This window comes from Phalangium opilio, unplaced genomic scaffold, assembly GCF_054372755.1.
Source record: "Phalangium opilio isolate 3A_F unplaced genomic scaffold, DU_Popi_V2 ptg000391l_1, whole genome shotgun sequence".
In the NCBI taxonomy this organism is placed as follows: Eukaryota; Metazoa; Arthropoda; class Arachnida; order Opiliones; family Phalangiidae; genus Phalangium; species Phalangium opilio.
In genome coordinates, this window is record NW_028324235.1 from 885,992 (window position 1) to 958,080 (window position 72,089).

At 36.4% G+C, this 72,089-nt stretch overlaps 4 protein-coding genes across 9 annotated transcripts in view; all 4 read left to right on the forward strand.

Annotated features, from left to right (window-relative positions):
• LOC149594049 (uncharacterized) overlaps window positions 1-47 on the forward strand; it is a 2,093-nt gene extending 2,046 nt beyond the window's left edge. Inside the window, exon 2 of the mRNA XM_089861599.1 lies at window positions 1-47. This exon is cut by the window's left edge and continues 792 nt beyond it. Coding sequence (XP_089717725.1) covers window positions 1-47 — 47 coding nt within the window.
• Window positions 48-1,189: 1,142 nt separating this feature from the next.
• LOC149594050 (uncharacterized) lies at window positions 1,190-2,972 on the forward strand. Of its 6 annotated transcripts, none has more exons than XR_016379494.1 (3): window positions 1,190-1,362; window positions 1,450-2,365; window positions 2,431-2,604. XR_016379494.1 is itself a non-coding variant. In XM_089861580.1 (3 exons), the coding sequence occupies exons 2-3, from the start codon at window positions 1,751-1,753 to the stop codon at window positions 2,797-2,799; spliced, it is 978 nt and encodes a 325-aa protein (XP_089717706.1). In that variant the 5' UTR covers window positions 1,190-1,362; window positions 1,450-1,750; the 3' UTR covers window positions 2,800-2,972. The 6 variants fall into 6 exon arrangements, 5 of the variants coding, with proteins under 5 accessions (XP_089717706.1, XP_089717705.1, XP_089717709.1 ...); XM_089861580.1 differs by adding an exon at window positions 2,773-2,972 and having other exon boundaries at window positions 1,450-2,701; XM_089861579.1 differs by having other exon boundaries at window positions 1,450-1,603; window positions 1,700-2,963.
• Window positions 2,973-24,627: 21,655 nt separating this feature from the next.
• LOC149594051 (uncharacterized) lies at window positions 24,628-28,090 on the forward strand. Its single transcript, XM_089861600.1, has 2 exons — window positions 24,628-25,364; window positions 25,480-28,090. Exons 1-2 carry the CDS (start codon window positions 24,628-24,630, stop codon window positions 28,088-28,090), a joined length of 3,348 nt encoding a protein of 1,115 aa, XP_089717726.1.
• A 48-nt stretch (window positions 28,091-28,138) lies between these two features.
• LOC149594052 (uncharacterized) lies at window positions 28,139-29,205 on the forward strand. The gene is made up of 2 exons (XM_089861601.1): window positions 28,139-28,206; window positions 28,305-29,205. Exons 1-2 carry the CDS (start codon window positions 28,139-28,141, stop codon window positions 29,203-29,205), a joined length of 969 nt encoding a protein of 322 aa, XP_089717727.1.
• The last annotated feature ends 42,884 nt before the right edge of the window (window positions 29,206-72,089 follow it).

Here is a 72,089-nt window from a genome sequence, read left to right on the forward strand (position 1 = left end):
TAAAACAAGGTAACATAAAAAAACAACATATTCTACAGGGCCGGTAGGCCCTTGTAGATATGACATGACACCCTTCTGTAATGTTAAAGGAAAATTCACAGTTTTTAGGGTTAGCGTCCCATAGAAAAAGCATTAAAAAATTTTGGTTTTTTAAGGCAATTGAAGCCGGCCATACGGAAAAACTACAGCGAAGTTAGTTTTCGGAATACTTCTAAATTAACAAGCATTTATGAAATTGGAAACTTACCTGTTTCGATTTTTAATTAATGTAGTCTAAGTATTGTACTTAAACTAATTAACAAAGTACATCCAAAAATTACTTTTGGGTCAGAAGTCAGCCTAACCTTATAGCGCGCTTAAACCTATTTCTTCATTTCGTTCTCGTTGACAACTAGAAGGGCCTAGGTTTGTGGATGCTAACAAGTTACGTTGACTAATTGCGAATGTTGGCTTTCTTGCTGCGAATGTTGGATAATGCTTTCTTGCTGATTGTCTTAATTTCTTAGCAGTAGACGCTAACAAATTACTTAGGTATTTCATCCGAGCTTGAGCACCTTTATATGTATTTTCTAATTAACTGTAGCACCCTTAATAAGAAATACGTCGTTATCAGGTCGAATTTTCATCTAAAAAATTAATTCAGGTAAATAATTACAGTTAATAGAGGTTTTTATATCTTTTGAAGTAAGTTTTTCGACGTCCTTTACGGCCAAGGCTTAAGTTGTATAGACTACTGGCACTCCATCTTATTTCCCCATAGAGCTTAATACAGTCGAAGGCAGAGGGCTGCCATTCCCCTATTTTAGGTACTCTATGTAATTTTAGTCTCATATAGTGTCTTTCCTCTTTAAAGATTATTAAAAAGGCTGATTTCCAGCTCTCATTTGTTTTGGAATCCTTTATATAGTCTGCTCAATTTTATGCTAGAAACATAGCCTAACCAGGTTAACCCTAGGTTTTTTTATGCTGTATTTTCCGTGTTCGCTTCCAATTTGATGTAAAAATGGCATACCTATTCAAATTGTTAACGTGTTGAAATAAAGATAGTGCTTTTCACCCTGTGAAAGATCGAAAACTTCGAAATACTCCTGGTAAGATGACAAAAAGTTTAATATGTTTTCCCTACGGCAGAGTCGTGATGTTTACGTTAGCGCAGCTTAACTATTTGTTACCAACAGTCCTGTTACACAACTTTGTTGCCGGAAACTGTTGAACCCAAAGGAGGGGACATTTTTATCTTCAGAGTTGAAAACGACAAAGTAAATGAAGTTTAACGATCAGACCGGATTTTGTGGAAGAAAGTTTCAAAACGAAATTATAATCAAAACTGTATAAAAAGAGGCTATTATTATCTGAGGCCTGGTAAAGATGTTAAATATGATAATAGGTTCAAGAAATTCACTTATGAGCTAATCAATTCTTCTGTTAAACATTTTGTGGCAATTGCAGTAGAATACTATGGAGATGAGACATTAGTTACACGAAAAAAACCTGTAAGAAGAGTCACTGAAAGCATTACGATACCTCAATCACCCCCAGAAAACACTGAGTTGGCGGGGGTGATAACGTTGGCAATGGGAAAACTTTCCAGAAAATACTAAGTGTAGTTCACGAAAATAATGAAATTTTTTCTACACTGAAAGCAAATCAAAATTTTGTTTCTGTAAACTCATTTGGAAATGTGATTGGCTTAACTAAGGGGCCTCTAAAAAACGACATTAAAGAAATTTTGTATTATGAAGGACAACTGATGATAATTTTTGGATTTTCCGAATGTCTAATAAAAGCAGCCACATTTCTTAGAACTTCAAGTTCTTCCATTACAACACGAATCACACTTAGTACAATGTGTGAGATGGAAGATTTTGTGATTTCTGGTATTTCCATGAGAAATACAGAATTGCCAAATAACCCACAGTTCCCAGTGTTATTTCTGCTGCATCAGAGATCAAGCCTTGAGGCTGACAAATATTTTTTGGAACAGTTTGTTGTGCCATTAATGGGGCTCAAAAAATTTGGGAAAAAAGTTTCAATTCTTCACAACAGAGACGGCTTGTCTGAATCAATGGCTTTCACCTGTGAAGGTATGAAAATGGAGCAAAGCAAGGGAATATACTTTGACTCTTATTATTTCAGTGAGAAATTTCAAAATGATTTGCAAACTTCTGTTAAAAAACTTAGAATTGATGGAGTCATTTTGAGTTGCTTAATGACTCAAATACAACTGATGATTTATTTTAATCAAGAATATGAGAAATTAGGGCAGGCGAGTCTATCACTTTACCTCCCAGAATATGACAGTTTCCCAAGTGACAAAATAATTGAATTCCTTGTTTCTGGAAAATATCCGAAAATGATACCAAAGGTTAAAAACTTAAAAGACAATGCTACCACCGATGATATGGCTTTATTGTGCATTGAAAACGATAGAGTTAGCTACGAAGGGACTACTAAGTGCTATTTGGTACGTAATCCTATTGGAGATAAACTGTATTTAGTCAACTTGGAACAAGATTATTGTACGTGCAATCACGCCACAAGTTGCTACCACATCAAAGCGGCTGAGCTCTTCAGAGATGAAATTGAAGAAAAACATATCGAAAACGGAGAGGAAAGAAATGTTCATTACCACCTAAATGAATTAAAACGAAATAGAAAGCGTTGCAAACCTACAGATGATAAATACACAGCAACATTTTTTGTAAAAAGAAGAAAACCAGAGACAACGTCAACTCCTATTAAAAATTCTATTGTTCTAAATGTTTCTTCAAGAGAAAATGTTCAAGATTTCAGTCATGACGGTGAAGATTCCAACGTGAATCAGCAAAACTAAAATCCAGATTGCAATATTAAAACTAACGCTACAAAATGTACTTTAAACAAAGATACCATAGAGCGTGAGTTATATTGTACTGAAAAAACTATCGATCTTGAATTATTTGAATGTGAATCAATATGTCTGAATAATTTCAGAAATTCCTCTTTTTTGGAAACGCTTTTGCCTGAAAAATACATCGATGAAGACAAACTCCTACTGACATTGTCTAACGCACCTAAGACTAGTTATCTATTATCGAACTGTGGCCCAGAAATAAATATAGAAGACATTATTCTGCACCTTGAAGAACTAAATATAAACAACGCAAAGGTAACCACCAATAAAAACGGTGAATTCTGGACAACGGGCATCAATATTGAATGTAGTGCAAAACATGATCAAATAATCAGAGATCCCCAAAACTGGCCGCACCCGTTACGCATTAAAAGAGCATGGGCAACCGAGAACCTAACAACTGATCCTTACGATCCAGAAATTACGGACATATCTGAGGTTTGACCAAAAGATGACCTAATCAGCAGCACTAGAACAGTATTAGACAAATCTAACTCAAAATGTAACACACAAATAGCCAAAAATCCCCGGGGCCTAAAGATAGCCCATCTAAATATCAGAAGCCTTAAATATAAAATTCATGAAATCGAGTATATTCTAACGGAAAATAACATTGATATTTTGGGCCTAACAGAGACTTGGCTAAACGACCTCATGCCAGATGTCATATGCTACATACCCGGATATACTCTTTGGAGACAGGACCGTGTTGGCAAAAACGGTGGCGGAGTCGGTATCTATTTCAAGTCACAGCTTCCCCTAAACCATGTCCAGTTCCAATCGGAAAACAGCCCAGATTGCTCGGCACTAGAATCTATATGGGCTGAGCTAACCTATAGGAACTCTGGTAAAATCTTCATCGCAATAATGTACATACCTCCTACGGCTAACATGGAAGACACTACTGCCGATCTACTTTCACGGATCACCTGCCTGAATGAGAAAAACCACTCGGAGCTGATTCTAATGGGCGATACAAATTGCGACCTAACCTCAAAACCGCTCTCTTCGAAAACCAAAACTCTAGTACATGCCCTAAAAGATTTTAAACAAGTGATTACTGACCCTACCAGGACCACTCTCGAAACAAAGACCCTTATTGACCACATATATTCGAACCAACCGCACCGCATAATAGAAGTAAAAGTGAAAACTTGTAGTGTCTCAGACCATGACCTAACATGGATTATAAGGAAAAGAACCTGCCCTAAAATCCAAAAAACCATGAAAAGCTCTAGAAGTTTCAGAGCCATGGATACGGATCTGTTTACCAAGGAACTGAGTTTAGCATTAAATGAAATAGAACCCCACATTAGAGACCCCGAAGCAGGTCTGGAAGACTTTCAAAAAACATTAATGTACTTCTTAAATAGACACGCCCCTACAAAGAAAAAGTTTACCCCAATAAACAAGAATCCATGGCTAAGCCCCTATATTAAAAATCAAATGCACGTGCGAGATATGTATAAAACTAAATCTAAAATCCCAGACAAAAAAGAAATCTACCTTCAACTCTATAGAAAGCAGAGAAATTTAGTAAACCGTCTAATACACCAAAGTAGAACAAACTACTTTCAAAATAACCTTAGTAAAGACAAATCTACGGCAGCTTTCTGGAAGACGCTAAAACCATTTCTTAAACAAAAACAACGAAAATTAATCGCTAAAGTTACCTATAGGAACGGGACAATAGAAGACCCTAGTGATATAGTAAACGCGTTCAATGACTACTATATTAACGTAGCCGAACAATTACTAGATAAAAACCTCCCAAATGCTACCACCCAAAATCACAAAATCGTAAATATTGAAGAAGAAACTGAGGTAAAAACCCTATCGAATTTTTCACCGGTTACTGAAAATGAAATTTTCAACATGCTCAAAAAAATGGACACCAATAAGGCATGCGGGATTGATGACCTAAGCCCAGCACTTCTTAAAGCGCTAGCTGCCATAATAGCTAAAATAGTAGCGAAAATTATCAACCTAGTCTTGGCATCTGGGAAATTTCCAACACAATGGAAACTGGCCAAAGTCATTCCAATTTACAAGTCCGGGGACGTCAAAGATCTTAAAAACTATCGCCCCATTTCAATCCTGCCAGCCCTATCCCTATTGTGTGAAAGACTGGCTTACAGAAACGTATACGATTATCTCGAAGAAAATCAAATCTTATATCCTTACCAAAGCGGGTTCAGAACAAGACATTCCACTTCCACATGCATTTTTGACCTATTTGAAACAGTACTAGGAAATTTACAAAAGGGCCACTATGTAATACTAGTTTTTATTGACCTATCCAAAGCGTTTGACACTGTGATACATGCCAACCTGCTTAGGGACCTCGAAAACATAGGAATTCGCGATAAAGTCCTCGAATGGTTCAGATCCTATTTACAAAATAGGCAACAAGTCCTCTTTCATAACGAATATTACTCGGAAAAAGGGTCCGTTAAACACGGGGTCCCACAGGGTAGTGTTATGGGTCCCCTTCTTTTCAATATATATACGTCTGATAACCATAAATGCCTAAGATCATCTAAATCTAAAGAATACGCTGACGACACAGCCCTAATTTCATCAAACAAGGACCTGCAGACGTTAATTAAAGACACCGAACAGGATCTGAGATCATTTAAGGAAACTCTACTTAAAAAGGGTCTGATCTTAAATACCGAGAAAACAAACTTTATGCTAATCTCTCCGAACAAGCAGATGAGACAACTAGCAAGTTGTCTAACCTCACTATGTGACGGGTCAATAAAAAGAGTAACACACTACAAATATTTGGGTCTGTGGCTTGACGAGTTCCTTTCTTGGTCAAATCACGTAGACTACGTTCTTAAGAAGGTAAACACTCGTCTCTGGATACTTAGACCGTTACAGAATAATCTTCCAACAGAGACATTACGTACACTTTACAATTCCTGTATAAAACCGATACTGCAATATTGCAACATTTTTTACCATAATACATCAAAGGCCAACCAATCTAAGCTGTATTCCCTTCATAATAAGTGTGCTAAACTAATCTCAAATGAACGCAAGTACTCTTCAGCGACATTGGCCAGAGAAGTCGCGCAAATAAACACACCGGATTTTAACTATTTTATGGACCTGTTAATTTTCATGTTTAAGGTCAAAAACTCGATTGTACCAGAATATGTTTCAGACTGGTTCCTAAAAAGCAGTTCCGATTCGAGAACTCGGGGAGATAAGTTCAACTTTTACACTGAAACTTGTACCTCACGTAACAGAGATAGAAGTGTCAAATTTCAAGGTATAACATGTTGGAATAAACTGGACAATGAGGTCAAATCGCTAAAATCAATAACCCAATTTAAAAATGCGGTGCGAAACTACATCTCTGACAAACTGAATTAAACAATAACCACAAACCTGTAATACATAAAAATAGACATTTCATAAAATATAAAAACTCTTTTAGTATTCTTAACTTAAGTTAATTTAATGACGGGACATCATTGTAAACAAGGCTATGCCTTAATTGATTGATCCAATAAAAGCATTTATTATTATTATGGTGGCTGCTTGGCCAAATGCATGTTTGTTTTAATGCAATTCCTACAAAGGGAACAAGATTTCATCGTTCTAACATCTACTATTTACCAATGCATGTTTTTACCTGACCGTGAAGCGGGTAACAATCTGGTTTTTAATTTTCTTAAAGAACAAAATGACACTCAGTTTCGCAAACGGAGTATGATGTGTGTCGCTATTCTGTTGCCAAGATCTCCAGGACGTAACGATCATTGGATGTTAGGGCTAATTAAATGTGGTCGTTTGATAATTTTTGATTCTATACCACGAACTGAAAATGATACCGGAGGCACTGATAGTGAAACGTTAGACAAGCACTTTGAGAAAATGAGACAAATTGGTAATCAACACTTTGGAACGGAAATCAATTTTGAAACATGTTACTTTCGTGAAAACATACCCCTTCAAAATAATAGCTGGGATTGTGGTTTGTTTGTACTCATATACTACCTTTTAAGAAACAAACGTCCAGGACATTGGCACACCCTTGAAAGCAACAAGGGTCGTAGATGGATTTATCACATGGTTGAAAAATATAACCAGTGCACTACAAAAATACCAGAAGATCAACTATAAATTATTATTGACTTAATTTTGTTAAATGCAATTAATAGAAATATATTTGTTTGTATCTATTCAAACTTCTATTTAAAAATTGTAAATCTGTTATTTCTTTTACAGACCGACAGACTACCTTCAAAGAGACCTTAAATGATAATTTTCTGTTTTGGTATAAGGTCCTTTCAAAGCAAATGTAGGCACCTTTGGCGTAAGCCTCCTCACTAATATTTCTTCAAACAGATTTCACCTTGGCAAACGCAAGAGCCAAATAGAACTCGTCCAAGGGTAAAAAGAAATATTACTTAAATTTTTATTTAAACCAACAGGCGGCAAGGTTTACTAACATACATGCCTATAAACCTAGTGTTCCGACCGCAATTAAGACCAAGCATACCTGGCAAAGGAATATTTAAATTTCCGCGTAACAAGCTGCCCTTTCTTTGAAAGGAACTTGTAAATATATCTACCTTAAGGGAAACGTAGACATGGATATTAATGCTTGTGTCCCAATAAATTTTGCCAAATGGTAAAATAAAATGTAAAATAACAAATTTTACCACCTTTTTTCACTCAGTCACACGAAACGGAAAAACCTTTTTTTTTGTTTTTAATATTAAATTTTACTTTTTTTTTGGTAAATAGTAAATATTATAATCTTATGTATTTTTTTTTTCAAAAAGTTTGGTTATCATATAAATTGTTACACTAATCCGTGGCTGTGGCTTGAAATTCTTAACTCATTAAGTTTGGTCAATTACATCATTATGCGTTAGCAACTTTGTTGAAAATGGTGTAAACGAGAAATGGCGTGAAACTAAGGAGTGAAATAGCTATAATTAAGTAATAATTGTGTTACGGTTGAGTATATATAATATTTTTTATTGTGCTAGGTATTTATTAGTGATTAACACTGTCATAGCAACCTTTAGCTTTCGAAACATTTTTCTGTTACTTGTAAGATAAAATAATATTTTATAACGCAAAAATTGAAAGACATTAAAAACGACCGAGGAACATTTACGCGGATGCTTCGAAGTTAATAAAAACAACACCTCGAGTAAAGACCAAGAAAATGTCTTGTGCCACGTTTGTAACACGAGAAACGCGCTACAATTAACTTTTAAAAATGACAAGTTGAATAACTTACATGAAGACAGTGCACTGTGCAACTACAAGAAGATAAAGTAATGTTAACTACATGTGCAGTAACAATTGTCTAGTGAATCGCAATTCCGCAGAAATTATTAGATGAACTGTTTGTAGCACGAGAAACGCACTACAATTAACTTTTAAAAATGACAAGTTGAATAACTTACATGAAGACAGTGCTACTACATGAAGATAGAGTAATGTTGACTACGACATGTGCAGTAATAATTGACTAGTGAATCGCAATTCCACAGAAATTATTGGATGAAATTTTCGTGATGAACATTGCTTTTATGGTAGTAGTGCATCATTCGTAAACTCGCCTCGCCTCTGTAAAACAGAGCAACATAAACCAGTGGAGTGCACAACTACGACCACCCTAGTTTCGGTTTTAGAATGAAACGCAATGACAGTTAATTAATGAAATCTTGTCGGTGCATTTAAACTTGCATTCAAATGAGATTCGTCGATTATCGAAAACTGTATTTTCTAAAGCTGTTTGGATCACTTGAAGCCACTACAATTATATGTAACTTTTTGGGTTCATTGAGAATTTAACTAAAACATTATTAGGTTGTTATGGCGGTGTTTAATTCATTATGAAATGCTAGTATTATATATTGAAAATATTTGAATTCAACTTGTTTGTATAACAATTATTAAAAATAAAAGCAAGTAAACTTTTCATATGGTTCTTTTTTCATCATTTCTGTAAAAAAAATAGGCAAACGATGAGCCAAATAAATTTTTTCCCTTTGAATCCTATGAAAATTGGTGAAAAATAATTATAAATAATTGTTAATTAATTTTAGACACTAATTAGTATCATTGGCATGAAGGTATTTTACAATTAAGGCATCATCGCTCGATCTACCAAGAAATTAAACCATTTTTTCTAGCTTCGGGATTAATAATAATAATTCAGGTAAATCCTTTATTGTTTAGTAATAAACTATGTGTATCTTGTGTTTAAAACATGGTGGGAAATATATTTGTAAAATCTATATAATAACACAAATATTCACCTTTATATTAAAATTTGAACTAACTTTATCTATAGCAACACCAATATTCGAAAACTAAGCGTTTTAAACTTCGCGCCAAAGAGTAGATTTTACTGCCATTTACTTGATGCTGTTGCATAGCCCACTCGATCACGCGCGTCACGACGAGAAATTTCAAGGGTAAACAGGACGCAAGCTGCTCGCGCTATCGCGAGCAGCTTGCGTCGTGACGCGCGTGATTGAGTGGGCTATGGCTGTTGAAAGGAAAACATCCAGTGGTTATCGGCTCGCGCATGTCAATGGGCGGGGCTTTACATTTCCCCACTCGGTCCAGGTTCGGAAATAAGGATATTATCAAAACTGGACACTGGGTCAGCAAACCTCCTGGCCTGGAATAAATAAACTGGTCCATGACCATTGACCAGGGCGCGTCGTCTGTTAAACTAAAGAAGTGGGTAATTAAAATAGTTGAGAATAATGTCTGGACTCTGTTTACCCTTGAAATTTCTCAGTGGTCCCGTGGACCACTGACGCCCCTCCGATTTAATTTTTAAACTGGTCCAGGAAATTTTTAAACTGGTCATTTGCCCTGTGCCACCGGATTATTTCCCACGCTGACTCGGTCTATATCCCACCAAGTCCCACACGAGTCCCACTCTACTTATGGATAGCAGCCTAATCAAACTATTTATAAATTGGTTAAATTCGACGTTGAAAATAGTTCAATAAAATGTTAAATAACGTGTTAAAGACGGTTTTATTTATTTTAATTTTGCGATGTTCAGCGGGTAAATATACATTTATAATTCATTAAAATAACAAGTATAAGTAATGTTTACTTAAGCCTTGGTTGATATTGAATGGGCCAATGCATGGCGGGCTCGGGAACGGGGGGGTGTGAAGCTGAAAAATATTTAGTATAATCTGAATCTGGTTATAGTCCTATTTTTGACGTGTCTCCGGTTTTGAGGAATAAAAATTTGAAAACTGAACCATTTGACCTCGTTGCAGAAAACGCGGGACCAGTCGTTTCAAGACTGTCGAGTTCTTTGTTTCAAGTCTTTTTGTCTCAATTATATCTGGAAGAATTTTTAATCTCTGAAGTCAATTGTCCCGTCAATTGTCAAAATATTTCGCAACGTGGAAATTTCAATATGAGGGGCCGTAAAAGAAAATTGTAATTCACTAACTTTTTTTCATATTATTATTTAAAAAATTAAAAAAAACTTGACAGCTACATTTACCCGAAAGCCCCTTTGTAACTCCACACTTCATGCGATGTTGGAGATTCTGTCCATCTCGCGCGTTCTGTCACTAACTCAATTTCATATTATATTTAAATTTAATTTAATTAAAATTTCGATTTTGCGCTCTTGTAGAACATTAGAGGTCCGGTAATTAGTCACTTGCATTGCATGTAACTCCCTCAAAACGATTTAAAAATCGCTAAATATATATTAAAGACAAAAATTAATTAGTTTCGTACTCTATTAGGTGATAAAATAAGTTTCAAGGACATAGTATAAATATTTATTCGCATATTGAAGCTTCCCTAACACTATCAACGGCAAAGGAGTGAAGCCCTCGCCTTATGGTTTGGTTGTACTTTCCCGAAACGGCGTAGATCACCCTTGCGCCTCGCGAGTAGAAGCTAGTTATCGCGAAAAATGTAACTTAACAGGGTTAACATAAAAAGCGCAAGCCCACAATTAGCTCTAACAACAATTATACTCCATCCCATTCTACGCTTAAAAAAAGTAATACTTTGCTGCGTACCAATAAATTTTATTTTGTTATCTTCAGATTCAGAAGCTCAACGTAGGAAAGCATTTAAAGTGAAGAGAATCTATGGTAAGTTGTACCCGCTTTGAGGATTCCGTTAATATAGATATGAGAAAAAGTGTTTGTTGTACTTAATATTTCAACAAATAACAAACAAATATTTTTAAGACTCCATCATGCCTATTGGTGAAAGCCAAGAATTTTTGCAAAAAATGGAAAACCAAAGTAAGCAAAGTGTTCTATCGGTGACTTGTCTAGGGGTGATTTTTAAAATTTTATCATTTTTGTAAGATTTGATTCCAAGCATTGGGGGGTGGGCGATGGTGTTGCTCTTGAATTCCTAAAACACGAAGGATATTACGATTGTAATATTATATATTGTATAATTTTTCATGTGATTAAACTTTTCTTTATTATTATTTAACAGCTGTCAAGGGGTGGCAGAAAATAATTGGACATACAAGATCGCACTCGCAAATAAAAAGTCTTGCGGATTATTTTGAGAAGAACATTTCATTAAATGAACATACAAGCTTCATAATTTCTACAGGAAATTTTGAACTACAAGAGGTAAGTATCATTTTATTTTGTTTCTATTTGTCATGTCCCCATAAGTACGTTGATTTAGTACTAGTGACAAATTTAGTCCAGTTATCGTTAAATTATCATTCAAACATTTCGGTATGTTGTCAATTGGTAATTTAGAGCGGTAGTAGGTATATTACTGTGCTGTGCCAACGGTTCGAAAAAGAAACAGTTCTGGTCAATTGTTGAATGAGTTTAAATTTATTTCAGTTAAGAAAGACTAACAACGACTAACATTTCGCTAACTTAAAGACATACACTGTGCAGTTACTAGACTTATTAAAGGGGAAAGAAGTTATTTTTTTAACTCCTCTTGAAACACTGGCATCAAAAGTTGAAGAATACGTTAGTTTCGTTAAAGGGTACATGGTTGGCGAGAAAGGTGTGTTTTCAAGAATGGAAAAATATTTTCTGTTGAAGTTTTAATGTAATATATATAAGTATAAAATAAATTATTTTGTATAGATTTCAACGTAATTCACTTAAAAGGAGAGCTGGTAGACGGGTAAGTTTGATAATTAAATCCGTCTATATGACGTAACTACTTCAGGCTCAATTTAGAGCAGGCGCACATGCCCAGCCTTTTAGACAATGTTCAGATCCCTAATACTTAGTATTCGCGCAGGCCCTTCAATTAATAATATAGAATTAAATAAAAATAATGTCTTCCAATTTTAACCTTGGTTTTTAATATGGTATAGGAGAGGCATCCCAATTTATCATTTGATAAAAGAGGAAATAAGAAAAATAATGATCCAGAAGACGGGTGGTGAAATAAAGAGGGGTAAAGAATACTGCAAAGCTGCGCAGTATTTAGAAACTTCGAAATGGATGGACAGGCTTCTACCACCCAAAAATAAAATTATAAACAATGAAGAAGAAGCAATAGCTGTGGGGGAAAAAACCATCAGAAGAAAACAAAAAATTAAACGAGGAAATTCAAGAGAACGAGAACTTGATGGATGAAGAAGAAGAATCTATTAGGGATTCCGATTACGATGACCATGATGACGAGGAGTTTGAAGAAAATTATCAAGTTTGTAAAATTTAAATGTTTAAAGAAATGCTAATAATTATTCTTAAAACACTTTCTGCCATTTTATACAGAGATATCATAACTTGAACAACAGGTTCACCCACTACCACTTTGCTGCTCTTAAAAATAAACATGATAAAGAAAAGAAAAATGTTTTTGAGGGAAGAAAAAAAATTAAGTGAAAGCAGAAAATTTTTTTACAAATTTAAAGGAAAAATATTTCTTCGAATTTAAAGCAAAAAAAAAATTGGAATTGAAAGTGTTTTTTTAGGGAAAAAAAAAAAATGTTTAAGCGTAGACTTTCTTTTCTATTTTTTCGATTCGTTAAACAACTTCTTTTGAACGGGATATGTTTTTTTACTTCTACTAATATTAAAAAAAATTAAAAAAAAATTGTTTCTGGAAGAGAGGGAAGAAAAATAACACTTCACTTGAAAGGAATAAGGAAAAAAAATTAAGTGAAAGCAATATAAAAAGGAAAAAATAATTTTTTGGAATATAAAAGAAAAAAAAATTCTTGCAATTTAAAGGAAAAAATATATTTCAATTAAATTTAATAGAACGGAAAAAATAAAATTGAAAAGGCAAATAAAAAATATATGTGATAACTAAAATACCTCATGGGGCCAAAGAACTTTTAAGAAAAAAGAAATTTCTTTTAAGGTGATATATTCAGTATTAAAAAAAAATTGCTTGTAAATGAAATTTTAATATTTCCCTTGAATATTACATGAATAATTATTAAAAAGTTTTATGAAAAATGTATATTTTGTGTTAAAAATTTATGTTCCTTACACCCTTGAAATAATTTTTGTTGTAGAATTTTTCAAAGTATCTGCAAAATCGATTTCTTGATTTGATTTTTTTCCCATTAAATCCTATGAAAATGTTAAAAAATAATTAGATATAATTATTAATTAATTTTATACAATAACTAGTACCATTTTCATGGAGGAAAACTGATTTATGGAGAATTTTTCAAAGTATCTGCAAAATCGATTTCTTGATTTTTTCCCATTAAATCCTATGAAAACGGTATATAATAATTAGTAATAATATTTAATTAATTTTAGACACTAATTGGTACCATTTCCTTGGAGGAAAACTCATTTCTGGAGAATTTTTCAAAGTATCTGCAAAATCGATTTCTTGATTTTTTCCCTTTAAATCTTAAGAAAATGTTAAAAAATAATTAGATATAATTATTAATTAATTTTATACAATAACTAGTACCATTTTCATGGAGGAAAACTCATTTCTGGAGAATTTTTCATAGTATCTGCAAAATTGAATTCTTGATTTTTTTCCCATTAAATCCCATGAAAACGGTAAACAATAATTATAAATAATTGTTAATTAATTTCAGACACTAATTGGTACCATTTCCTTGGAGGAAAACTCGTGTCTGGAGATGTTTGTAAAAATGAAAAGTATCTGCAAAATCGGTTTCTTGATTTTTTTCCCATTAAATCCTATGAAAATGTTAAAAAATAATTCTGTTTCGTGTCGGAAATGGCGCCATTTAAGTTGTGACAATCGTGGAATGAAGAGTTACAGAACTTATTACGTGTGCACAACTTGCAGAAAATTTAATTCCCAGATTACGCTTGAACGATTGCATACTAAATTAAGTCGCCGATACGTTAAACCGAAGTTCTCAACGCCCACTGTAGTATGGAAATGTTTTTGCGGTGGTTTAGGGGGACCACCATTTTTCTATTGCGATCATTCCAATCAAAATTACCACGTAGCGTGTTCAAATGGAAAACACGAGTGTGTTCGCGGTGAAAAACAACAATTAGTATGTCTGCCGTGCCAAGGAATTTTGCGAAGTGGAAAAGTAAATGTTTGAGGAAAGAGCTGCTGGTTATCTTCCACCATTCAAGCGCTCGTGGAAGTAGAGTTGTTTCATCCAACAGATAACTTTAGCCAAGCTTTAAAATGCTTTTTGGAAAACGTTACTAACAATAACGTAATGAATGAAAAAGAAGTTTCACTATTTTTAAATTGGATTCAAGAACAAAACTCAAGCCTGAAAAGTGATTTGCAGAATGATCCGGAAGAGTTCATTAATTCCATAATTGAAAATGAGATGCCAAAGGAACGTCTTTCGGAAATAATTGTCTCTCAAATATGTAAATCATGCGGATCTGAAGAAATACAAGAACAGCCTTATTTCAGCACCGGTTTCGTTGTAAACTTAGACGTTAGCGGAATAGGTGTATTAGAAAGAATTGAAAGTCATATAAAATGCCAAAATTGCAACAAAAATCTACTGGAGAAAACGAAAGTAGTTCTCTCCAAAATAATAAAAGTGTATTGTCCAAGGATAACTGGTACACCAATAGTTCAAACTCAATCGTGCCCGTTAGAAGATGATTTGCACATACACGAGAAAAAATACAAATTAAGAAGCGTTATAAGTTCGATTTGGATCAAACGCTAGTTTTGGACACTATAAGGCTTATTGTCGAAAATCAAATTATTGGGTAATTTATGATAACGATTCGGTAACCATGGAAGAAAATGTCGATCTGAGTCGTAATTGGACTCAAGCTTTCTATGAAATGAAAAATGATTGAACAATAAATTAATTTCTTTCGTATTCGCCAATTTACCTCAGATTACAAAAGAAAAATAACTATCAGATCCTTGCATAACGTGTGGTTTTAATATATTTGAGAAAAAAAGGCTCTGAAGACCCATTCTGTTACCTCCACGTCGGTCAGAGCTGGAAACTATTAATTTTATGATAGGCTAAAACAGAGGGCTTATTTGTTAAACTGTTATTACTTAACAATTTTTAAAATAATCAGCTCATTGATAATAAAAGGGAAACGAATGTTCTGGTATTGTAATAAACTCATTTGAACCTCGAAAAATCATTGAACCCTTAGCGAGAGAATTATACACTGATTGGGGATCTAGTATTATTCCATACTGAAGATCGTGCCATTTATTTATTATTATTATTATTTTTTTGGGGGGGGGGGCTACACTCAAAGAATGCACCATGTGAACCTGTAACCGTTGTAACGTGTCACAGTCCCTTTTTCTTCTGTCTCACTCACTGCCTTTCTTTTCGTATCAGTATCAAAGTTTATTGGTTTTCTTGATTATTATTTCAGTACCGCTTTGGATTCATGGGCTAATAGCATGGTGACGTCCCACTAAGGCTTCTGATGTAGCTCTATTTGAAATGTGACTTGCTTATATATTCATTTAAATTCGATAAGCCTCTTTTTTTTTCTTAAATCCTACGGGCTTGAACGCTTTTCGAATTTCACGCGAAAGCAACTAAAGTCGTAATGTTAACACGGCCAAAGTACATATACTTATAATAAGCCTTGGCCTTTGGCAGGCCGGCAGCCTGCAGGTTTTTTTTTCCAATTTTCAGATAATGCCTATTCTGTATATACTCTGTTACATTATCGGTTTTCAGCACGCACAAACCTAGGTCTCTATGTAACATAGCTTTGTACGTGCTGTCAAGAGACGAACAACTTCAGGATTTTCAATATTTAAAATATCCGCGAGTTTTTTAGCTCGAGTGCACGGACCTTTAGGCCTTAGTTTCAAATACGTGTGAAATTGCCTACATCCTACTACAAGTATTTCAAACTAATTCCTAGAGGTCTGTGCACTCGAGCTAAAAAACTCGCGGATATTTTATATCCCGATTTACGTTACATAGAGACCTAGCTTTGCGCGTGCTGACAACCAATGTTGTAACGGAGTATATACAGAATAAGCTGTCGTTCGAGTTATGGAGTTGCCTATCCTATAGCGTGAAAACAAATTAAGCACGGGCGAATACTCGAGTAACACGAATAACTCGATCGAATATCGAGACGAATAACCGTCTCGATATTCGATAATCCCCATTTCGGGTATTCGAACGAATATCAAATAGTGAATTTTACTATTCGGGCCTACTATTCGTTAAATATTCGACTAACTATTCGTTAAATATTCGACTAACTATTCGTTAAATATTCGACTAACTATTCGTTAAATATTCGACTAACTATTCGTTAAATATTCGACTAACTATTCGTTAAATATTCGACTAACTATTCGTTAAATATTCGACTAACTATTCGTTAAATATTCGACTAACTATTCGTTAAATATTCGACTAACTATTCGTTAAATATTCGACTAACTATTCGTTAAATATTCGACTAACTATTCGTTAAATATTCGACTAACTATTCGTTAAATATTCGACTAACTATTCGTTAAATATTCGACTAACTATTCGTTAAATATTCGACTAACTATTCGTTAAATATTCGACTAACTATTCGTTAAATATTCGACTAACTATTCGTTAAATATTCGACTAACTATTCGTTAAATATTCGACTAACTATTCGTTAAATATTCGATTAACTATTCGAGAAAACAAAACTAATATTAACCCTAAAAATGTTTTGAAAAAGTAATGGCAGTTACACTTTTTAGTGTATAAGCTTCTATGGAAAAATAGGCCTGAAGTGCTACTACTCTATAGCGTGTGAAAGTTTGTCTGTGGACGTTTTTTTTTCTTCTTTTTTCCCACGCTTTTTATTGGCCACTTAGACATTTTTGGCTTCTAGTATTTTCAGAGTTTTCTTCTATTGCTTAAAAATTCAAAAGGCCAGAAAGATAGACTAAGTTTTAGAATTGGTTCCAGTGAGTCAGTTGAGCGTCATTTAGTTTTGGTGTTGCAAATTGCAATAGTTGCATATTTCCAGATTGAACTACTGTAGGTATTTTTGATAATTTTGATAAATAATTTAATATTTAAATACTTTAAATTTTGTTTATGACTATTTTATGCGATTTGTTTTAGCTTCCTAGTGATTCGAAATATAAAAAAAAATCAACGGCCTACGACCTCTTAGCTCAGTGTCATCCCCCCTACCAGGCGCGTACAGTATCCCCTCTTACAAAAGCGCGCCTAGAGGGAGGGATACACAGTCTACTACCCCCTCTTCCGACACTACTCTATGGTATGACGTTTGCATAGTAGAATCTGACATTACTCTAGAGGGCAGAGAAAGATGCGCGCGCGCACCGGAAGCTTAGAGGTAAATTTTCAATGCGAGAACACTCAAGCCAAGCCTTCTTCTCCCCCTCTTTGGTAGCGTAAAGTAAGGGTAAAAATCATAGCCAAAGGAATAGGGAGATCTCATTGCAGTAACCAAGGGGAGAGACAGAAGGAATAGGGAGATCTCATTGCAGTAACCAAGGGGAGAGACAGATTGTAACCGTCATCTTGGCCTATAGAGGGTGTAAATATTCGATACCAATTAAAGTAGATCTAATAATTAAACGAATTATTAATATTATTTATATATTTCTAAATACACTAGATGGTAAAGTGTGTTGAGAGCTCTTAAGTGAACTGTGTATCCGCTGCGAAAGGGTCAACATTGTAATTGAGAATGCTCTTCGCCCGGAAGGGGGGGGGCGCTATCACTAAGGTGAGAGATAGAGGGTTATGACTAGGGTTGTAAGTCGGAAAATTTTCCGGAAAATGACCGAGCTATATTTTTCCGGAAAATTTTCCGTATTTTTCCGCTACCGGTTTTTCAATTGCCTTTCTTTTCAAAACATTCATTATTTGGTTTTAGGTGAATTCGGAGGGGTAAAAAATTGTCCAAGGGAACAGAGTCTAGTGACCCCTATTCTCTATAGGAAAAGCTCACTCATATGCTATCGCTTGCATGCATAGGGTTACTTTTTGCTCTTATGACGGTATAAGGCGTTAGAGACTCGAGACCTAACCGTTAAGAGAACCAAGTGAAACTAAAATTATCAGGCATAAAGGATAGTGATGGTCTGCGTCATTGTAAGGGAAACGAGGTGTTATGTTGTTAAAGAAGTTTGTTAACCTTGTTTAAAGTCACAAATTATGGGAAAATCAACCACTAATATTTGGTGACACTTTAATAAATCTACTAAAGATGGCAAAATAACTGGAGAATGTTTTAAATCTTTAAAAGTTAGATAAATTGACTCAAAGCTCACATAATTGCTAGTTTTATATTTTTCCGATTAGCGGAAAATTTTCCGCGTTTTATTTTTCCGGAAAATTTACAACCCTAGTTATGACGATCCCGTAATAAAACAGTTATTTACTTCCTATAGGAAGTAAATAATTGTATTATTTTTATGACTGTGACGTAGCAACGCGTGCTCAGGACCGGGCGCAATATCCGTTAATCAAAATTTGTCATACACAATTATTAGTTTAGCTCCTCCCTCAAAACTCGCCTATACCTTGAAAACACGGCTGCACGACAATTACTATATAAGTTTTGAATTGCTGGCCTGATTTAATCAGAATCAGTGTATAATTCTCTCGCTAAGGGCGAGGGGGTAGACACTTGAGAACTCAGGTGTACAATATGTCTTGAACTCAATGTACTGTCAAAGCTGAACTTTGAGTTCCGAAGGCTTTGAACTCAATGCACTGTCAAAGCTGAACTCTTTTGAACTCAGGTGTACACAGATATCTAAAGTGTCTACCCCCTCGGCTAAGGGCTCAATGATTTTTCGAGATTCAAATGAGTTTATTACTACCAGAACATTCGTTTTCCTTTAATTATCAATGAGATAATTATTTTAAAAATTGTTAACTAATAACAGTTTAACAAATAAGCCCTCTGTTTTAGCCTATCATAAATTTAATAGTTCCAGCTCTGACAGACGTGGAGGTAACAGAATAGGTCTTCAGAGCCAAATAAATTGTTGTTCGTTAATGTCCTATAAACAATTATGGCAGGAATAATTTAAATAATCAAAACTTTATTTGCAAGTTTTTCCCTGCATTTCTCTTTCAATTTTAAAGAGAGTATTAAACTTAGTTCTATATATGCGTGGTTAACTTCACTGTTGAACCAAAAAGTGTGAAGAAGTGGCGTCACGTGCGGTTTGGATCCCCAAATTATGAAAGGTTCACTACGTATAAGGACATTTTTGGTTTGTTAAAATTGATATTGAGTTTCATTCTATATTTGTCAAAATTGCACTATTGTTTATTTGCGATACAGATATGCATAACGTAACCTAATTCCTAAACACGCCCCATGCGTTTCTTGAACCTCGTTATCAAATGATAAATCCATTGCCGACCTTTTAAGCTGTCGGGTGGAGGTTTCCAAGACATTTGAGGCACTCCTTTTAAAGTATTGTACGAATAATCTACAGTCTAATGCGTTTTCATGTTTTGGAAGGAATTCTTCGACGTACTGGATTTCAACCTTAGGATCCGTTTTAAATTGCCAAAATGATATCTATTTCAAATTTTTTACATGATTCTCGATAACCTCTTGACTCGTGCTTGACGGATCAAATATTGAAATAATGCCGTTTTTCCGAATTATTGCTAGGAGCCAATGTTCTGAGTGGTTTATGGTTCTTTTAAGGGTCATTAGGATGTTTCTTTCATAAAAATCGGTTTGATTACGCATGATGTGTATACAAACTTGAACTTTGGTTTCCTTCAGACTCACTAAACGATAAATTTATATTGGTTTCCTTCAGACTCACTAAACGATAAATTTATATTGGTATCCACTAAAAATCCCCTTTTCTTCCGACTAAATCCAAGAGCTCTTTGCCTGCATAATCCAATGAATTGTCATCAATATATACTTGAGGTTTCAAACACTCATACTCTCTCAAATTCAAGATTTCCTTTGTGCATTTACCGTCGCAAAAGAATGTCAGCAGCATTTCTTTGTCGTTCTGCGAACCCCATTTGCATATTTGCAAGGGTTTTGCTAACAATCACGTTTTTCCTGGAGGGTTTTGAAGATTTTTCTAAAAAAATTGTTTGGATTAAATTAAATATCCATCTTCGTAGTAATGTGCTTGTAAAAGGTAATTTAATATCTTCATCGTTACGCAGGAAATAATATTCGTATAACACTATATATAATCAGAAGTCACATGAATTTTCGGTCTTTGGGTTGTAAAGAGGCATGTTATATCTCTCCCATTCATTAGGAATTACATCAAATAAATTATCCGATACTGAACTTTCTGATTGAAGCGCATCGAACGCTACCATTTCTTTTGATTTTCTCGTGATGCGAACCATTTCGGAAAGATGATTATTAATTTTTGTTTGTGGGGGCGCAATATGAATTAGTAATGTCCTTTCTTTAATTTTTTTTTGTGTCATTTTCTCTTCGAAATTTTTCTTAAGCTCGCTATTCCCAAACAAAAAACGAAAGCTGTCGAATGTTTGGGAGTTCATGTAAACAAAACCATTTGAACGGCCAGATTTTTGCAAGAGGATTTTAATGGCTTCATCTACTGTTCACCCTCTAATTGGTTTATTCTCCTCTTTAAGATCGCATAATTCAAAAATTTGATGTTTCTCTCATTTCCTTGTCAATGGAAGAGTGAAAAGGGCTCCAAGGTGGAAATTTGACCTCGACTTGGACCATTTTCGCTGCTTTGAACACTTTACGGGGTATTTTTTGCAATGGAATTTCAGCGAGTTTTGACATTGTTACTGGCGGTTCTTCGGACTCCATATCAGACACTTGGACATCGAATTTCTTGGATGTTTCGGATTCCACTTCAGAATTTTCCTCAGCCATGTCGGATGTTTCTGATTCCTTATCAGAAACTTTAACATCCGATCTTACATCCTTGCCTGTTTCGGATTCCACATCAGAATTTTCCACAGCCTCGCCGGATGTTTCAGATTCCACATCAGAATTTTTCACAGCCTCGCCGGATGTTTCGGATTCCACATTAGAATTTTTCACAGCCTCGCCGGATGTTTCTGACTTCACATCAGAAACCTGCACATCCGTTTTCACGCAAGGGTAGTTTTAAGCTTCGGATTCCGCGTGAGAAAATGGCATATCGATATGGAAGTTAGGCATGTCGGATGTTTCTGATTCAATATCAGAAACTTTAACAACCGATCCTGCATCCTTGCCGGTTTCGGATTACACATCAGAATTTTCCACAGCCTCGCTGGATGTTTCTGACTCCACATCAGAAACCTGCACATTCGATATCAGGCTAGGTAAGTTGGAAGCTTCGGATTCCGCGTCAGAAAATTGCATATCGATATTAAACTTTGGCACGTCAGATGTTTCCGAATTCGTATCAGATTTTTCAAAGCCAATATCAGCGTTATACAAACCTTTCGGCGTTTTTAGTTTGTCTGGAGAAAAATCATCTGTTACGTTACAGCTTGCATTAGTAGAATCTAAAGCATCCAAAATACTGTAATCAAGTAATTGAGGATAATAACCTTTCCTCCCACGCTTCCCCGTGGTTGTTGCCTTGTACCGATCACTTAGTTTATATTTCGGATTTCTCAGTGTCAGAGCTGTTCTTTGGCAAAGCATTTGAACAGGTAAAATATGGAAACACTGATTATTTCCCCACTTGCACGTACAAGGTCGCTCAATATCATTGGAATTAACAACGTTTATTCTGTTCTCATGAAAAGGATCCCCCACTTTGTAAACTAGCAAATGCTGACAAAACTCAACTAGTCCATTTTTCAAACACATTTCTGCCAAAAACCCAGCAGAAGCTCTATGTTCTAGTTTGACTTCGGTATAGGAGCTTAATTTAGATTTAACCTCTTGGATTATCTCCTTCTCTGAGCGGAAATTCAATTTCAGTTCATAGTTGCAATCTTTAACGTTCTCTTTCACTGTGTGGTCTCCCTGAATATTCTTGTATGCTTTGCTGAACGAGTCCAAAGCAAAATGCTGCAAATGAGTCATTTTTAAAACCGCTTCAGCAAAATCAAGTTCTTTTCCTTTTGAACTTAATTTTAATACACTATGGAACGATTCGCTTAAATTATCTGTTGGAGTTTTTGATTGGAACGCAGGAAAACGTTTGAATTGCGCCGCAATCGCATTATTTTGCTGGTCTTCTCTCAAAAACGTATCAGCGTATGTCAAAAAAGGCTGCGACCATTTGCTAGGATATTTCTCGTACTGTTCTTCAAACTGTTCCTCGTTTTCACACTGTAAAAGGCACCCAAATGAAGCCGATATCCTTTAAGGTCTGAAGTAGTACCACCATTTCTACGCAACCAATATTTTACATCGTTTTTGATGTGGTTGCGACAAAACAATAAATTATCGGACGCCACGGAACAGCTTTGTTTAACAGCTTTTCTCTATCGATAACGACGGGAACATTTTTGCCCAAGGTTTCAAAATCTAGTTCCAGCACTAGACGTGAAAAAAAGCTCTTATGAATGGCTATGAATTTAATTTGGTGTATCATGAATAAGACAGGGAAAATAGGGTCATTGACTAGTTCCATATTACGCATTAAGACTGTAAAAATTACCCATATTGAAAGTTGTATCGTAAGTTATGCACTGTTCAATATTTGTGCCATCTCTTAACGTTTGGCTCAGAAGTCGCTTACCTAAAGTCACCGCTTCCGGTTCATCAATGTAAAATATCCAAGCGTCATTAAATAATTAAGCTTCATGATGTAAAATTAAATAAATTAAAATTAACTAAAATAATTTCTCTTCTAAAATTTAAAGTAATCTTGTAAACTTAAAAAGAATCTTTTCTATTTCATTGTATAAAAGCTAAAACTTTCCATGTTTTCTTCAAAACCTGTATCAATGTAAACAATCTTTTTTTTTCTGTAAAAGTGTTTTTAACTTTGGATGTTCGGAAAGGCTCTCTCTCTGTCCTGCTCACCTCTACTTCAAAAATAGAAAAACCCCAAAAGGAGAGGAAAAGTACCCAAAAGACCACCTTGTAAAAGCAAATAAAAGGATTAACAAAAGGCTAAGAGGTGAGCGGGCGAGGGAGAGAGTTTTTACCTTTTATAAAATCAGAATACCAAAAACTGTACTCTCGCTAGGACCTAACTGGTCATTCTCCTGCAAAAGCGGAGCAAAGAAAATAAAAACAGAGTTCAAGAAAACTAACTAAATTATTTCGCCAACAAAACTTAACTTAAGCAACAGCAGTTAACTCTTTAGATTATCACAAAATATTGCGGTGTTTCAGTCCGCCGTAATATTCAATCCCCAGCTCTCCCAAGAACCAGAATAGAGAAGAAACAAGCCAAAGCTAAGGGGCAAAAATACCCCGATTCTTCATGGTGCCTCGACCGCGGGACTTTTGGATTAATTTAAAGTGAAAACTGAACTTTCGCGAAATAATGGCGGACGCAAACGCAAACGGAACCGGATCGCTTGTATCCAACGTTCACAATCAAGTATCCAATGTTCAAGCCGGCCAAAATGGACAAACAAATGGTCAAGCGACCCAAGGAAATACCAATCCGGCCAAGAATACAAAGGATCTAAAACTCGCCAAAGCGACAAGAAAAAGTGCGCGTTCCGCTGCAACGAAAAAAGTAAACGAACTCAAAAATCTACTTAAATCAGCAACTGTTCCTGATATCGACGACCTGGAGGATGGTCTAGCTATCCTACTTCAACGAGAAGAGGACCTAACCAACGCCGAGAATTTGGTCAAACCGTTGATCGACAACGAAGTGGAGCTGGAAAAAGATGAGGACGAGGCTTTCACCTACAAAGAAGACATCATGGCCATCAAACTAAAGTTAACCAGGATGATAAAGAAGATGGGTGGAACCCCACCATCGTCCACAACTTCAATCTACGGCTCCACGTGCGGACTTAACGGACAATTAGTACAAAACAGTGTGAACTCTCAGCAAGAAAAGGTGGAAATTAAACTTCCGCCGCTCACCATAACCAAATTCGACGGCGACTTCTCCAAGTGGAACCAATTTTGGGGACGTTTCAAGGTCACCATACACGATAGCTCCAGGATTGATAAGGTAGACAAACTTATTTACTTAACCTCTTACCTAGAAGGGGAAGCTCTTGAAGAAATTAAAAATTTTGAACAAACTGAAGCGGCATACGATGAAGCAGATTCGCGCGAACCGAGTTAGCTATTCATTACCATATTAGTCAGCTCCAAGAAATTCAGCCGGTCACTAATTCAAAAAATGTCCCTGCGCTACGTCATTTATTGACCACTTGCGAAATTAGTGTACGAAGTTTAAGGTCTATGGGTTTCGATCCTTCTGAAAAGGCCGCCTTTTTATGTCCAGCCTTATTAAAATGCTTGCCCGCAGACATTAGAACAGAATTTCTCTTAAAAAGAAAGTCAAAACCAAAAGCCGCTACCTATTTAGATAGTTGGGACGCGGATGAACTACTTGCGTTCCTTAGAGAGCAAATTGAGTGCCGAGAAATGGCAGATATCCTAGGTTCAACTTCCGGAAGGTATGGGGGGAGAAAAGAAAACGAATCCCAGTCAAAAATTAGTACTTATGCCCAAGAAAAATCAAGACCAAAAATGGAAAAAAGGCATACCCCTTCCGTAGCTAGCCTAGCAACTAGTGTTAAACAAAAACCTAGCAATAATAGATATCCAGAAAACATATATTGCATATTTTGCGCAACCGAGGATCATAAGTCGATAAATTGCAATAAGTTTACCTTAGAAGAAAAGAGAGATAACGTAAGGGAGAGCGGTAGATGCTACATTTGTCTCCGATTTGGTCATTCCTCCGACAGGTGTCGCACAAAATTTAGGAAATGTAAAAAATGCCTCAAAGGCCACAATTTTGCTGTGTGCGATAAAAACGAATCGCATCTAGTAAGAGATACCGTGGAAGATGAGAGACAGAGTGTAGTAACTGCCATAACTCCTACCGATAACAAGGAAAACACAGTACAACTTCAAACTGCCTTAGCTATCGCAAAAAGCCCCTCTAACCCTAACAATAAACTAAAAGTAAGGTGTGTCTTAGATGGGGGGGAGTCAGATTAGCGTAATTAGGGAAGACCTGTCACGCTCATTAAAATTACCAATTGTTGGGGAAACAACCCTCGACATTTTCAAATACGCTTCAAGGGAACCTGAAACCGTAACTTGCAAAAAGGTCAAAGTTAGGTTAGAAAATAGAGCCTTCCCCGAAAAGAGCATAGAATTTATCGCCGTTGAATCGCCTTTCGTATGCAACCAAGTTGTTAGCATGGGTTGCAAGGAGATTGAAAAATTTATGGATAGAATGGGTTTACAAATGTCAGATGACCCAACCGATCCCCTAAACGAAAGCACGGAAGCCGACATATTAATAGGAGGCGATATCTACTGGGAAATAGCTAGTGGGAAAACCGAAAGGTTCAGCAAACGCGTGGTTTGTGTGGAAACCATATTAGGGTGGGCGCTACATGGTCCCTCAGGTGAAGCTAAGGAAAAAATAAAATCAGGATCCGTAATGTTTCTAAATGCCACACAAAAAAGAGTAGATGAAACTTTAACTAAATTTTTCGATCTCGAAACCATTGGCATAAATAGCAAAGAATTAGAAGAAACCACTGATGACGCAACAGTCTCTAGCTTTTTCGAGGACATTGCATTTGATGGGGAAAGATATGTAGTAAAACTACCCTGGAAAACCCCTAAAGAAGCCCTTCCAGATAACAAGTCAGTAGCCATAAAAAGAGCTCAGGCTTTAAATAGAAAATTTGGTAAAGACCAATCCTACTACCAGGCTTATAAAAAAGTTATTGAAGAGCAATTAGACACGGGTATAGCCGAAAAGGTCCCTCCCAATGAACAAAACAGTAACAAACCTGGAATGTTCTACCTTCCACACCAAGGGGTCATTAGAGAGGACGCGCTTACTACCAAGCTACGTGTAGTTCTGGATGGGTCTTCTCACGAAAAAGGAGAACCCTCCTTAAACCAATGTTTATCACCAGGTCCAAATTTAAACCCTGACATTCTACTCTTAATTTTGAGGTTTAGAAAACACAACATCGCAATAGTAGCCGATATAGAGAAGGCTTTCCTCCAAGTGGCATTGAGCGAAGAAGACAGGGATTCCTGTAGATTTTTGTGGACAAAAGAGGAAAATGGAAAAATCATTCCTAACGAATTTGAAACCCTCAGAATGGGTAGGGTACCCTTCGGGGTTACGTCTAGCCCGTTTCTTCTCGCCTGTACCATAAAATGCCACTTGGACAAAACAGAAAATCTAGACCCAAGGGTAAAAGAAAGATTAGGAAAAGACCTATACGTGGATGATCTGGGTACCGGGGTAAACAATTTAGAGGAAGGTCAGGAAATATCTGTAATGGCTGCAGAAACCATGCAAAAAGCGGGGATGCGTTTCAGGAAATGGGGAACCAACTCGAAGGAGTTAAGAGAGTTCTGGGAAAAGCACACCCAACAAGGGGGAAATGCACTCTTCGATAAGGAAATTTCAACCAAAGAAACCAAAATCTTAGGGCTAAAATGGGACCCTGAGTCCGATACACTCGGATATAACCTTAGCAGCTTAATTGAAGGTTTAAAAAATATGAAAAATACTAAACGATGCGTTTTAAGTTCGGTCTCCCAAATTTTCGACCCAGCTGGATTATTATCCCCAATTTCAATTAAAGCGAAAATGCTCTTTCAAAAACTATGGGAAGCGAAACTTGATTGGGATACTGAACTTGTAGGCGATTTAGCAAAAGAATTTGAGCATTTCCTGAGCGAAGTGCCCCTCCTAGAAAAAATTAGGATAAAAATAAACTATTTTTGGGAAGCCGATGATGAGATCACAAATCTACAATTGCATTGCTTCTGCGACGCTAGTTTAAAGGCGTACGCTTCTGCAGTTTACGTTAGATACCAAACTAGATCAGGAAAAAATTTTGTAGCCCTAGTAGTGGCCAAAGCGCGAGTTGCACCCTTAAAACTAGCTCTTTCAATTCCCAAACTAGAATTGTTAGGTTGCCTTGTAGGAGCTAGACTCGCAAATTACGTCAAATCAGTCTTTGGACCAAGCGTAGAGAAAACATGTTTTTGGACAGACTCGACAGTAGCGCTGGCTTGGGTCACTGGAACCCCAAAAGTTTGGAAGCCATATATTGCTAATCGTGCTACTGAGATTCAAAAATTGACACACCCAAAGACATGGTTTCATTGTCCTGGAACATCTAACCCAGCCGATTTGCCCACTAGGGGAATAAAAGGGATGGATTTAGAGAGTTGCGAGCTCTGGTTTCATGGTCCCTCATGGTTAAAAGAAAATAAAGAAAATTGGCCTAAATCTCCACAAGTAAACCCCAATATAGATTTAGAAACAGTGGTCCATGAGCGACGAAAAATTACGTCATTAGCTCTCAAAGCAACTGAAAAAACAGGCATTTATAATGTAATCGATCTAGCTAGGCACAACTCATTAAACAAAAACTTAAGAATTACAGCTTACGTGTTGAGATTCGTTAAAATGACAAGAGGGTTAGGAAAAATTACTGGCCCCATAACTGCCGAAGAAATGAAATCTGCCGAAATATTATGGGTAAAAGATATACAAAGAAAAATATATTCTACGGAAGTAAACTCCCTAAAAAATGGAGAACAAATCTCTAGAAATTCTAAGATCCTATCACTAAAACCTACTCTTAATAAAAACGAGCTTTTATGCGTGGGTGGGCGTTTAGAAGAAGCCAATATGAGCTATAGATAAAAACACCCTATCATTTTAAGTAAAAGTGAAACGCTAGCTAAATTACTCATGGCTAGAAGCCATCTTCAAGTAAAACACGGTGGTATAAACGACACCATAACCCAACTACGTGAAAGGTATTGGTTTCCAGCTGGAAAACAGTTAGCGCGCACAATAGTCAAACAATGCTTGACATGTAAGAAACATAGTGCTAAGTTAGGTGACACACCAACAGCTCCCCTGCGGGTCCCCTACTAATCAAAGAAAATGATGGGACTAGAAAGGCATATATATGCTTAACAACCTGCGCTGTCACAAGAGCAATACATTTGGAGTTGATACCATCGCTAAGCACGGATGATTTCATGTTAGCGTTCCGACGCATAATAGCACGTAGGGGCGTTCCTAACACTATTTATAGTGACAACGCAAAGACTTTCAAACGGGCTGATGCCGATTTAAAATTTATATGGCAACATCTTAATCTGAACATTTTAAGGGAATTTTTCGGAAGCCAAGGCATTGTATGGAAATACATCGTTGAAAGAGCTGCCTGGTATGGGGGGTGGTGGGAGATCTTGGTAAAATCTACAAAAACCGCGTTAAAAAAGAACGTTGGAAGATCTTCCCTCACTTACCCTGAAATGGAAACAGCCATCTCAGAAACGGAAGCAATAATTAACTCGCGTCCAATCACCTATGTTTACAATGACATAGGTGAGCCTTCCCCTCTGTCGCCGGCTGAAATTCTAATAGGACGTAGAATTACGTCATTACCCCCTTTAAATCACAGTCTAAAAAATGTAACCACATCGCGAGTGGAATTAACTAAACGTTTAAAATATAGGGACACGTTAGTTAGCAAATTTTGGAATCGGTTTCGCCATGAATACATAATGGGTCAAATGTCAGCACACTACGCTGACCCCACTAAAAATTCAAAAGTATTTAAAGAAAATGACGTTGTATTAATAAAGGATGACAATTTAAAACGTCATATGTGGAAAATGGGCCGCATTACTGAGATTATTAAAGGAAGAGACGGTATTGACCGATCTTGCATAATTAAAACCCCAAGTGGTACAATTAGACGCTCAATCAAACACTTATGTAACCGAGAAGTGGATGATAACTAAACGATTAAGTAATACTCTAAAATTAAAATTTGTAAAATATTACTTGGGGGAGTGTAAAATATCAAAGCGTCATTAAATAATTAAGCTTCATGATGTAAAATTAAATAAATTAAAATTAACTAAAATAATTTCTCTTCTAAAATTTAAAGTAATCTTGTAAACTTAAAAAGAATCTTTTCTATTTCATTGTATAAAAGCTAAAACTTTCCATGTTTTCTTCAAAACCTGTATCAATGTAAACAATCTTTTTTTTTCTGTAAAAGTGTTTTTAACTTTGGATGTTCGGAAAGGCTCTCTCTCTGTCCTGCTCACCTCTACTTCAAAAATAGAAAAACCCCAAAAGGAGAGGAAAAGTACCCAAAAGACCACCTTGTAAAAGCAAATAAAAGGATTAACAAAAGGCTAAGAGGTGAGCGGGCGAGGGAGAGAGTTTTTACCTTTTATAAAATCAGAATACCAAAAACTGTACTCTCGCTAGGACCTAACTGGTCATTCTCCTGCAAAAGCGGAGCAAAGAAAATAAAAACAGAGTTCACGAAAACTAACTAAATTATTTCGCCAACAAAACTTAACTTAAGCAACAGCAGTTAACTCTTTAGATTATCACAAAATATTGCGGTGTTTCAGTCCGCCGTAATATTCAATCCCCAGCTCTCCCAAGAACCAGAATAGAGAAGAAACAAGCCAAAGCTAAGGGGCAAAAATACCCCGATTCTTCAATCAAAGACTATTGTTAAACTGTCGTTGTCCAAGTTTATTACTCTGATAATGTCCTTAAATTTGGTCTCCTTCAAGGCTATTATCGAGTAAACTGAATCAGGACAAATCTTATTTGCTCTTCACGCCAAATACTTTATGTTAGCTGCCTGTTTTGTATTCCTCGGCAGTGCCATTGGTTCGATGTCGCTAACTTTCGGTTGCTGGACCTCTTTTTCCAGATTTTTACGTCAACTTTCACCTCGGCAGTTATTTCCCTAAAAGTTTCTTTTGGGTCATTTTTTTGACCTTTCACTTTAGATTTTACGTTACTTAACGTGGACCGATACCAAGGAACTTTTTTGTTTTTTTTTGAATTTCCATAAGGTCTTTCAACCCATACTGTTTCTTGATCTTTGTAGTGAATTAATACAAGATATGGAAACGATTTTAAGAGTGCAAAGATGCCTTTGAAACTCCCTGCTACATGCTTTTTCAAATCCAGGTCTAATATCGCAGTACAATTTGATGAAGTCTTGGTACGTTTTGGTAGTGTGAGATTTTCTCCAATGCATTCCGTCATTATATAGATCTCGTTCCTTCATTATGTTATCGGTGCAAACTAAAAAAAATATCGCCCCCTTCAATTTCATTTTTTGGGCAAAATCTGAAAACGCTAGTTTTTTACTGCATTATCTGCATTAGATTTTTCGATTTTGTTACAGGTGTTGGACAAAGTTTTAACGTTTTCTATGTGTTTCAATCCCTTGGAATATTTTTCCAATTCACTTTTTTCACAACCAAACTTAGCAATACAAGCGATACATAACGCTTTGGTGGGTTCTTCATTTACAGCACGTAACCAACCACGAAAATCATAACTACCGAGCCAGGCATCTTGGAATAGTTTGACTCTTTTAGAAGGTGGCTTATTGCTCTTGTCAACGTTTTTCAGGGGCGTGTGTTGAAAAGCGTCTTCATCTGAATTCATGCTTACTAAAAGTTTCTGGTTTTCAATGAAAATAATTTATAACCCTTTGTCACTAAGAGATATAACTGAAAATTATAATATTAGAAAAATATTCTCACATAAAATCCAGAAAAGATACTCAAGTTCCAGGGCAAGAAATTTCTTAAAGCTCGTCTTGTTTCAAACTTAAAAAGGCAGGTGTGAGCCGCGTGGATACATTCGGTTCGGTAATTCGGTTGATTAAACAAAGGCTAAGCTAACTTTGTAGGCTGCCTGCCGCAGCCGGAGTTTCCCGCCTAAACTATCAACTAGTACCGCCAGAAGAAAATAGGGGAAGTACGTATTCGTACCTTTAGCTAGTGCAAGTCGTCCTTCTCTCCCAGAAACAAGCTATCGCTTTAAATTGGCCAATCAGAGATAGGCAGAGAACCGATAGAAATTTTTGAAGGTGCGCCACCATACCGTGAGAAACCGAACTACAGAGTATAGACGACGATTTCCGTCCTTCTTTCGCCCGGGTAGATTGACATTGAAAGTTATCGTTCAATTAAGAGTTAAAAATGGATAGTTCTGTCCAGTGTAATTTAGTATATAGTGAAACTAGTGACAAGAAAAGCCAGGCAAGTTTTAAAGGTAGAACTTAAGGTATTCAAGTAGAATTCTCGCCAAATTCGAGTGACTCGTTAAGCCTCGGCCATAGTAAACTCAAGAAGTCAGGTACCATAACAAAATCAGCATTCAGCTGGATAGCAGACGAACCTTCGAAGAAAATAGTTTCTTGTATTCATCCGCGGTTTCCCGCCAAAAAAAGCGGATATTCAGTGGCGCGAAAAAACCGATAAAGTGACGTCTCGCGAAATAGCTAAGAATACGTACTTCCCCTATTTTCTTCTGCTACCGCTTACCGTTGAGTCGTGATGTATGACTATGAGTATGGAGAGTTGAAGGAGCCCGAGAGCTGCTCTTTAAGGGGTGGAGCCTACTGGTTAGAGTGAAAAAAATCGGCCTCGTCGCTTGCAATTACTTAACCAACGAAAATTTTCGAGCATTCCCACATTGGACCGAATTTGGAAAAAAATTACTTTCTTCCCACAGAGCCAAAAAAAAGACCAAAATTTCCCACGTTGTAGGAAATTTCGCACACATTGGCTATACTGAACATATTCTGACCGGATTAATTTTGCCACTCTTCGGCGAGTGGTAGAGCAGAGAAAACTAATGAAAGGAATGGAAGCTTTCGCCTTTGACATTGCATATGACGCTGGATCTGAAACGAGCAGCCGAGCCTAGAGTCAACTCTCAGGGTAACTCCGGTCACATGAAAGACCTTCCGGAACTGGCCTGTAACTTCTGATCATGTGTTTTTAGACACTCTTTCTACCTAAGTTTTTATTCCCCACTTGAATTCTCTCTGGTAGGAGAGCTTCGAAAAATATCATTCATAGTAAAATTCGTGGACGCTTCGCGCCATCTAGGTTTTCATCCGATAGAACGCTTTCACTTTTTAGTTTTAAGCGCCATCTATTGATGGGCTAAAAACTTATGCATTTATACCGAATATTAACTACCCTCACTTTTACCCCTTTCACCCCCACTTTTCCCCCCTTTTCACCCTCTTTTACCCCTATTTTAGTGTCTTTCCCCCTATATTACCCCTTTTTTCCCCCATTTTAGCCTATGTTACGGCTGGTCGGGAGTCTTAATCCCGCCCTATCCCCGCCCATTTTCGCGTTAATTTATTCAAATTTATTCATAATTCATAAATAATGCTCTAAAACGCGAACAGATGGACCTAGGGTAGCTAAACTTTATATTATTTTATTTCGTAAATTTCGAAATCCCCGATGGGACTCGAACGTACCAACGTTAACGCTACAGTTCGGAAACCCGGCACGCTACGAAAGCGCCACCGAATTCTTGTATAGACCATTACTTTTATAAGATAAAAACTGGTAGAGACAAATCCATCTCGAGTCTACTCGCGTTTCGCGCTAAGAGAGAGAAATTAAATAATCGCCCACTGCCGTTAAGTCGGCCTCAAAGTCACGTCTGAAGCTTAGAGTTCTTTTCCTAAAACCTTATCAGTCTTGAATGTAGAGAGAAACGAATTAGCCATATGCCTGATCTGCGCATAGCGGCCAAAATTGGAACTATCATAAGGATGAGTACTGGCACTCTATGTTAACTCTCCTTATAGGGCATAATAAGTCAAACCCTCAGTTTAGGGATAATTTCATCCGTTACATTATTTGATCTCCAAATAAGGATGGAATCGCGAACGGTTCTAGCCGACTACGTAGTCTCTTTCCAGTGGTGGGAAAGAAATCTAATTTTGTAAAATGTTTTGAACAAATCCGTAAACTGGAGATATCAGTGGACAGAGGTCCTACAGCTGTTGTTATAAACCCTTTAGAGGACCCCAAATGTGAACAATCGCTGGTAAATGTAAACACCCTGACCCTAAATACTGAAGGAGGCAAAAAATCACCCCTCGCCAGGTAAAATACAGTTTTTTTCGAATCGCCCGCCGGAAAGATCCCATTTTATTACAGGGTGCTAACAGTTCTGAAACGTCACACCCTTCTATCTCTTACTGGAGTTTCATCCCTCCTAACGGTTTGAAACAGTATTCTACACGCAAAAATGCCAACCGGAGAGGGGCTGCGTGACGTCAGATTATCTCTTCCCCCAGCCAGTTGTTAGCTCCCTATTGGTTGAAAAATATCTCACACTCAGCGGGTGTCTAAGGGTGATTTTAATAATTGTAATTTATGAGAAAAACTTGGTTTTATACCCTTCGACAACCTAAAAACAACTAAAGTCAAAATTTTAAAAATCTTAAACTTCTATGGCTTTAATATTTATTATAGGAAAGTCTCAAAAACTATACTAATTTTAATCAAAACCAATCATTACGTTTATCCTAACAATTGTGCTACGACAAACGCTCTACAGACGCCGACAATATAAGGGAAAAAAATAATAATAATAAAATAAACAATTCTGTACTAAGTTCAGCTTTGGCCTCTATTAATTTTTTTAATTAACGACCAAATTATTTTGAATAATGTATTACAAACCACTAATCATGATTAAAAAGCCAATTTGAACCTCTTGAATGCCTTTCTAAAACATTCGCTCCCTTTGGCTAATTTAGATCAAATTAATTTTTAAACGATATTTAAAAGTATTTTAAACCATTGGCGAAATTAAAAAACATGGCGATTTTGAACTCTAATAGCTATAATTTTAATTAATAATGCCTTCATCGCACCTAGATCTCCTTAAATAACACGGCATAGGAATTGGTTGTTAAAATACGAAGAAAAAACTAATGCCATTTCCCATGGACTAATTTTGTTGGGTAGAGAGTGAAAGTTTCCTTATTAGTGAATTAAAATACAGCTACGTCTCCTTAAATAGTGTTCCTTGGAAAACGGCATCAGCTTCCTTTTAGGTCCGCTTGAGGGCACCCTAGAGCGTATTAACGTTTTTTCAATGAAAATATTGGGGAGGAGTTGAAGCTCCCCCGCTCTACAAGGCTAAATTACATTGTTGCCCCTAAATTATACTAGTGGTACGAGGGAGTTTCCGGCTCAGTCGCGCCACCTTCGATACCGATAAATTTCTCAAACGGAAATGCCTCGGTACTGCGCATTGAAGATGCGCGGTAGAAAATAGAGCAACAAGATTTTCCCCTCTTTCCACTCCTCCCCTATATTCTCTTTGGTTTTTTGTCGTTTACTACAAATTTGGAGGGATTCGCGCGATGCCGTCACAAACGGTTTAGCTTTGGACACGACAACAACTGTAAGAAAATGAACGCGTTAAAAATTGACAATCTCGTCGCAGTGTTACTTAGCCTGGAAGGGTTAAATACGGAGCGGGCTTTGTTTAAAGCCGAGAAATCGGCATTAGAAGCATAAAATTATTAAAAAATGAGGTACGTTAAGGTTAAACTTTACTTTAGCTTGCGCATTCAAAAGTTTTTTCAAGTTTGGTTTGGTCAGGTTTGGTTTGGTCAGGTTTGGTTTGGTTAGGTTTGGGTTGGTTTGGTTAGGTTGGATTATGTTATATATTTAGATAGTATATGGTATTTGGTGGCTACAAAGAAGGAACTGGTCAGGTTTTTATGGTCGTGAAAATATTTATTAAAATAGTTTCCGCGACTAAATGTAATTAATTATCGTATAATTAACCTCCAAGAAATGATATTTATTCGAAAAACTGTTAATAACGAATATCGTATTATGAAAGAAGCCCAACTAGAGATGTGAAATTACCGTAATTTTTAAAAATGGTAATTTACCGGGTAAATTACCGAATAAAACTTCGGAATAACAAAAATTACCGTAATTTATGATTTTTATACTTTCACAGGCTTAATACCGCGTTAATTAACGCAATTTAACGGTAAATTACCGTTTTAAAATTGCAGTAAGATATAAATCGGTAATATATGCGGTTTTTTGGTAAATTACCGGTAATTTACGGACGGTAAATTACCGACTCACATCCGAGGGGTCCGACGCTCCTTCAAATCTCGTACAGTAGAAGATTTTAAATCTTCAAATCTTAAAAATCTTCAAATCTTTCAAATCCCAGAAAATCTTTCAAATCCCAGAAAATCTTTCAAATCCCAGAAAATCTTTCAAATCCCAGAAAATCTTTCAAATCCCAGAAAATCTTTCAAATCCCAGAAAATCTTTCAAATCCCAGAAAATCTTTCAAATCCAAGAAAATCTTTCAAATCCAAGAAAATCTTTCAAATCCAAGAAAATCTTTCAAATCCAAGAAAATCTTTCAAATCCAAGAAAATCTTTCAAATTCAAGAAAATCTTTCAAATTCAAGAAAATCTTTCAAATTCAAGAAAATCTTTCAAATCCAAGGAAATCTTTCAAATCCCAGAATATCTTTCTAATCCTTGATAAAGCTTTCCAATCTCACAACTTAAATTTTAAAAATCCATAAAAAAAATAAATCGAAAAATTCCCAATCTTTCAATCGTCAACCCATATACTCCTATAGTCTTTCATTCTTCAAATCAACGTTCAAATCATTCTCAAGTTTTAAATCCACACAGACAGTTATCCCACGTGACTGCTACATTTCTTGAAGCGTTCTCATAGCTGACTACATAAAACCCGTATGTTCCCGGGGTTTAAGCAGCGATGAACGTAGTGCTTCCCTCCCGCGAAAGGACTTCATAGACTCTTCCATAACTTCCATTCCCATTCCCCGTTTTGGACGATACCAAATTGACTGTTTTTAAAGGGATGATTACTAGTATCGCACGAGAAAAAGTTATATATGGCATGTTTTCAAAAGAGTTGTTTAAAATAACTAATCCTACCGAAAAAAGGTCTTAAAATTAATATTATCATATTGCTCTCAAATTCTTATCCCAAAACAAATCTTCAAATCCTTTAATAAATCTTCAAATTATAGAATCCCTAGACAATTTTTTAAATCTATATCTATATAAATCCTTACTGACTCAATGATAGACTGATAATCAAGGCTCAGCCCAAACCACTTGCCCTAGAAGGCTGAAAATTTGTAGGAACGCTACTCATAAGTAGCAGGCGCGTACTAAGAAAGATTTTTCAAATTTGCCGCCATCCTAATAAATGGGGCCTAGAAATGTAAAAAAAAACTTCTCTACGCAACAGAGTCCGCGCGTCTCAACGGATTTTACAAATATTTAGTACACTGGTTTCCTTTAATGATAAACTTATGCTTTAACCTATAGACGGGCTGGAAGGTCTTTCGGGTGCTGTTTTTTGCCATCTTTTTAAATAGCGGCCAAAAACTTCAAAACCTTTCTTTATGGAATAATGTCAGTATGAAAAGCAATAAAAAATGTCCCGACGGGCTGACGGGCAACGCCGACTGCCTAATTTGATCCTAGGGTGCTACAAAAATATTAGTCATCAGTAAAATATACCCACTCTTTATATCGTTTTGGTTCTTATTACACGCTAGTCCTTAATAAATCTTCAAATCCGTAATAAATTTTCAAATCCGTAATAAATTTTCAAATCCTTAATAAATCTTCAAATTCGTAAAGAATTTAGAAATCCTTAATAAATCTTCAAACCCTTAATAAATCTTCAAACCCTTAATAAATCTTCAAATTCGTAATGAATTTTGAAATCCTTAATAAATCTTCAAACCCTTAATAAATCTTCAAATTCGTAATGAATTTTGAAATCCTTAATAAATCTGCAAACCCTTAATTAATCTGCAAACCCTTAATTAATCTTCAAATCCCCAAAAGTCTTCAAATCCTTAATAAATCATCGAATCCTGAACAAATCATCGAATCCTGAACAAATCATCGAATCCTGAACAAATCTTCGAATCCTAAACAAATCTTCGAATCCTGAACAAATCTTCGAATCCTGAACAAATCTTCGAATCCTGAACAAATCTTTAAATCCTTAACAAATCTTTAAATCCTCAACAAATCTTTAAATCCTTAACAAATCTTTAAATCCTTAACAAATCTTTAAACCATTAACAAATCTTTAAATCCTTAACAAATCTTTAAATCCTTAACAAATCTTCCAATCCGTAACAAATCACAAATCAAAGAAATTTGCATAGATTTCAAATCTCGTACACATTTTTAACGAGTGACGGACCCCTCGCTCACATCTCTAAGCCCAATCCACTTATAATTCTATTTTCTTAACGAAAGCGTTCGCAAGCTTCGAAAAAAAGGCTGAAGAAGAACAAGAACTTCTAAAACTAGTCATTCAATTGCAAAATTTGAGAAGAAAAAATGCAATTGAAAAAATAAGGCCGCGTTTTTTGGAAAAAACGATAATCGTGCTAAAGTCTATTGAAAATTGGACCGATCAAGAATACCATTTTGGAGCCCAGTTTCAAAAAACTTTAAATTACCTCGAAGAGACGACGAAGAAATTCGTAAGTACTAGTTAGACCAAAGTAATTTCATGGGCCTTGTGCCCCGTAAAGCTCATTGGAGAAGATTTAAGAAATTGATTGGGTATGGAATGTCTTATAATTTAAGGACGCTTTTTATTAATAATTTACCGGGCATAAGGTGTTTTCTATGAAATAAGTAAAGGCGTCTAATTACGGGGCGTAAGATATAACTACGGTCAATGGGTAATACATAACGTGAAAGGAACATACGTCAAGAGATAATATTAAAATATTTTTGTCCAGAGGGAGCCCACATGATGACAGAGGTGGATGAACCACCCGGCTCACAGGAAGGGGGAAGAGGGAGAGCAGGAAGGGGCCCAAAAAGGGAGCGATTTTATAGAAAACGAACTATAAGAAAAAAATATTTGTGTTAAGAAAAAAAATTGTGTTAAGAAAAAAAATTCGTGTTAAGAAAAAAAAATTCGTGTTAAGAAAAAAAAATTTTGTGTTAAGAAAAAAAAATTTTGTGTTAATAAAAAAAAAATTGTGTTAAGAAAAAAAAATGTGTTAAGAAAAAAAATGTGTTAAGAAAAAAAAAAATTGTGTTGTAACATGGCTGCCAGAACTCTTGGAGCTTCCACTCCTTGGTTCTGGCAGGGCATATCTAGCCTCCATGTTACAAGCCACTCCCTCTTCCACAGATGTTATCTAGGATAATTTTAGTTTAGTCAATCAGTTCTGTTTATGATTTCTCCGAAGACGGATCGACTTTTGTATACCAGTTCGGTTACGGGTTTATCCCTATATCAGTTAACTCATAGAATATACACAAGAGAGGAATAGAAGGTCGTTCCCTAAACGCCTCGGGTATTTTTCATAGTTAACTTCCGGTTTGTTCCTGGGAGGAGTTATCCGAATGTTGTCTGCTTACAAACGGTTTTTTTAAGCTGATGGCTGAGCTGATCACGAAGATGTTAAACGTTGATCAGCTAAAAGGTATGTAACAAATTTATTTGATATTTTTCTTAAAATTAAACCGTTAAATTGTTTGAATGTTTTGTAGTGTATTTCCGGAAACGATTACCTGAGGTTTGTTCAGAAATTGAACGGGAACAGTTAAATTCAAACGAGGAAATAAATAATTGGAAAGTTGTTTTTGAATGTTTCTCTAAAATATGGAATACGAATCACGATACTCCGGTCGTAGATCATATATTGAAACAATTAGAGCAACAGAAAATGTTTTTATCGAAAGTACTCTAGCTATTTCCTTTAATGAAAGAAAAGAAGATAGATATATTACTGTCGATAATATTGTCAGTAAATCCAGGATTCGCAACATTGTCCAAATGTGTTCAAAGAACATTTGTGCAAAGAATTTATAGAAGGGTGTTTTATGAGCTAATTTCTGTTGCACAAATTGGATTAGAAGAATTTAAAAAACATACCCATGAAATGAGGGCAAAAAAAGAAGCTTTGGGTGTGAAAGATTCTTCCTGGAAATCACGTAATGTTCAAATAAATGAAGATGTACTTCGGTATGTAGCCGGGTTTTTAGCAAGATCATTAAGAAAGAAAAATTGCCCGAAAGAGATTTTAGATGAAATAGAAAAACAAGGACAGAACTTATTAGATGAACATGATAAATCTGAACGATGGATAGGAATGGTCGACAGAGGAGGACTAATCAGAGTTGAAGAAGTGTTTTTCAATCTTGTCATTCGAATGAAAGCAATCTCAGACAGGCACTATTCCAAATCTTTCAGCAATATCACCAATATCAATTTAAAGGACATCGCCATAGATATATTAAAAGGGTAGATACACAATTCAATGGGAGGTTGACGCGGAAGGGGCAACGAGCAGACAGCCGCTATTTTCTGGGGGTAGCCGTATAAAACGCCATCTATCGGGGACAAATTAGCGGCCAAAATTGGAACTATCATAAGGAGTAGTGGCACTCTATGTTAACTCCCTATAGGGCATAATAAGTCAAACCCTCGGAGATGCCATTACTCCATTTTATACGAGCTAAGAGCGGAAAAACGTATTTTATAAATTTTACACCTGTAAAATCTTTTAAAAAACACTTGGAACTTGTATTTCTACTTACTTTCGAGGAAATACCACCGTTTTATGAAGGTAAGAGTCTTTTTTTTATACATTTATTAGTAATAAAAACATTAAGGCGAGCTAAGCCTTGGTCTTGTAAAACACGGCAGATTAGTGATTAGCGTCGTCTATTATCAGATTCAGGGTCAGCTTTTCGTCTGTAACGTACCCGTATGCTTTTTGGCAGTATTTGTGCCACCCGATAACATCGAAATCTTGATGATAGTGAAAGACAACCAATTCATCAATGATACCTTGCTTCCAAAATTATCCACTAAATATTTCATTAGTCTCCTACATCATGTTGCCATAGAAATGTTCGAAAAGCCTAAAAAATAAATTTTCCAAGTCACGAAAGTACAGCCTCTTTCACTCTATGTGAAAATCTACATTATGGCCATGACCAAGGCTTAGCTCGCCTTAATGTTTTTATTACTAATAAATGTATAAAAAAAAGACTCTTACCTTCATAAAACGGTGGTATTTCCTCGAAAGTAAGTAGAAATACAAGTTCCAAGTGTTTTTTAAAAGATTTTACAGGTGTAAAATTTATAAAATACGTTTTTCCGCTCTTAGCTCGTATAAAATGGAGTAATGGCATCTCCGAGGGTTTGACTTATTATGCCCTATAGGGAGTTAACATAGAGTGCCACTACTCCTTATGATAGTTCCAATTTTGGCCGCTAATTTGTCCCCGATAGATGGCGTTTTATACGGCTACCCCCAGAAAATAGCGGCTGTCTGCTCGTTGCCCCTTCCGCGTTTTTTCGTTAAGCCTAAGCCAGCGAAGTGGATCTAGACCCTTTATAGTTTTACTATATCTATGGACATCGCAATAAATGAGATCCTTGAAGATCCAATGATTCTAGAAAATTGGGTAAAGATTGGTAAGATTGACACAGATAAGAAGTGGCTGAAAATTGTAGCCGATACATTTTTGAATACTCGTGGGAAAGTTCTCGTTGGTGACGTGTTGCAGCATTACCAGCATGATACAAAAGAATGTCTAAAGGCGAAAAAGTCTTTAAGAAAATCACAAAAAATATAGAATCCAACGCACACAAATACACAGGCAGCCCTTCAAGAATTACTCCTAAAAATAAAGAAAACTCATCGCAAAAACCAAGTAAAATTGTTTTAAATAATTCTGAGTCCAAAAAGCGTAAAATAACAAGTACTGTGATAAAAGACTCAAAAATAGCGGGTACTGTGATAAAAAGCTCAAAAATAGCGGGTACTGTGATAAAAAACTCAAAAATAGCGGGTACTGTGATTTAAAAACCAAAAATACCAACAAGAGCCATATTAAATACTCCTTTATTTAAAAATGCAATGGTGATTGCTCCTGTGAATCAATCCAGGATAGCTACTTCTCTAAACAATGCAATAACTACTCCCGCAATTAGACAAAATCCCCAAATAATTACTAATGTTTTTGAGAATGAAAAAGTATTAACTCCTCTCCTTAAAAAGGCAAAGGTTCCTATTGTTATCAAAGCACTGCCTAGTACAAACAGTGACCAAAATATTCAGTTTAATACATCTACATGTATAGAAAATAATAACTTGAATAAGGAAGATTTAAGTTTCTTAGAAAATGATCCTGACCAGGATTTATTTCTACAGTACTTATAATAAAATTTGTTTATTGATCTCATTTCTCTACTTTATTGTAATTTGGTATTTCCACCAATGGCTTCTAAAACAAATCCTTTTAATGATTCTAATTTATCAATATTTGATTGGTAAAGCCACACAGAGGGATTATTGTTTCTGCCCCCAGCTGACCTCATCCGTCCAAAGTATTGCTCTAGTGGATCCTGATTTAAGTGCTGTGTTAGCACATAGGGTGCTCCTTTATTCAAAAGAAATTTGACAATTCCAACAGTTGAGCACACTAAAACATTTTAAAATTACAAAATTAATATTTCTGTAGGTCGGCTTCACCATAGAATATACACATTGTGTATATTCTATGGTTTCACATTCATTAAATCTCCGAGTTTTTACCAGTAATTTTGAGACCATCAATTGTCTCGTGGCTAAGAAGCATCTTTGCCCGTTGTGCAGCTGTGTATTTTCCTTCTCGACAGAAGACATCCGTTTTCCATTCATCCAAATATTTTATAAAATCGTATTCGAGCCACTAAAAATCAAATCGTACTATAGCTTTCTAGAACTTAACGGAGAAGGCTTTAAATATTTACCTCTAGTCTTTCATCATTTATTGACTTGAAAGGGGCTTTGTTCCGATTTCTCCTCTGGAATCCTTCACAGTTTTTAACATTGCATATGTCGAAAAACTTGTTAAATACACGTATAAATTTAACTGTTTCAGGAAAAGTTTCTTTGCCAAAACAATTTTCGATGGCCGACGCGACAGTTTCACTGAGGACCTGTACAGCGTAGTTGACTTTCATCTTAGCATAAGAATTTAGATAAACATGGCCATAGGTCAACTTTGGAACATGTTTAATTTCTCCCTTTGCACGTAGTTGATAATAATAAAGCTTTACAATTACATCCCATGATATATTTTCGTTGTTTTTCCACAATTGACGAACTTTAGAATTTTTTGAACTATTGTAAAAACAATTTCGTGTTGTTTTTATGAGATGTGGAGCATCCGAAAGAAAATATATATCTCTCTCCTCATCGTTGGCAAACAAATTAGGGACCTTGAAATAAATCTAGAGCCATCTTCATCAATTTCGCCTGAAGCTTGAGCACACATCTTAAAGTATTTACGATTGGCTGAACAGCCATCCCCCACAATTCCAAGAATACGAAACCCGTGAATCTCTAGCTTCTCAATTGCTTCTTGCAGTATAAAATATATTTCCGAGCTACTCACTCCCGTGGATGGGAAATGAGCAAAGGGGATTTTAAAATTGTTTGTTATTCCTCGCAACATAAGTTGCAAAACTTGCGTCGCTAATAGAGGAGTGTCCACACCACTGATGTCTCTTTTCATATCATTCAAGGTATTTAGGTTTTTGTTTATGTCTTTAAATCCAGTTAAAAATCCGGTATTTTTATGACAAGTCAAATCCTCTTTAACCTTCATTTCATCCAACAAAATTAAAAAGTAGCGGTCCCAATCTGGTCGCTGATGAATATTGGTGGTTTGGACCATGTTAGTGAACACTTCCTCATAAAACCCAGATTTGGATGTTACCACATGTGCCTCATCATAGAGCGTTCTTGTACTTGGCAAATATATACATCCAGATTTTCTTAAAGCTTCATAAGATGAGGTAGATTTATTTTTAAGATAGCAACACCATTTTAAGAAGGTCTTATCCCACCTCATCCATATTTTGATCGGTGCATTGCTTTCAACTGTTGTCTAACCAAACTTAGCAATACAAGCGATACATAACGCTTTGGTGGGTTCTTCATTTACAGCACGTAACCAACCACGAAAATCATAACTACCGAGCCAGGCATCTTGGAATAGTTTGACTCTTTTAGAAGGTGGCTTATTGCTCTTGTCAACGTTTTTCAGGGGCGTGTGTTGAAAAGCGTCTTCATCTGAATTCATGCTTACTAAAAGTTTCTGGTTTTCAATGAAAATAATTTATAACCCTTTGTCACTAAGAGATATAACTGAAAATTATAATATTAGAAAAATATTCTCACATAAAATCCAGAAAAGATACTCAAGTTCCAGGGCAAGAAATTTCTTAAAGCTCGTCTTGTTTCAAACTTAAAAAGGCAGGTGTGAGCCGCGTGGATACATTCGGTTCGGTAATTCGGTTGATTAAACAAAGGCTAAGCTAACTTTGTAGGCTGCCTGCCGCAGCCGGAGTTTCCCGCCTAAACTATCAACTAGTACCGCCAGAAGAAAATAGGGGAAGTACGTATTCGTACCTTTAGCTAGTGCAAGTCGTCCTTCTCTCCCAGAAACAAGCTATCGCTTTAAATTGGCCAATCAGAGATAGGCAGAGAACCGATAGAAATTTTTGAAGGTGCGCCACCATACCGTGAGAAACCGAACTACAGAGTATAGACGACGATTTCCGTCCTTCTTTCGCCCGGGTAGATTGACATTGAAAGTTATCGTTCAATTAAGAGTTAAAAATGGATAGTTCTGTCCAGTGTAATTTAGTATATAGTGAAACTAGTGACAAGAAAAGCCAGGCAAGTTTTAAAGGTAGAACTTAAGGTATTCAAGTAGAATTCTCGCCAAATTCGAGTGACTCGTTAAGCCTCGGCCATAGTAAACTCAAGAAGTCAGGTACCATAACAAAATCAGCATTCAGCTGGATAGCAGACGAACCTTCGAAGAAAATAGTTTCTTGTATTCATCCGCGGTTTCCCGCCAAAAAAAGCGGATATTCAGTGGCGCGAAAAAACCGATAAAGTGACGTCTCGCGAAATAGCTAAGAATACGTACTTCCCCTATTTTCTTCTGCTACCGCTTACCGTTGAGTCGTGATGTATGACTATGAGTATGGAGAGTTGAAGGAGCCCGAGAGCTGCTCTTTAAGGGGTGGAGCCTACTGGTTAGAGTGAAAAAAATCGGCCTCGTCGCTTGCAATTACTTAACCAACGAAAATTTTCGAGCATTCCCACATTGGACCGAATTTGGAAAAAAATTACTTTCTTCCCACAGAGCCAAAAAAAAGACCAAAATTTCCCACGTTGTAGGAAATTTCGCACACATTGGCTATACTGAACATATTCTGACCGGATTAATTTTGCCACTCTTCGGCGAGTGGTAGAGCAGAGAAAACTAATGAAAGGAATGGAAGCTTTCGCCTTTGACATTGCATATGACGCTGGATCTGAAACGAGCAGCCGAGCCTAGAGTCAACTCTCAGGGTAACTCCGGTCACATGAAAGACCTTCCGGAACTGGCCTGTAACTTCTGATCATGTGTTTTTAGACACTCTTTCTACCTAAGTTTTTATTCCCCACTTGAATTCTCTCTGGTAGGAGAGCTTCGAAAAATATCATTCATAGTAAAATTCGTGGACGCTTCGCGCCATCTAGGTTTTCATCCGATAGAACGCTTTCACTTTTTAGTTTTAAGCGCCATCTATTGATGGGCTAAAAACTTATGCATTTATACCGAATATTAACTACCCTCACTTTTACCCCTTTCACCCCCACTTTTCCCCCCTTTTCACCCTCTTTTACCCCTATTTTAGTGTCTTTCCCCCTATATTACCCCTTTTTTCCCCCATTTTAGCCTATGTTACGGCTGGTCGGGAGTCTTAATCCCGCCCTATCCCCGCCCATTTTCGCGTTAATTTATTCAAATTTATTCATAATTCATAAATAATGCTCTAAAACGCGAACAGATGGACCTAGGGTAGCTAAACTTTATATTATTTTATTTCGTAAATTTCGAAATCCCCGATGGGACTCGAACGTACCAACGTTAACGCTACAGTTCGGAAACCCGGCACGCTACGAAAGCGCCACCGAATTCTTGTATAGACCATTACTTTTATAAGATAAAAACTGGTAGAGACAAATCCATCTCGAGTCTACTCGCGTTTCGCGCTAAGAGAGAGAAATTAAATAATCGCCCACTGCCGTTAAGTCGGCCTCAAAGTCACGTCTGAAGCTTAGAGTTCTTTTCCTAAAACCTTATCAGTCTTGAATGTAGAGAGAAACGAATTAGCCATATGCCTGATCTGCGCATAGCGGCCAAAATTGGAACTATCATAAGGATGAGTACTGGCACTCTATGTTAACTCTCCTTATAGGGCATAATAAGTCAAACCCTCAGTTTAGGGATAATTTCATCCGTTACATTATTTGATCTCCAAATAAGGATGGAATCGCGAACGGTTCTAGCCGACTACGTAGTCTCTTTCCAGTGGTGGGAAAGAAATCTAATTTTGTAAAATGTTTTGAACAAATCCGTAAACTGGAGATATCAGTGGACAGAGGTCCTACAGCTGTTGTTATAAACCCTTTAGAGGACCCCAAATGTGAACAATCGCTGGTAAATGTAAACACCCTGACCCTAAATACTGAAGGAGGCAAAAAATCACCCCTCGCCAGGTAAAATACAGATTTTTTCGAATCGCCCGCCGGAAAGATCCCATTTTATTACAGGGTGCTAACAGTTCTGAACCTGAAACGTCACACCCTTCTATCTCTTACTGGAGTTTCATCCCTCCTAACGGTTGGAAACAGTATTCTACACGCAAAAATGCCAACCGGAGAGGGGCTGCGTGACGTCAGATTATCTCTTTCCCCAGCCAGTTGTTAGCTCCCTATTGGTTGAAAAATATCTCACACTCAGCGGGTGTCTAAGGGTGATTTTAATAATTGTAATTTATGAGAAAAACTTGGTTTTATACCCTTCGACAACCTAAAAACAACTAAAGTCAAAATTTTAAAAATCTTAAACTTCTATGGCTTTAATATTTATTATAGGAAAGTCTCAAAAACTATACTAATTTTAATCAAAACCAATCATTACGTTTATCCTAACAATTGTGCTACGACAAACGCTCTACAGACGCCGACAATATAAGGGAAAAAAAATAATAATAATAAAATAAACAATTCTGTACTAAGTTCAGCTTTGGCCTCTATTAATTTTTTTAATTAACGACCAAACTATTTTGAATAATGTATTACAAACCACTAATCATGATTAAAAAGCCAATTTGAACCTCTTGAATGCCTTTCTAAAACATTCGCTCCCTTTGGCTAATTTAGATCAAATTAATTTTTAAACGATATTTAAAAGTATTTTAAACCATTGGCGAAATTAAAAAACATGGCTATTTTGAACTTTAATAGCTATAATTTTAATTAATAATGCCTTCATCGCACCTAGATCTCCTTAAATAACACGGCATAGGAATTGGTTGTTAAAATACGAAGAAAAAACTAATGCCGTTTCCCATGGACTAATTTTGTTGGGTAGAGAGTGAAATTTTCCTTATTAGTGAATTAAAATACAGCTACGTCTCCTTTAATAGTGTTCCTTGGAAAACGGCATCAGCTTCCTTTTAGGTCCGCTTGAGGGCACCCTAGAGCGTATTAACGTTTTTTCAATGAAAATATAGGGGAGGTGTTGAAGCTCCCCCGCTCTACAAGGCTAAATTACATTGTTGCCCCTAAATTATACTAGTGGTACGAGGGAGTTTCCGGCTCAGTCGCGCCACCTTCGATACCGATAAATTTCTCAAACGGAAATGCCTCGGTACTGCGCATTAAAGATGCGCGGTAGAAAAGAGCAACAAGATTTTCCCCTCTTTCCACTCCTCCCCTATATTCTCTTTGGTTTTTTGTCGTTTACTACAAATTTGGAGGGATTCGCGCGATGCCGTCACAAACGGTTTAGCTTTGGACACGACAACAACTGTAAGAAAATGAACGCGTTAAAAATTGACAATCTCGTCGCAGTGTTACTTAGCCTGGAAGGGTTAAATACGGAGCGGGCTTTGTTTAAAGCCGAGAAATCGGCATTAGAAGCATAAAATTATTAAAAAATGAGGTACGTTAAGGTTAAACTTTACTTTAGCTTGCGCATTCAAAAGTTTTTTCAAGTTTGGTTTGGTCAGGTTTGGATAGGTCAGGTTTGGTTTGGTCAGGTTTGGTTTGGTCAGGTTTGGTTTGGTCAGGTTTGGTTTGGTTAGGTTTGGTTTGGTTAGGTTAGGTTTGGGTTGGTTTGGTTAGGTTGGATTATGTTATATATTTAGATAGTATATGGTATTTGGTGGCTACAAAGAAGGAACTGGTCAGGTTTTTATGGTCGTGAAAATATTTATTAAAATAGTTTCCGCGACTAAATGTAATTAATTATCGTATAATTAACCTCCAAGAAATGATATTTATTCGAAAAACTGTTAATAACGAATATCGTATTATGAAAGAAGCCCAACTAGAGATGTGAAATTACCGTAATTTTTAAAAATGGTAATTTACCGGGTAAATTACCGAATAAAATTTCGGAATAACAAAAATTACCGTAATTTATGACTTTTATACTTTCACAGGCTTAATACCGCGTTAATTAACGCAATTTAACGGTAAATTACCGTTTTAAAATTGCAGTAAGATATAAATCGGTAATATATGCGGTTTTTTGGTAAATTACCGGTAATTTACGGACGGTAAATTACCGACTCACATCTCTAAGCCCAATCCACTTATAATTCTATTTTCTTAACGAAAGCGTTCGCAAGCTTCGAAAAAAAGGCTGAAGAAGAACAAGAACTTCTAAAACTAGTCATTCAATTGCAAAATTTGAGAAGAAAAAATGCAATTGTAAAAATAAGCCCGCGTTTTTTGGAAAAAACCATAATCGCGCTAAAGTCTATTGAAAATTGGACCGATCAAGAATACCATTTTGGAGCCCAGTTTCAAAAAACTTTAAATTACCTCGAAGAGACGACGAAGAAATTCGTAAGTACTAGTTAGACCAAAGTAATTTCATGGGTCTTGTGCCCCGTAAAGCTCATTGGAGAAGATTTAAGAAATTGATTGGGTATGGAATGTCTTATAATTTAAGGACGCTTTTTATTAATAATTTACCGGGCATAAGGTGTTTTCTATGAAATAAGTAAAGGCGTCTAATTACGGGGCGTAAGATATAACTACGGTCAATGGGTAATACATAACGTGAAAGGAACATACGTCAAGAGATAATATTAAAATACTTTTGTCCAGAGGGAGCCCACATGATGACAGAGGTGGATGAACCACCCGGCTCACAGGAAGGGGGAAGAGGGAGAGCAGGAAGGGGCTCAAAAACGGGGCGATTTTATAGAAAACGAACTATAAGAAAAAAATATTTTTGTATTAAGAGAAAAAAAATTTGTGTTAAGAAAAAAAAAATTGTGTTAAGAAAAAAAATTCGTGTTAAGAAAAAAAAATTCGTGTTAAGAAAAAAAATTTTGTGTTAAGAAAAAAAATTTTGTGTTAATAAAAAAAAATTTGTGTTAAAAAAAAAAATGTGTTAAGAAAAAAAAATGTTAAGAAAAAAAATTTTGTGTTGTAACTTGGGCGCCAGAACTCTTGGAGCTTCCACTCCTTGGTTCTGGCAGGGCATATCTAGCCTCCATGTTACAAGCCACTCCCTCTTCCACAGATGTTATCTAGGATAATTTTAGTTTAGTCAATCAGTTCTGTTTATGATTTCTCCGAAGACGGATCGACTTTTGTATACCAGTTCGGTTACGGGTTTATCCCTATATCAGTTAACTCATAGAATATACACAAGAGAGGAATAGAAGGTCGTTCCCTAAACGCCTCGGGTATTTTTCATAGTTAACTTCCGGTTTGTTCCTGGGAGGAGTTATCCGAATGTCGTCTGCTTACAAACGGTTTTTTTAAGCTGATGGCTGAGCTGATCACGAAGATGTTAAACGTTGATCAGCTAAAAGGTATGTAACAAATTTATTTGATATTTTTCTTAAAATTAAACCGTTAAATTGTTTGAATGTTTTGTAGTGTATTTCCGGAAACGATTACCTGAGGTTTGTTCAGAAATTGAACGGGAACAGTTAAATTCAAACGAGGAAATAAATAATTGGAAAGTTGTTTTTGATGTTTCTCTAAAATATGGAATACGAATCACGATACTCCGGTCGTAGATCATATATTAGAGCAACAGAAAATGTTTTTATCGAAAGTACTCTAGCTATTTCCTTTAATGAAAGAAAAGAAGATATATTACTGTCGATAATATTGTCAGTAAATCCAGGATTCGCAACATTGTCCAAATGTGTTCAAAGAACATTTGTGCAAAGAATTTATAGAAGGGTGTTTTATGACCTAATTTCTGTTGCACAAATTGGATTAGAAGAATTTAAAACACATACCCATGAAATGAGGGCAAAAAAGAAGCTTTGGGTGTGAAAGATTCTTCCTGGAAATCACGTAATGTTCAAATAAATGAAGATGTACTTCGGTATGTAGCCGGGTTTTGAGCAAGATCATTAAGAAAGAAAAATTGCCCGAAAGAGATTTTAGATGAAATAGAAAAACAAGGACAGAACTTATTAGATGAACATGATAAATCTGAACGATGGATAGGAATGGTCGACAGAGGAGGACTAATCAGAGTTGAAGAAGTGTTTTTCAATCTTGTCATTCGAATGAAAGCAATCTCAGACAGGCACTATTCCAAATCTTTCAGCAATATCACCAATATCAATTTAAAGGACATCGCAATAAATGAGATCCTTGAAGATCCAATGATTCTAGAAAATTGGGTAAAGATTGGTAAGATTGACACAGATAAGAAGTGGCTGAAAATTGTAGCCGATACATTTTTGAATACTCGTGGGAAAGTTCTCGTTGGTGACGTGTTGCAGCATTACCAGCATGATACAAAAGAATGTCTAAAGACGAAAAAGTCTTTAAGAAAATCACAAAAAATATAGAATCCAACGCACACAAATACACAGGCATCCCTTCAAGAATTACTCCTAAAAATAAAGAAAACTCATCGCAAAAACCAAGTAAAATTGTTTTAAATAATTCTGAGTCCAAAAAGCGTAAAATAACAAGTACTGTGATAAAAGACTCAAAAATAGCGGGTACTGTGATAAAAAGCTCAAAAATAGCGGGTATTGTGATAAAAAACTCAAAAATAGCGGGTACTGTGATTGAAAAACCAAAAATACCAACAAGAGCCATATTAAATACTCCTTTATTTAAAAATGCAATGGTAATTGCTCCTGTGAATCAATCCAGGATAGCTACTTCTCTAAACAATGCAATAACTACTCCCGCAATTAGACAAAATCCCCAAATAATTACTAATGTTTTTGAGAATGAAAAAGTATTAACTCCTCTCCTTAAAAAGGCAAAGGTTCCTATTGTTATCAAAGCACTGCCTAGTACAAACAGTGACCAAAATATTCAGTTTAATACATCTACATGTATAGAAAATAATAACTTGAATAAGGAAGATTTAAGTTTCTTAGAAAATGATCCTGACCAGGATTTATTTCTACAGTACTTATAATAAAATTTGTTTATTGATCTCATTTCTCTACTTTATTGTAATTTGGTATTTCCACCAATGGCTTCTAAAACAAATCCTTTTAATGATTCTAATTTATCAATATTTGATTGGTAAAGCCACACAGAGGGATTATTGTTTCTGCCCCCAGCTGACCTCATCCGTCCAAAGTATTGATCTAGTGGATCCTGATTTAAGTGCTGTGTTAGCACATAGGGTGCTCCTTTATTCAAAAGAAATTTGACAATTCCAACAGTTGAGCACACTAAAACATTTTAAAATTACAAAATTAATATTTCTGTAGGTCGGCTTCACCATAGAATATACACATTGTGTATATTCTATGGTTTCACATTCATTAAATCTCCGAGTTTTTACCAGTAATTTTGAGACCATCAATTGTCTCGTGGCTAAGAAGCATCTTTGCCCGTTGTGCAGCTGTGTATTTTCCTTCTCGACAGAAGACATCCGTTTTCCATTCATCCAAATATTTTATAAAATCGTATTCGAGCCACTAAAAATCAAATCGTACTATAGCTTTCTAGAACTTAACGGAGAAGGCTTTAAATATTTACCTCTAGTCTTTCATCATTTATTGACTTGAAAGGGGCTTTGTTCCGATTTCTCCTCTGGAATCCTTCACAGTTTTTAACATTGCATATGTCGAAAAACTTGTTAAATACACGTATAAATTTAACTGTTTCAGGAAAAGTTTCTTTGCCAAAACAATTTTCGATGGCCGACGCGACAGTTTCACTGAGGACCTGTACAGCGTAGTTGACTTTCATCTTAGCATAAGAATTTAGATAAACATGGCCATAGGTCAACTTTGGAACATGTTTAATTTCTCCCTTTGCACGTAGTTGATAATAATAAAGCTTTACAATTACATCCCATGATATATTTTCGTTGTTTTTCCACAATTGACGAACTTTAGAATTTTTTGAACTATTGTAAAAACAATTTCGTGTTGTTTTTATGAGATGTGGAGCATCCGAAAGAAAATATATATCTCTCTCCTCATCGTTGGCAAACAAATTAGGGACCTTGAAATAAATCTTGGAGCCATCTTCATCAATTTCGCCTGAAGCTTGAGCACACATCTTAAAGTATTTACGATTGGCTGAACAGCCATCCCCCACAATTCCAAGAATACGAAACCCGTGAATCTCTAGCTTCTCAATTGCTTCTTGCAGTATAAAATATATTTCCGAGCTACTCACTCCCGTGGATGGGAAATGAGCAAAGGGGATTTTAATATTGTTAGTTATTCCTCGCAACATAAGTTGCAAAACTTGCGTCGCTAATGGAGGAGTGTCCACACCACTGATGTCTCTTTTCATATCATTCAAGGTATTTAGGTTTTTGTTTATGTCTTTAAATCCAGTTAAAAATCCGGTATTTTTATGACAAGTCAAATCCTCTTTAACCTTCATTTCATCCAACAAAATTAAAAAGTAGCGGTCCCAATCTGGTCACTGATGAATATTGGTGGTTTGGACCATGTTAGTGAACACTTCCTCATAAAACCCAGATTTGGATGTTACCACATGTGCCTCATCATAGAGCGTTCTTGTACTTGGCAAATATATACATCCAGATTTTCTTAAAGCTTCATAAGATGAGGTAGATTTATTTTTAAGATAGCAACACCATTTTAAGAAGGTCTTATCCCACCTCATTCAATATTTTGATCGGTGCATTGCCTTCAACTGTTGTCTAACCAAACTTAGCAATACAAGCGATACATAACGCTTTGGTGGGTTCTTCATTTACAGCACGTAACCAACCACGAAAATCATAACTACCGAGCCAGGCATCTTGGAATAGTTTGACTCTTTTAGAAGGTGGCTTATTGCTCTTGTCAACGTTTTTCAGGGGCGTGTGTTGAAAAGCGTCTTCATCTGAATTCATGCTTACTAAAAGTTTCTGGTTTTCAATGAAAATAATTTATAACCCTTTGTCACTAAGAGATATAACTGAAAATTATAATATTAGAAAAATATTCTCACATAAAATCCAGAAAAGATACTCAGGTTCCAGGGCAAGAAATTTCTTAAAGCTCGTCTTGTTTCAAACTTAAAAAGGCAGGTGTGAGCCGCGTGGATACATTCGGTTCGGTAATTCGGTTGATTAAACAAAGGCTAAACTATCAACTACTACCGCCAGAAGAAAATAGGGGAAGTACGTATTCGTACCTTTAGCTAGTGCAAGTCGTCCTTCTCTCCCAGAAACAAGCTATCGCTTTAAATTGGCCAATCAGAGTTAGGCAGAGAACCGATAGAAATTTTTGAAGGTGCGCCACCATACCGTGAGAAACCGAACTACAGAGTATAGACGACGATTTCCGTCCTTCTTTCGCCCGGGTAGATTGACATTGAAAGTTATCGTTCAATTAAGAGTTAAAAATGGATAGTTCTGTCCAGTGTAATTTAGTATATCGTGAAACTAGTGACAAGAAAAGCCAGACAAGTTTTAAAGGTAAAACTAAAGGTATTCAAGTAGAATTCTCGCCAAATTCGAGTGACTCGTTAAGCCTCGGCCATAGTAAACTCAAGAAGTCAGGTACCATAAACAAAATCAGCATTCAGCTGGATAGCAGACGAACCTTCGAAGAAAATAGTTTCTTGTATTCATCCGCGGTTTCCCGCCAAAAAAAGCGGATATTCAGTGGCGCGAAAAAACCGATAAAGTGACGTCTCGCGAAATAGCTAAGAATACGTACTTCCCCTATTTTCTTCTGCTACCGCTTACCGTTGAATCGTGATGTATGACTATGAGTATGGAGAGTTGAAGGAGCCCGAGAATGAGTATGGAGAGTTGAAGGAGCCCGAGAGCTGCTCTTTAAGGGGTGGAGCCTACTGGTTAGAGTGAAAAAAATCGGCCTCGTCGCTTGCAATTACTTAACCAACGAAAATTTTCGAACATTCCCACATTGGACCGAATTTGGAAAAAAATTACTTTCTTCCCACAGAGCCAAAAAAAAAAGACCAAAATTTCCCACGTTGTAGGAAATTTCGCACACATTGGCTATACTGAACATATTCTGACCGGATTAATTTTGCCACTCTTCGGCGAGTGGTAGAGCAGAGAAAACTAATGAAAGGAATGGAAGCATTCGCCTTTGACATTGCATATGACGCTGGATCTGAAACGAGCAGCCGAGCCTAGAGTCAACTCTCAGGTTAACTCCGGTCACATGAAAGACCTTCCGGAACTGGCCTGTAACTTCTGATCATGTGTTTTTAGACACTCTTTCTACCTAAGTTTTTATTCCCCACTTGAATTCTCTCTGGTAGGAGAGCTTCGAAAAATATCATTCATAGTAAAATTCGTGGACGCTTCGCGCCATCTAGGTTTTCATCCGATAGAACGCTTTCACTTTTTAGTTTTAAGCGCCATCTATTGATGGGCTAAAAACTTATGCATTTATATCGAATATTAACTACCCTCACTTTTACCCCTTTCACCCCCACTTTTCCCCCCTTTTCACCCTTTTTTAGTGCCTTTCCCCCTATATTACCCCTTTTTTCCCCCATTTTAGCCTATGTTACGGCTGGTCGGGAGTCTTAATCCCGCCCTATCCCCGCCCATTTTCGCGTTAATTTATTCAAATTTATTCATAATTCATAAATAATGCTCTAAAACGCGAACAGATGGACCTAGGGTAGCTAAACTTTATATTATTTTATTTCGTAAATTTCCAAATCCCCGATGGGACTCGAACGTACCAACGTTAACGCTACAGTTCGGAAACCCGGCACGCTACGAAAGCGCCACCGAATTCTTGTATAGACCATTACTTTTATAAGATAAAAACTGGTAGAGACAAATCCATCTCGAGTCTACTCGCGTTTCGCGCTAAGAGAGAGAAATTAAATAATCGCCCACTGCCGTTAAGTCGGCCTCAAAGTCACGTCTGAAGCTTAGAGTTCTTTTCCTAAAACCTTATCAGTCTTGAATGTAGAGAGAAACGAATTAGCCATATGCCTGATCTGCGCATAGCGGCCAAAATTGGAACTATCATAAGGATGAGTACTGGCACTCTATGTTAACTCTCCTTATAGGGCATAATAAGTCAAACCCTCAGTTTAGGGATAATTTCATCCGTTACATTATTTGATCTCCAAATAAGGATGGAATCGCGAACGGTTCTAGCCGACTACGTAGTCTCTTTCCAGTGGTGGGAAAGAAATCTAATTTTGTAAAATGTTTTGAACAAATCCGTAAACTGGAGATATCAGTGGACAGAGGTCCTACAGCTGTTGTTATAAACCCTTTAGAGGACCCCAAATGTGAACAATCGCTGGTAAATGTAAACATCCTGACCCTAAATACTGAAGGAGGCAAAAAATCACCCCTCGCCAGGTAAAATACAGATTTTTTCGAATCGCCCGCCGGAAAGATCCCATTTTATTACAGGGTGCTAACAGTTCTGAACCTGAAACGTCACACCCTTCTATCTCTTACTGGAGTTTCATCCCTCCTAACGGTTGGAAACAGTATTCTACACGCAAAAATGCCAACCGGAGAGGGGCTGCGTGACGTCAGATTATCTCTTTCCCCAGCCAGTTGTTAGCTCCCTATTGGTTGAAAAATATCTCACACTCAGCGGGTGTCTAAGGGTGATTTTAATAATTGTAATTTATGAGAAAAACTTGGTTTTATACCCTTCGACAACCTAAAAACAACTAAAGTCAAAATTTTAAAAATCTTAAACTTCTATGGCTTTAATATTTATTATAGGAAAGTCTCAAAAACTATACTAATTTTAATCAAAACCAATCATTACGTTTATCCTAACAATTGTGCTACGACAAACGCTCTACAGACGCCGACAATATAAGGGAAAAAAAATAATAATAATAAAATGAACAATTCTGTACTAAGTTCAGCTTTGGCCTCTATTAATTTTTTTAATTAACGACCAAATTATTTTGAATGATGTATTACAAACCACTAATCATGATTAAAAAGCCAATTTGAACCTCTTGAATGCCTTTCTAAAACATTCGCTCCCTTTGGCTAATTTAGATCAAATTAATTTTTAAACGATATTTAAAAGTATTTTAAACCATTGGCGAAATTAAAAAACATGGCTATTTTGAACTTTAATAGCTATAATTTTAATTAATAATGCCTTCATCGCACCTAGATCTCCTTAAATAACACGGCATAGGAATTGGTTGTTAAAATACGAAGAAAAAACTAATGCCGTTTCCCATGGACTAATTTTGTTGGGTAGAGAGTGAAAGTTTCCTTATTAGTGAATTAAAATACAGCTACGTCTCCTTAAATAGTGTTCCTTGGAAAACGGCTTCAGCTTCCTTTTAGGTCCGCTTGAGGGCACCCTAGAGCGTATTAACGTTTTTTCAATGAAAATATAGGGGAGGAGTTGAAGCTCCCCCGCTCTACAAGGCTAAATTACATTGTTGCCCCTAAATTATACTAGTGGTACGAGGGAGTTTCCGGCTCAGTCGCGCCACCTTCGATACCGATAAATTTCTCAAACGGAAATGCCTCGGTACTGCGCATTGAAGATGCGCGGTAGAAAAGAGCAACAAGATTTTCCCCTCTTTCCACTCCTCCCCTATATTCTCTTTGGTTTTTTGTCGTTTACTACAAATTTGGAGGGATTCGCGCGATGCCGTCACAAACGGTTTAGCTTTGGACACGACAACAACTGTAAGAAAATGAACGCGTTAAAAATTGACAATCTCGTCGCAGTGTTACTTAGCCTGGAAGGGTTAAATACGGAGCGGGCTTTGTTTAAAGCCGAGAAATCGGCATTAGAAGCATAAAATTATTAAAAAATGAGGTACGTTAAGGTTAAACTTTACTTTAGCTTGCGCATTCAAAAGTTTTTTCAAGTTTGGTTTGGTCAGGTTTGGATAGGTCAGGTTTGGTTTGGTCAGGTTTGGTTTGGTCAGGTTTGGTTTGGTCAGGTTTGGTTTGGTTAGGTTTGGTTTGGTTAGGTTAGGTTTGGGTTGGTTTGGTTAGGTTGGATTATGTTATATATTTAGATAGTATATGGTATTTGGTGGCTACAAAGAAGGAACTGGTCAGGTTTTTATGGTGGAGAAAATATTTATTAAAATAGTTTCCGCGACTAAATGTAATTAATTATTGTATAATTAACCTCCAAGAAATGATATTTATTCGAAAAACTGTTAATAACGAATATCGTATTATGAAAGAAGCCCAACTAGAGATGTGAAATTACCGTAATTTTTAAAAATGGTAATTTACCGGGTAAATTACCGAATAAAATTTCGGAATAACAAAAATTACCGTAATTTATGACTTTTATACTTTCACAGGCTTAATACCGCGTTAATTAACGCAATTTAACGGTAAATTACCGTTTTAAAATTGCAGTAAGATAAAAATCGGTAATATATGCGGTTTTTTGGTAAATTACCGGTAATTTACGGACGGTAAATTACCGACTCACATCTCTAAGCCCAATCCACTTATAATTCTATTTTCTTAACGAAAGCGTTCGCAAGCTTCGAAAAAAAGGCTGAAGAAGAACAAGAACTTCTAAAACTAGTCATTCAATTGCAAAATTTGAGAAGAAAAAATGCAATTGAAAAAATAAGCCCGCGTTTTTTGGAAAAAACCATAATCGCGCTAAAGTCTATTGAAAATTGGACCGATCAAGAATACCATTTTGGAGCCCAGTTTCAAAAAACTTTAAATTACCTCGAAGAGACGACGAAGAAATTCGTAAGTACTAGTTAGACCAAAGTAATTTCATGGGCCTTGTGCCCCGTAAAGCTCATTGGAGAAGATTTAAGAAATTGATTGGGTATGGAATGTCTTATAATTTAAGGACGCTTTTTATTAATAATTTACCGGGCATAAGGTGTTTTCTATGAAATAAGTAAAGGCGTCTAATTACGGGGCGTAAGATATAACTACGGTCAATGGGTAATACATAACGTGAAAGGAACATACGTCAAGAGATAATATTAATATATTTTTGTCCAGAGGGAGCCCACATAATGACAGAGGTGGATGAACCACCCGGCTCACAGGAAGGGGGAAGAGGGAGAGCAGGAAGGGGCTCAAAAAGGGGGCGATTTTATAGAAAACGAACTATAAGAAAAAATATTTTTGTATTAAGAGAAAAAAAATTTGTGTTAAGAAAAAAAAATTGTGTTATGAAAAAAAAATTCGTGTTAAGAAAAAAAAATTCGTGTTAAGAAAAAAAAATTTTGTGTTAATAAAAAAAAATTTGTGTTAAGAAAAAAAATGTGTTAAGAAAAAAAAATTTTGTGTTGTAACATGGCTCCCAGAACTCTTGGAGCTTCCACTCCTTGGTTCTGGCAGGGCATATCTAGCCTCCATGTTACAAGCCACTCCCTCTTCCACAGATGTTATCTAGGATAATTTTAGTTTTGTCAATCAGTTCTGTTTATGATTTCTCCGAAGACGGATCGACTTTTGTATACCAGTTCGGTTACGGGTTTATCCCTATATCAGTTAACTCATAGAATATACACAAGAGAGGAATAGAAGGTCGTTCCCTAAACGCCTCGGGTATTTTTCATAGTTAACTTCCGGTTTGTTCCTGGGAGGAGTTATCCGAATGTCGTCTGCTTACAAACGGTTTTTTTAAGCTGATGGCTGAGCTGATCACGAAGATGTTAAACGTTGAAAAGCTAAAAGGTATGTAACAAATTTATTTGATATTTTTCTTAAAATTAAACCGTTAAATTGTTTGAATGTTTTGTAGTGTATTTCCGGAAACGATTACCTGAGGTTTGTTCAGAAATTGAACGGGAACAGTAAAATGCAAACGAGGAAATAAATAATTGGAAAGTTGTTTTTGAATGTTTCTCTAAAATATGGAATACGAATCACGATACTCCGGTCGTAGATCATATATTGAAACAATTAGAGCAATTTAAAGTGCTACAGAGTACCACAGAAAATGTTTTTATCGAAAGTACTCTAGCTATTTCCTTTAATGAAAGAAAAGAAGATATATTACTGTCGATAATATTGTCAGTAAATCCAGGATTCGCAACATTGTCCAAATGTGTTCAAAGAACATTTGTGCAAAGAATTTATAGAAGGGTGTTTTATGACCTAATTTCTGTTGCACAAATTGGATTAGAAGAATTTAAAAAACATACCCATGAAATGAGGGCAAAAAAAGAAGCTTTGGGTGTGAAAGATTCTTCCTGGAAATCACGTAATGTTCAAATAAATGAAGATGTACTTCGGTATGTAGCCGGGTTTTTAGCAAGATCATTAAGAAAGAAAAATTGCCCGAAAGAGATTTTAGATGAAATAGAAAAACAAGGACAGAACTTATTAGATGAACATGATAAATCTGAACGATGGATAGGAATGGTCGACAGAGGAGGACTAATCAGAGTTGAAGAAGTGTTTTTCAATCTTGTCATTCGAATGAAAGTAATCTCAGACAGGCACTATTCCAAATCTTTCAGCAATATCACCAATATCAATTTAAAGGACATCGCAATAAATGAGATCCTTGAAGATCCAATGATTCTAGAAAATTGGGTAAAGATTGGTAAGATTGACACAGATAAGAAGTGGCTGAAAATTGTAGCCGATACATTTTTGAATACTCGTGGGAAAGTTCTCGTTGGTGACGTGTTGCAGCATTACCAGCATGATACAAAAGAATGTCTAAAGGCGAAAAAGTCTTTAAGAAAATCACTGCAAGAAAAATCTGAGGCTGCTTCAAAAGTGAAAGAAATTTCACAAAATATAGAATCCAACGCACACAAATACACAGGCAGCCCTTCAAGAATTACTCCTAAAAATAAAGAAAACTTCCCGCAAAAACCAAGTAAAATTGTTTTAAATAATTCTGGGTCCAAAAAGCGTAAAATAACAAGTACTGTGATAAAAGACTCAAAAATAGCGGGTACTGTGATAAAAAGCTCAAAAATAGCGGGTACTGTGATAAAAAAACTCAAAAATAGCGGGTACTGTGATTGAAAAACCAAAAATACCAACAAGAGCCATATTAAATACTCCTTTATTTAAAAATGCAATGGTAATTGCTCCTGCGAATCAATCCAGGATAGCTACTTCTCTAAACAATGCAATAACTACTCCCGCAATTAGACAAAATCCCCAAATAATTACTAATGTTTTTGAGAATGAAAAAGTATTAACTCCTCTCCTTAAAAAGGCAAAGGTTCCTATTGTTATCAAAGCACTGCCTAGTACAAACAGTGACCAAAATATTCAGTTTAATACATCTACATGTATAGAAAATAATAACTTGAATAAGGAAGGTTTAAGTTTCTTAGAAAATGATCCTGACCAGGATTTATTTCTACAGTACTTATAATAAAATTTGTTTATTGATCTCATTTCTCTACTTTATTTATTTATTTGGTATTTCCACCAATGGCTTCTAAAACAAATCCTTTTAATGATTCTAATTTATCAATATTTGATTGGTAAAGCCACACAGAGGGATTATTGTTTCTGCCCCCAGCTGACCTCATCCGTCCAAAGTATTGCTCTAGTGGATCCTGATTTAAGTGCTGTGTTAGCACATAGGGTGCTCCTTTATTCAAAAGAAATTTGACAATTCCAACAGTTGAGCACACTAAAACATTTTAAAATTACAAAATTAATATTTCTGTAGGTCGGCTTCACCATAGAATATACACATTGTGTATATTCTATGGTTTCACATTCATTAAATCTCCGAGTTTTTACCAGTAATTTTGAGACCATCAATTGTCTCGTGGCTAAGAAGCATCTTTGCCCGTTGTGCAGCTGTGTATTTTCCTTCTCGACAGAAGACATCCGTTTTCCATTCATCCAAATATTTTATAAAATCGTATTCGAGCCACTAAAAATCAAAACGTAGTATAGCTTTCTAGAACTTAACGGAGAAGGCTTTAAATATTTACCTCTAGTCTTTCATCATTTATTGACTTGAAAGGGGCTTTGTTCCGATTTCTCCTCTGGAATCCTTTACAGTTTTTAACATTGCATATGTCGAAAAACTTGTTAAATACACGTATAAATTTAACTGTTTCAGGAAAAGTTTCTTTGCCAAAACAATTTTCGATGGCCGACGCGACAGTTTCACTGAGGACCTGTACAGCGTAGTTCACTTTCATCTTAGCATAAGAATTTAGATAAACATGGCCATAGGTCAACTTTGGAACATGTTTAAATTCTCCCTTTGTACGTAGTTGATAATAATAAAGCTTTACAATTACATCCCATGATATATTTTCGTTGTTTTTCCACAATTGACGAACTTTAGAATTTTTTGAACTATTGTAAAAACAATTTCGTGTTGTTTTTATGAGATGTGGAGCATCCGAAAGAAAATATATATCTCTCTCCTCATCGTTGGCAAACAAATTAGGGACCTTGAAATAAATCTTGGAGCCATCTTCATCAATTTCGCCTGAAGCTTGAGCACACATCTTAAAGTATTTACGATTGGCTGAACAGCCATCCCCCACAATTCCAAGAATACGAAACCCGTGAATCTCTAGCTTCTCAATTGCTTCTTGCAGTATAAAATATATTTCCGAGCTACTCACTCCCGTGGATGGGAAATGAGCAAAGGGGATTTTAATATTGTTAGTTATTCCTCGCAACATAAGTTGCAAAACTTGCGTCGCTAATGGAGGAGTGTCCACACCACTGATGTCTCTTTTCATATCATTCAAGGTATTTAGGTTTTTGTTTATGTCTTTAAATCCAGTTAAAAATCCGGTATTTTATGACAAGTCAAATCCTCTTTAACCTTCATTTCATCCAACAAAATTAAAAAGTAGCGGTCCCAATCTGGTCGCTGATGAATATTGGTGGTTTGGACCATGTTAGTGAACACTTCCTCATAAAACCCAGATTTGGATGTTACCACATGTGCCTCATCATAGAGCGTTCTTGTACTTGGCAAATATATATATCCAGATTTTCTTAAAGCTTCATAAGATGAGGTAGATTTATTTTTAAGATAGCAACACCATTTTAAGAAGGTCTTATCCCACCTCATTCCATATTTTGATCGGTGCATTGCCTTCAACTGTTGTCTAAGGAATACCGCCCCAAATGATCCAGTTGGCTCCATTTTTAATTTGTTTTTAAACATTTCCTTCATTGTTGAAATAGCCTCTTTTGTTTTTTATCGATTTCGAGTCATGCTTTTATGCTTATTAATTACAAATTTTTGCTGTTTCTGTTTCTCTACTGATTTTTTGGAAATTTTTACAGATCTCAATTTTCTGAGGCATCCACGGTAACGCGCACAATGGTGACATCTTTTTCTACTTCCTTGAATTAATCTAGGACAATCTTCACTGAAAATGGTTTGGACTTTCTCAGAATAGTATCCCTTTTTATGCCTTGTTTGTTTGTTAAAATAATTAACCAAATCTGGATCTGGGTTTCCACAACAAACGTTAAACTTGTTTAATTCATTTTAAAAGGTGTAGATATCTTCATTTTTCTTCAAGATAAAGTTTGCGCAGACACTTTCAGGGTTGATTCGGTTACCAATGGATTCTACAATTATTTCCTTATTCACTGTGATTGTGCACTCCAAAATAGCTGAGCCTTTACTAAGTTTACAAAATTTCACGCGGTTTTCGAATAGTTCGGTTGAGAAACCAATTACGTTAGTTATATTTTTCAAGTTAAATTCATCTTTAGAGCTTGCATTGGTTGGTTTTGATTTAATGCCCAAAGAAATGAAAGGAATGGGGTCAGGGTTTTCATAAGTCGGTCCTTGGAAACCTTCGAAGTGTCGATAACATATTTGGCTAGATTTCGTTACATCAGCTAATGACAGGTTTTCACGACCACAAGCTGAAACCCATCGTATACATTTTTCTCTTTCGGTTTTAGTACATGGGAAAGGCACAAAACTATCTTGAGAAGAAAGAGGCTTCTTTTTGCTATTAGTAATACCTTTTTTGGTGCATAGTCCATAGCAACACATATACCTTGATGAAGACATTTTTAAAAGGGAAGCCTTAGAAAATAATAGAACAGAGAAATTTAATTAATTATATAATATTTAATTAATATAATTGTTATAATATTACATACCTATCGCATAGCCGCCTGCCTATTGCTAAGCCTAACAAAATAACATTCGTTTGTAAAGCAGACGATGCTTTTCAACCAGTTACGCTAGAAAGAATTCAGCCAATTGGGAGACACCGGAAATGGAGACTAAAAATAACCCGAGATATTGAATAATGCCTTAGGGAAGGCTAAACCTTCTATTCCTCTCTTGTGTATATTCTATGGTTAACTGAAATAAAATTGTTGTTGAATTTGGATTAAAACTGTAAGTTGGCCTTAATTTATTTTATGGCCCTCGGGAAGATATTCCCTTTTGTTCAAATATTATATTGAGGGTTGCATAAATGGTGCTAGAACAGGGACTTGAAACATGTAGGCCTTAAGCCTCGGTCTTGTCCCTAAACCTCGTTGTTACCGGCGAGATTTCAACGCCCCCACGCGGGATATTTAGCCTCGGCTCTGGCTTATATCCCATTGGATAGAATCCGTTGGGCAGAATTTCAATCGACAGAAATCCCATTCGGCCGAAAATCCCATTCGACAGAAATCCCATTCGGCCGAAAATCCCATTCGACAGAAATCCCATTCGGCCGAAAATCCCATTCGACAGAAATCCCAAACCGAACCGAACCGAACCGAACCTAAACTAAGCTAACCTAACCTAACCTAAGCTAACCTAACCTAAGCTAACCTAAGCTAAGCTAAGCTAAGCTAAGCTAACCTAACCTAACCTAACCTAACCTAAGCTAACCTAAGCTAAGCTAAGCTAACCTAACCTAACCTAAGCTAACCTAACCTAAGCTAACCTAAGCTAACCTAAGCTAACCTAAGCTAACCTAAGCTAAGCTAAGCTAAGCTAACCTAAGCTAAACTAAGCTAACCTAGAAAATAAGAATATTTTGGAAAAGGCCCATGTTTCGCACCAATGGGAAATTCGCTCCAACTAGACCTCTGTCCAACAGGAATGGGAAGTCTGCTCAATGGGAATACGATAAAATGCGAAATCGCGCCAATGGGAAATTCGCTCCAACGAGACTTCTGTCCAACAGGAATGGGAAGTCTGCTCAATGGGAATTAGGTCCATTGGGAACAGCCGGCTAGCTTCGGTCAATTAGAACAACTTATTTTTTATTTCGGTCCAATGGAATTTCGTTCCAATGGAATTCTGTTCAATGGTTATATACCCGGCTCTGTAGGTGATTAATTACGCTGATTTAGCAAATTAATTATCATTCACTTAATCCAACTTAATCATTGACTGTAATTAATTAAAATTAGTATTGTTGTCTTAATTAATAAACCCTATAATAATGGCCCACGGTCAAAACCCTATGGATAACCAAAAATGGAGATCGACCCAGAAGGAAGAAGACGACGGCGATCAACCGTCTTACAATAATGAAGAAGATTCGGAAGAGGAGGAGTTTGATTCCTTACTACCAGCAGAATGGGAGGAAGATCTTGCAGCTTCTTTTAACAACTTGCTTTACATGGAGGACTTAACAAGAAAGAAAAAGGAAGAGAAGACTATTGTTTCCTACTTAAACCCTTCAGCCTCGGGAGAAACTCCCTATCAACTCTTTCCGATGAGAGGCATTCCTCCTCCTCCGGGGTCTTCTACCCCTTTAACTATCCCTTTCTCTGCTGGGAATAATCCTTCAGGTTCCGATACAGAAGTACCTAGTGTTAGGCCAAAAGTTCGCTTTTTCAGTACTTTACAGTCTAAGACTGGATCACGACGTAATCCTAATGTGGAGGAGAATACTTCTCCTCCTAGGCCTACAGGGACTGATCCTCACCAACCTTCCTCAACTGGAACTTCAGGGAATATCCCTCCAATTCCACCTAGTACTTTCCGATTTGGTCCAAATACATCCGCTGAGGATGTAGGAAATCATTTACTCCCCCTATTTCAGGCCATGGTGAATAGTTTCACAGTAATAGCAAATGCCCTACCTCAACTAGTACAAGCTAATGCAAATTTAGTAAAGGCTATTTCTCCAGCTCCTTCAGCTGTTAGAACCCCTGTTATCCCTCCTGAAAGGTTAGCATTTTCGGGCTCACCAATTGAAAGTGCCGCAGAGTTTCTCATTTCTTATGAGGAGTTCTCAAAGTTCCATAAACTTACAGATAAAGAGAGTCTATCTGCTTTGCCTCTCTTGCTTAGAGGGCATGCCCTTTACTGGTTTAGAAATCTAACCCTAAGATATGATTCGGTTCGCCAATCTAATCCGAGCCATCCTAAGCTAACATGGAAAAGTTTTAAGACACATTTTAAAGCTCAATTTAGGGACTCAGCCGAAGCAGATTCGAAACTTAGATTAGAAATTTCCCAAAGGAGGCAGAAAGATAAAGAATCTGTTGAAGAATTTATTGGGCAAGTAACAAAATTAAATCTGGGAATGAATCTCCCGTTAACGGAAAAAGAATTAGTTAACATTATAAAAAGTAACCTTAAAAAAGAGTTGGAAGCTCCTCTTCTTTTTATGCCATTTACAACTCTTGAGCAGTTAAGAACAGCTTTAAAAACAGTAGAAAGAAACCTGCACAGAGAAGATAAGCCTACTGAGAAGGAAAAATCTCCTCCCAAGCAGTCTAATAGGGCAAGGGATTTCCGAAATAATGGGGCCTTTGCTCCACAGCCTTATGCCGTGAATTGGATCCCTCAACCCATGTATTATAATGAGAATGCCCTACCTTGGGAATATCCTAATCAAAATATGGGAAACCAAAATAGGTCAATAATCCCAAATGTACATGGAAATAACTCTCGACCTAATTCAAGGTCTAGGTATAGAGCCAAATCCCCAGATAGGCAATTCAATCCGCCTACTTGTTACATATGTCAGAAGACTGGACATTACGCTACCGACTGCCCTGATAAACAAGCCAGCAAGTCGGGGGAAGCCAAAGCGGGAGAGATCCCTCAGGGTCCCTCTCCCGATGCCCCATAAAAATCCCTATCAAGAAACGTGTCGCGTTCCCTTTGAGGATTGAATCCGTGAAGAAAGGTTCCATTCATAAAAGGGTTACTATTCCCGTTATATTTGAACACGCGACAGTACACACAAAATTAGATAGCGGGGCAGATGCTTCTTTTATTAGCTTAGATCAATGGCAAAGGATTTATAAATTTAGAAATTCTTCAGAGCTACCTGAAGATGAACATTTAGATTGTGTAGTTTGGGGCGACGGCCGTTATACGTTTACCAAAGGTTCCCACGAACTTGACTTCTCTGTTAAAGATAATGGGAATGAAAACTATTTCAAATTTCAATTCTACATTGTTCCTTCCCTCACTAGTGACTTTATATTGGGACAAGATTTCCTTGAGAAATATAGGGTCAAATTAGATTTTGAATCTTCACATTGTTTAGTGGGTAATTTGAAGATCCCTTTTTCAATTCCATCAGAAAAGGATCCAGTAAACCAGGAGATATTAGATAACATCAGGGAAGCGGTTTCCGCAGCTCCTATTTCTAATGACCAGCGTCTGCAACTAGAATCCCTTTTGTTAAAATTCCCTGAATTGTTTTCGGATAAAGTAGGAAGAACAGGACTAGTCTTCCATGAGATTCTTACGGGAAATAGTCCACCCATAAAATCTCAACCTTATCGTGTAAATGATCAGAAAATAAAAATAATAGAACAACATGTTAGGGAAATGTTACATGACGGGATCATTAGGCCCTCTTTATCTCCTTGGGCTTCGCCCGTAATTTTAGTTGATCAAACAAAACGGGGAAAACCCTATAGGTTTTGTATTGATTATAGAAAACTAAACCAGGTTACCATAAAGGACCCTTATCTCTTGCCTAATATAGAATATGCTAGTACTGGACTTAAGGATGCTGAAACTAGATACTCGACTAGCGAGAAAGAATGTTTAGCTATTTGTTGGGCAGTTAAAAAATTTAGACCCTTTTTAGAAGGTCGTAAGTTCACAGTTCTCACTGACCATCAAGCTTTGCAATGGCTGTTCAATATTAGGGAACCAAATTCTCGCCTAGTTAAATGGGCCATGTACCTTCAAACGTTTGACTTTAACATTAAACACAAGAAAGGAGTAGAGAATGTGGTAGCTGACGCTTTATCGAGAGCACCGATAAGCGTCTTAAGCATTAATTTTAGCTCTTCCCCTTCCTCATCTACTAGTCTACAGGATTCAACTAGTAGTAATACAAGTTCTAATTCTTCCAGTAATAGTTCCTCAACCTCCTCTAGCGACTCTGTTGAAGGTCAGATACGTCCCCCAGGTCCTAGATCGTTATATTCAGTGTTTACATTGGAAGATGTAAGAAAATCCCAAAGGGAAGACCCTTTTGCTTCCCCTATACCAAATTCCTTACAAGAACCAAACCCGATTAGACATAAATTATTTGAACTTAAAAATAATCTTCATTATCGAAGACCTTATAGAAATCAACCTGAGAAAATATATTTACCACCTCGGTTAAGGTTAAAAGCCATGCGATTATTGCATGATCACCCTTTATCTGCTCATAGGGGCAAAGATAAAACCCTGAGCAAAGTAATTTTTAGATATTGGTCGCCCACTATAGTAAGAGCTGTTCAGGATTACGTTAGAGGTTGTACATTATGCCAACAGTTTAAGGCTAGGAATAGAAAGAAGCCAGGGTTAATGCAACCCTCCGAATTGACAAGTCCTTGGGACCAAATTAGCCTCGACATATTGGGGCCTTTCCCTCAAAGTAGACACCATTACAAATATTTAAAAGTCTACGTCGATTATATGACAAAGTTCGTGGAGATGATTCCACTTAAGACTATTTCAGCTAAAACCACGGGCAGATCCCCTTTCTTTTTAAATTTAGGGCGGGAGCCACGTCTCCCTTGGGATTTAGAAATTGAAGAGCCCATTCAGGACACTGATGACCCCGGTCGTACTAAAGCTTTAAAAGTTCTTAGGGAACAAATAGAATTCAGTAACGAATTATCTAAACTAGCTAAGGCGCATCAAAAGAAATACTATGACCTCCGCCATGACCCTCTAGAATTTGAGGTAGGAACTTTAGTATGGAAGGAAATCCATCCTTTGTCAAGTATGACAGGCCCCTAAAAGAATTACTAAATCGTATAATGTTCGGTGGCCGAAGTAGAACTAAAATGCCGTCATCAAACGGAAGAGCCAAAGAAAAAAAAACTTTAAAATTTTGTGATAATACTTGAAACCCCTGCAAAAGATTTTTCTGGGTTCCTCGGGGTAACCCTTTACTTGAAACAACATGTTTGAAATTTTTCTATAATTTTGTATAAATAAAAGTTCCTAAAGAGGGGGGATGTAACATGGCTGCCAGAACTCTTGGAGCTTCCACTCCTTGGTTCTGGCAGGGCATATCTAGCCTCCATGTTACAAGCCACTCCCTCTTCCACAGATGTTATCTAGGATAATTTTAGTTTTGTCAATCAGTTCTGTTTATGATTTCTCCGAAGACGGATCGACTTTTGTATACTAGTTCGGTTACGGGTTTATCCCTACATCGGTTAACTGAAATAAAATTATTATTGAATTTGGATTAAAACTGTAAGTTGTCCTAATTTATTTTATGGCCCTCGGGAAATTATTCCCTTGAATTAAGTTTATTCTACTGAGGGTTACAATACTAAGGACTATTTTTCGCCGAGAAAAGGCACAGTTCTTAAAAGCGAACGAAGGGTTTTAACGATTCAAGTCTGTTATTTTATTATTGAATTCTGAAATACACTTGTGCTTTGCTAGCGAGCTTCGATCAAGGTCTTTTAGTGTAGTGTGTTACTATTTTACGCTATCAACGTCACGGTAGATGTATTAGACGCTGGATAACATCAGAGCGACTAGTTCGTGAAAACATATTCCTGAAATCTATTTTAGGAAATTTTTTTGTACCATTTATCTTTAAATGGATTCATTTCTTCTTTATGACTTTTGCGAATCTCCATTTTGGGTATGTTTTGGTTTTATTTGTTTGTTTTTATTACTTTTCCAGGACTTTGATTATAGAGTTTGATGGCGTAAAATTAGCTTCAAAATTTCACGTTTCCGTTTAATTATTGGGTGTGCACTGTGCACATTATTCTAAACAGGACGCCAATTTGACATGGTACTCGGATAATCCCGATTTCACTCCTTGTTTTCAAAAGACCATCCTGGTCTTGGTGCCATCATGAACGAAATAGTGAACAATCCAGGACTTAACAGCCGTACCTTTGCACTTACAAACCGAGACATCCACTAGTTGTAACAAGAAGGGGGTGGAAAGATAGGCAGAGGGGATGGAAATTTGAGAGAGAAAAATAAATTGGGGACAAATTAAGCTGTAATTTCCGGTTTTGCTATCGCCATCTGCGGGTGAACAAATAAAGTATAATGCTTGAAATTTTTAAATCTAGTGGCGTAACGGTTCAATTTCCTTCAAATTATTGGAATTTGGTCGTAAAATTGTGAAGAATAAGGACTGTGTGTTTCCAAACTTTATCAGTGAGAGCCGGCTTTTACAACTTACCTCATTTCGCCCTGTTTACATAAACCGCATGCTCTATTTCGTGTATGCCGCTTTCGATATCCACCCTCTCACGTGACCTTTAATTTTTTCCTTAAAATGAAGTAGTTCCGCTGGCGCGAATTTTTCTCAACAGGGGGAAATAGTAGTCGCTTGTTACACATAGTGGACGGGTTTTTTCGTTAAAGGCATGTCCTGGATTGTTCACTATTTATGCGCGATACTCTGGTTCTTCTTTGCATTGGAAGTGGCGTTGATCGCCAAGTCGCCACGTAGAAGCTTTAGTTTTTCTCATCTTTCCATTACGAAAAGTGTAAGTTCTTGAACAGCTAACGAGCACGGAGCGTCATTGCTCATGTAATAAGGATTGACATCATACGCGCATTCTTGCCACTGTGATACCTAAAAAGTAGCTAAATTACTATGGTTTGTGATTTTAGATTTTGGTATTGTTACTGGTCGTAATTAGCGTCCTAAAATTGGGTAAACAAATATACTACGGTGATTTTCATGTTCTTGACAATTTGGCTGTTGTTTTTCATATTGGAACTTATGTAAGACAAATTGAAAAATCCATCATGTTTTGATGAAATAAATTGAGCTTGTGTGTTGCAGATGTTGGCGTTGTTCCTCGTAATTTTTGGCAGAAGGGGTGGCACGGTGTTATCCGGAAACCAGACAATTTTTTGGTTCCTCTTAACACTAACGCAAACTGTGACACTGAGATCCACCATCATGAAATTCTATTTACAAGTAAGCGAAGGTTTCTTTTGCATTTTATAATAATATTGCGGCAAAATATAAACGTGGAAATGTTACAGAACGACAAAGATGATAATTTCGGGCTGGTAATTGAGTCGGTACTTTACGTATTTGAAGTAGTTACCCTCGTATTACACTCACTAAGTGACCCTTCCCCGCACTACGAGAAACATACGTGCTCAAAATGGTAATACTCCACACATTATTATTATAATTTTTTATATACGCAATATAAGTTCCATACTGGTTGCTAGGAGCTCTAGTGGTTTTACACTTCTCGCTGGTTGTTCTCGATTTAGCTCTCGTATTATGGATTCCCATCGAGGCCAATTACCGAGGGGTCCGTCACTCGTTAAAAATGTGTACGAGATTTGAAATCTATGCAAATTTCTTTGATTTGTGATTTGTTACGGATTGGAAGATTTGTTAAGGATTTAAAGATTTGTTAAGGATTTAAAGATTTGTTAAGGGTTTAAAGATTTGTTAAGGATTTAAAGATTTGTTAAGGATTTAAAGATTTGTTGAGGATTTAAAGATTTGTTGAGGATTCAAAGATTTGTTAAGGATTTAAAGATTTGTTAAGGATTTAAAGATTTGTTCAGGATTCGAAGATTTGTTCAGGATTCGAAGATTTGTTCAGGATTCGAAGATTTGTTCAGGATTCGATGATTTGTTCAGGATTCGATGATTTGTTCAGGATTCGATGATTTGTTCAGGATTCAATGATTTGTTCAGGATTCGATGATTTGTTCAGGATTCGATGATTTATTAAGGATTTGAAGACTTTTGGGGATTTGAAGATTAATTAAGGGTTTGCAGATTAATTAAGGGTTTGCAGATTTATTAAGGATTTCAAAATTCATTACGAATTTGAAGATTTATTAAGGGTTTGAAGATTTATTAAGGATTTCAAAATTCATTACGAATTTGAAGATTTATTAAGGGTTTGAAGATTTATTAAGGGTTTGAAGATTTATTAAGGGTTTGAAGATTTATTAAGGATTTCTAAATTCATTACGAATTTGAAGATTTATTACGGATTTGAAGATTTATTAAGGACTAGCGTGTAATAAGAACCAAAACGATATAAAGAGTGGGTATATTTTACTGATGACTAATATTTTTGTAGCACCCTAGGAGCAAATTAGGCACTCGGCGTTGCCCGTCAGCCCGTCGGGACATTTTTTATTGCTTTTCATACTGACATTATTCCATAAAGAAAGGTTTTGAAGTTTTTGGCCGCTATTTAAAAAGATGGCAAAAAACAGCACCCGAAAGACCTTCCAGCCCGTCTATAGGTTAAAGCATAAGTTTATCATTAAAGGAAACCAGTGTACTAAATATTTGTAAAATCCGTTGAGACGCGCGGACTCTGTTGCGTAGAGAAGTTTTTTTTTTACATTTCTAGGCCCCATTTATTAGGATGGCGGCAAATTTGAAAAATCTTTCTTAGTACGCGCCTGCTACTTATGAGTAGCGTTCCTACAAATTTTCAGCCTTCTAGGGCAAGTGGTTTGGGCTGAGCCTTGATTATCAGTCTATCATTGAGTCAGTAAGGATTTATATAGATATAGATTTAAAAAATTGTCTAGGGATTCTATAATTTGAAGATTTATTAAAGGATTTGAAGATTTGTTTTGGGATAAGAATTTGAGAGCAATATGATAATATTAATTTTAAGACCTTTTTTCGGTAGGATTAGTTATTTTAAACAACTCTTTTGAAAACATGCCATATATAACTTTTTCTCGTGCGATACTAGTAATCACCCCTTTAAAAACAGTCAATTTGGTATCGTCCAAAACGGGGAATGGGAATGGAAGTTATGGAAGAGTCTATGAAGTCCTTTCGCGGGAGGGAAGCACTACGTTCATCGCTGCTTAAACCCCGGGAACATACGGGTTTTATGTAGTCAGCTATGAGAACGCTTCAAGAAATGTAGCA

Coding starts and splice junctions, on each gene's coding strand:
- LOC149594050 (XM_089861579.1), top strand. CDS start 1,751: ATGATAATTTTTGGATTTTCCGAATGTCTAATAAAAGCAGCCACATTT.
- LOC149594051 (XM_089861600.1), top strand. CDS start 24,628: ATGGGTTTCGATCCTTCTGAAAAGGCCGCCTTTTTATGTCCAGCCTTA. Junction 25,365..25,479: donor AACAATAAACTAAAAGTAAG/GTGTGTCTTAGA, acceptor ATACGCTTCAAG/GGAACCTGAAACCGTAACTT.
- LOC149594052 (XM_089861601.1), top strand. CDS start 28,139: ATGGCTAGAAGCCATCTTCAAGTAAAACACGGTGGTATAAACGACACC. Junction 28,207..28,304: donor ATAACCCAACTACGTGAAAG/GTATTGGTTTCC, acceptor ACACACCAACAG/CTCCCCTGCGGGTCCCCTAC.